This window comes from Molossus molossus, unplaced genomic scaffold, assembly GCF_014108415.1.
Source record: "Molossus molossus isolate mMolMol1 unplaced genomic scaffold, mMolMol1.p scaffold_m16_p_5, whole genome shotgun sequence".
In the NCBI taxonomy this organism is placed as follows: domain Eukaryota; kingdom Metazoa; phylum Chordata; class Mammalia; order Chiroptera; family Molossidae; genus Molossus; species Molossus molossus.
The window spans coordinates 94,201,673-94,273,761 of record NW_023425388.1 but is presented as its reverse complement, the minus strand read 5'-3'; the positions used below and the strand labels follow the sequence as shown (position 1 = coordinate 94,273,761).

Below are 72,089 nucleotides of genomic sequence, written 5' to 3'. Positions count from 1 at the left end.
AACCCAGAAATGGACCCAAGGCAATACGCTCAATTAATATTTGACAAAGGTGGCAAGAGCATACACTGGAGTAAAGACAGCCTCTTTAATAAATGGTGTTGGGAAAATTGGACAGCTACATGCAAAAAAATGAAACTAGACCATCAACTTACACCATACACAAAAATAAACTCGAAATGGATAAAAGACTTAAATGTGACCCGTGAATCCATAAAAATTCTAGAAGAAAATGTAGGCAACAAAATTTCGGACATCATACGGAGCAGAATTTTCACTGATACATCACCTAAGGCAACAGAAATAAAGGAGAAAATGAACACATGGGACTACATCAAACTAAAAAGCTTCTGCACAGCAAAAGAAACAATCATCAAAATGGAAAGGCAACCCACTGTATGGGAGAACATCATTGCCAATGATGTATCAGATAAGGGGTTAATTTGCAGTATATACAGAGTGCTCATACAACTCCACAAAAGGAAGACAAAGAACCCAATTAAAAAATGGGCAGAGGAGCTGAATAGACACCTCTCCAAACAGGACATACAAATGGCCAAGAGACATATGAAGAAATGCTCAACATCACTAATCATCAGAGAGATGCAAATTAAAACAACTATGAGGTATCACCTCACACCTGTCAGAATGGCCGCCATCAACAAATCATCAAACAACAAGTGTTGGCGAGGGTGTGGAGAAAAGGGAACTCTAATACACTGCTGGTGGGAATGCAGACTGGTGCAGCCCCTGTGGAAAACAATATGGTGCTACCTCAAAAAATTAAAAATTGAACTTCCATTTGACCCAGTGATCCCACTGCTAGGAATATACCCTAAGAAGCCTGAAACACCAATCAGGAAGAATATATGTACCCCCATGTTCATAGCAGCACTATTTACAATAGCTAAGATCTGGAAACAGCCCAAGTGTCCACCAGTAGACGAATGGATCAAAAAGCTGTGGTACATATACACAATGGAATACTATGCAGCGGTAAGAAAGAAAGATCTCTTATCCTTTGAGACGACATGGAGGGACCTGGAAAGTATTATCCTAAGTGAAAGAAGCCAAGCAGATAAAGACAAATACCACATGATCTCACTTATATACGGAATATAATGAACATAACAGTCTGAGGAATACAGTAGACCCAGACACATGGAAGTAGGGCACAGACTGACATCCCTCAGAAGAGGGGATGGGGGGTGGGGGGGGTGGGAAGAGATAAACCACAGAACTTATATGCATGTATGCATGACCAATGGACATGGACAACTAAGCCGGGGACAGGGTGGAGGGGGGGTGGGGTGGGGGGTGCCAATGGGGTAAAAAGGTAAAATATCTGTAACAAAAAAATAAATAAATAAATAAAATTCAAAAAAAAAAAAAAAAGAAAGAAAGAAAGATCTCTTATCCTTTGAGATGACATGGAGCAACCTAGAAAGTATTATCCTACATGAAACAAACCAAACAGAGAAAGAAAAGTATCATATGATCTCACTTAATTGTGGAATATAATAAACATAACAGTCTGAGGAATGGGGTAGTCACAGAGATGTGGAAGTGGGGTACAGACTGACAATCCCCAGAAGAGGGTGTGGTGGGAGAGAGATAAACCACAGAACTTATATGCATGTATGCATGAACAATGGACATGGACAACAAAGCTGGCAGGGTGGGGAGGTAGGGCAAGGTGGGAATCGGTGGGGGGAAAAGGAGAAACAACTGTAACAAAAATAAATTAATTAATTTTTAAAAAGTCATAAATACTTCATCAAGGTGGCAACTCCCACCATCATCCCCATTCTACGATCACAGCCAATACTTAGTTTTCAAGGATTCTGTTATTTCACTCATAACACATTTTTCAATGCCCCAGGGATGGAAGTGTTTTCTGTAACTTTCAGGCAATGTTGTCATAGGAAGAGAAAGCAAGTTGTACATAATAATTTTAGTCTAACATTACCAAATTTGTAAGTCTGTTGATTCCTTCCTCTAACCAATTACAGGAAAGTTCTGGCATCTTGATCTTTATTGAAAACGGCCCTTTAGAGAATCCATGCTTTAGTCAGTTAACCAAGTACACTGTTAGAGTCATTCCTAGCTGATCAACCTAGTATGTTAAATCTTCTATCTACACACAGCCAACCTAACTTTAAATTCCATCCCCTTAATCTAATGTGTACATGTTTCTCAAATTCCAAGTGATAAACATGAGCAAGTTTTGGAGTCTTTGTGATGTGTAGGCTATCCTGGCCAAAATAACTAGTGATTCTCCCCTGGGTCTTAGTGGAATCTGACACTAATTTTTTGTCAGAGGCAATGAGGTGTGAAGTGGGTAGATCACGAAAAAAGGCATTTTCTCAGAAAGAAGAAGGGAGTTGTTTCAACTGGCAAATACATTTTGAGATTCTATTATGGGATTTGTTTAATTATGGGGATCCAGAGTTTCCAGCTTAATCTAAGGACATGCAAATGCATCTGCCCATATCTAAGGGAATCATTCCTTCTTCACTGAGACACTTAAAAAAGTTGTCTGACCAATCTGCTTCATTATTCTCCAAACCGTACCATAAGATTTAGTCTTGACCTTCAACCCAGTCTCTATCATGACATTTTTTAATTTAAAGTTTTCATGAAATTCTTTTTTTCTACCTGAATTTTGAGCTAAGAATTCAAAACCTTAAGTTGATTTTTTTTTTTTTTTTTTTTTTGGCAAACCCTTCAGTGCTTTCTCAAATGCTTTCTAGCCTTTACAATACTTTTAACCATTGCCACCGCCATAGTGGCCAAATTCAGTAGATTACTTATTGTCTGAGCCCTGACACTTCAGATGGTTGTGATGCCACTGTATACCATGGATTATTAAAATTCCCCTTTTTGCCTGCAAAGAGGCTATTCCTATACTCAAGCTCTAAAATGTAAATAACTCTATGCAACAATCCATTCTTGAGGATTTGTTTCCTGGGACCATTTCTTGCAAAGATATATATGCTACATTCCAACCAGGTGAATGGAAACCACTCTGAGTACCTAAAATGGCAAGTTCAGTGCAGCAAACTGGTTACACAGTGATGATAGAGCTAAGGAGATGGTGAAGCAAACCAGAGATTAGCAACATCAGGGAGCCATTGCTAATCATAGAAACAAAAATAAGGAGCTATATTAACGGAGACAGAGGCCAACAGTACCTGGCAGGATCTGGGAGTGTGGCAGGAGCTGAGGCCACAGAGGAACCTCATCACCATTGGAGACATAGCTGCTGCTAGAATTGTTGTCCAGAGCAGAATGACAGTAGGAGGAATACCTTGGCTTCTCCCTACCTCCTGGTCTCAAATGCCAATCTCCTTCCAGTGCCAGGGGTTAATCTTTCTATAATATTGAGTATAACATCAGAAGGTACAGGAAGAGATCTGATAGAAAACCATCCCCAGAACTGCAAAAAACAAATGTGGTTGCACTTTTCAGCACAGATAGATTTACTCAGAAGCAGGAATAAATGTCCTTCCACCTTGGGATAAACTGCTCTGGCAGCTACCACTGCCCAGTGAAGAAAGCATCAGGCTCCATGAGTCAATCAGCCTATGATAAAGCTGTTAGGAGGGTGAGAACTGACCAGGAAGACATTAGGACATTTACTAGGAAGAAATTCAGGGAAAACAGACATTTATAGGTAATGAAAGAAATCAAATTAATTTGTCAGAACTATTAATAGAAGACAACATGATAGAAATCCAAACACATAGTACAGCCGGACCAAGTAGGTTGAGGATGCTTTTAGAGCACAGGGAATATATCTAACTTGTTCAATCCAACATGTGAGATAGCATCACGAGAGGTGGAAAAGGCTTTCAGATTATCATGATACGTTGTTCTTCCTGATAGAAGTGCAAAGGGCCGTAGGTAATTATATGAAACTCAGACACACAGAAATTAAGTACCAACAAAAGTTCACCAATACTGAAATTTATTCAATTATTGGTTTCCCAGTAGAAGTCATAGAGGCCAATACGGATTGTTAAAATTAAGGAGGACAAATCACAAGGATTTTGTTTTTAAAACCATGTAAAGTAGTAGGAACAAGGCTGTTATGTCTTTACTGGTTCATGTCTGTTACTTTGTCTCCAGTGTTGGACATAATTAGTAATAGGAATGCTGTGTGTGTGTGTTTTTTTAATTCTACATTTCTATTTTTTCCACCACTGAGTAATTCAAACCAGCACATGGAGCACATGGGATGAGCAAAAGTCTAAATTATACACAGGTTTGCATATTGTCTCCTTGAGGGCTAAACTGTGTTAAAAATACAAATTCCAGGGTTTCAAATTCCTAAGGGAATTGTGTGTCTTTTCTTTTTTTCTTTTTCCCCTCAGATTACATACATGCTATGACATTTGTTGCAAAGAGATTCTTTGGAATTTTTCTTTGTCCCACTCTGTGTAACATCATCATTACTGAATTTGTATAGTTTGGGCTTCCATTGACATCTTGAGTTGTCAAACTTTTCCAATTATGTTCATCTTTCCAAAGTGTTGTAGTTCCAGGAGACTAGTGATCTTGGTGTATAATTGGTTATAGTATTATTATATTTAAAGGAAATGTGTGTAGAATCACAGAACATTTAACCAGAAGAAGCCTTAAAGATTGTCTAGTTTTATTGTCCCATGTTTGTAGATGAGGAAACACACCAAGGAAATTTAGTAATTTTTTTCCCAGAAGCATAAAGGTTATTAGTGACAGAACTAGGTCAGGAATCCACTTTTTTCCAGATAATCTGGCAAGCATTCTTTCAGAAATGCTTCAGTCATACAGTAAGACTTCATCCATGTGATAGAGTTCTGTTTTGTGGTCATCAACAGTTATAAACCTCATATAATCTTTTTTTATTCTTAAAAGAAACAAGACTACTTTGTCTCTTAGCTTTGAAATGCATCCCTCACAGTTCCCAGCTTCAGGTTATTTGTACATAAATTCTTCATTTCAGAGTCATCTTCCAAACTGTTTTTTCCTTGTTTGTCTACTTTGAATTCCTTCCAAATTTTTTCCGTTTTCCCTTCTGCCTCCCTCCCTCAACCTGAAGCTTTTCTAAATCTTGGCTATTCCGTACAGAACTCTCTTCTTATCTCTGAATTTGTTGTTTAATGTACTGCAACAGTTAAGAACCAGAAAATGTAAGAAGCAGGCCGCACACCAGTGCCCTTGTAGGCCCGCCTTCCTTTTTGAGTGGCAGGTGCAGAGGCAGATCTGTGCTGAGCTAATGAGACAGAAGCTTCAGGGACCCTTATCTGCACAGGCCCCTCCCAAAGCCTTGGGATGAATCCTAGCATTCACAAGTTTCAGAAAATTTAAAAAATAACCTAGTTTAACTACAATCATGTAAGAATATTCTCTCTTTCACTCAGAGGTCCTCTGCATCATGCTTCCTCCTTGTGCAGTGGTGGAGATCAGGCTAAGTGCAGACGGGTTTGGTGGATGCATCTAGTCTGATTTATAACATTCTCAAATGCTTCCAGGTATGATGAAATAATCACGTCCTAGTGTATGACTAGCATCTGGTCGTATTTCAGCCCCTCACTGCACTGATTCATATTACTCTCGGAACAGGCCCCATGAGTGTTCTAACACCAAATGTAAGAGGATAGTGAAAAAGAAACACATTTGAAATGTGAAGATAAAAGCTAGTTGTTGGAAGAGTAGTATGTTATATTATACATGTGTCTGAAGCAGGTAGTCAACACAAATTTACACGAATTTTTGGATTTTGTGTTCATGGTATCCATCAGCTTTTCCAAATTGTTTGTTCTGATGTCTCATTCTAAATAAACACTTAGTTTCATACATAATTTAGGATTCATTTTTGTATTCTTTTTCCTTAAAAGCTCCCCTCTCCCCCAATGTTTATAAGTTTTAGGTTCAACTTCCCCTGAATGATTAAGTTTCCAAAGCTCATTCTTTCAGGCTTCAGGTCAGCCTGATCCTGGTTCACTCCAAGAAACAGAGCTCAGCAAGACAGGGACAGAAAAGGCCGAGTATGAGCAACCACAGAAGTCAAAACAGGTAAAAACCTCTTCTGGGAATTGCAATACAAAGTTCAACCTCAGAGAACTAGAATTGTTTTTGACAAATCTGAAGGGACCATCATGGGGTCAAAAAAAAAAAAAAAGACAAGTTCAGAAGTCCCACAGGCCCAAAGACACAGCTCAGAGCAAGGAGCAGTGGTTGCATCTAAGAATATTTCCATGAAAAAGCTGACATCTCTAAGACGTGTCTGTGTCAGTGTGCACTGCCTACTAGGAAGGTTGGTTGGCTTATTTCAACTAGTAAGTACAGACACTATAACCATTGTCAATTGTCAAGGGAAAAGATTTAACACCTGTATGACTTCAAGACCAGAGTCCCTAAGAACTGAAGTCACTACTATGTTTTGCTTACATTAGTATTGTTGGGATATATAGTTGACCCTGTAGGAAAACTAAACACAGAAGGAAAAAATATGTTATACACACACACACATTAGGTTCTGGGAGCAGGGAGATTTCTCCTGCTCTATTTTCATGGAATTTGAAAGAAGAAGAAAATGGGGTTTCTCCATGAATTTATGATAATCTGACTTCTGATGCAAAAATAGACTAGATTTTCCAATTACTCATCATATCTCAGTCTTGAAATTAGCTGACCAATAATTTAGCTCAGAGAGGACAGCTTATCTGAAGTTCAGATGCCAGGTGTCCAATCACTCATAGTAGGGGCTTCATACTCTTGCTTACTTACATTTTATACAAGAATATGAGCAAACAGCAGGTACCCTATATCAATCGTTCAGCAGATTGAGGGGCAACTTGTCACAGTGAAAATAACCATGAACTTTGATGTTATACAGACTGAACATTCATTCCTGATTCTGATTTGCGCAAGTTATTTAGAATCTCTACAACCCAGTTTTCTCAACTATAATGTGGGAATAAGAAAACCCACCTTGATAAGCCAGTCAGAGAAAGTCCAGTACCATATGATTTCACTTATAGGTAGACTCTAATGAACAAAATAAGCTAATAAACCAAATAGGAGCAGATTCATGGATACAGAGAACAGACAGACGGTTGTCAGAAGGGAGGGTGGAAGGGGGCTGGGTGACAAAGTGAAGGGACAAAATCAGAAATGAAAGAGAAGAAGTAACAACCGACACCACAGAAATACAAAAGATTGTTAACAGCTACTATGAACAATTATATGGCAACAAATTCGACAATCTAAGCAAAATGGACAAATTTCTAGAAACACACAGTCTCCCAAAACTGGACCGGGAAGAGATAGAAAACTTGAACAGACCAATAACAACTAAGGAAATTGAAGAGGTAATCAAGACTCTCCCAGCAAACAAAAGCCCAGGCCCGGATGGCTTCACGGGGGAGTTTTACCGAACATTCAAAAAAGAACTAACACCCATTCTCCACAAACTATTTCAAAAAATTCAAGAAGAAGGAAGACTTCCAAACACGTTCTATGAGGCCAGCATAATTCTAATTCCAAAATCAGAACAAGACACTACATAGAAAGAAAACTACAGGCAAATATCCTTGATGAACATAGATGCCAAAATCCTGAACAAAATACTAGCAAATCGGATCCAGCAATACATCAAAAAAATTATTCACCATGACCAAGTGGGATTCATTCCAGGGGTGCAAGGCTGATACAATATTCGCAAATCAATAAATGTGATACACCACATAAATAAAATGAAGAATAAAAACCACATGATAATATCAATAGATACTGAAAAAGCATTCGACAAAATCCAGCATCCATTTCTGATAAAAATGCTCAGCAATGTGGGAATAGAGAGATCATATCTTGATATAAAAAGGCCATATATGAAAGACCTACAGCCAACATCATACTCAGTGGGCAGAAAATAAAAGGATTTTCCTTAAGAACAGAAACAAGACAGGGATGTCCACTTTCGCCACTCTTATTTAACATAGTACTAGAAGTCCTAGCCACAGCAATCAGACATAAGAAAAAATAAAAGGGATCCAAATTGGAAAGGAGGAAGTGAAACTGTCATTATTTGCAGATGACATGATATTATACATAGAAAACTCTAAATACTCCATCAAATATCTACTAGACTTAATAAATGAATTTGGCAAAGTAGCAGGATACAAAATTAACGTCAAGAAATCGACGGCATTCTTATACACCAATGATGAACTCACAGAAAGAGAAACCAAAAAAACAATCCCATTTACCATCATGGCAAAATAATTAAGATACCTAGGAATAAACTTAACCAAAGAAGTAAAGGACCTATTTGCAGAAAACTACAGGACATCGAAAAATGAAATAGAGGAAGATATAAAAAAGTGGAAGTACATACCTTGTTCATGGATTGGAAGAATTAACATCATTAAAATGTCCATACTACCCAAAGCAATCTATAGATTCAATGCAATCCCCATCAAAATACCAATGACATATTTTACAGAACTAGAACAAATACTTCAAAAGTTCATATGGAACCAAAAATGTCCTCGAATAGCCACAACAATTTTGAAAAAGAAGGACAAAGTAGGTGGGATCACAATACCAGATATCAGGCTATACTACAAAGTGACTGTAATCTAAACAGCCTGGTACTGGCACAAGAAGAGGCATATAGACCAGTGGAACAGAACTGAAAACCCAGAAATGGACCCAAGGCAATATGCTCAATTAATATTTAACAAAGGTGGCAAGAGCATACAGTGGAGTAAAGACCACCTCTTTAATAAATGGTGTTGGGAAAATTGAAAAGCTACATGCAAAAAAATGAAACTAGACCATCAACTTACACCATACACACACAAAAAAACTCAAAATGGATAAAAGACTTAAATGTGACCTGTGAATCCATAAAAATTCTAGAAGAAAATGTAGGCAACACAATTTCAGATATCATATGAAGCAGAATTTTCACTGATACATCACCTAAGGCAACAGACACAAAGAAAAAAATGAACACATGGGACTACATCAAACTCAAAAGCTTCTGCATAGCAAAAGAAACAATCATCAAAATGAAAAGGCAACCCACTGTATGGAAGAACATCATTGCCAATGATATATCAGATAAGGCGTTAATTTCCAATATATAGAGAGTGCTCATACAACTCAACAAAAGGAAGATAAAGAACCCAATTAAAAGATGGGCAGAGGAGCTGAATAGACACCTCTCCAAACAGGACATACAAATGGCCAAGAGACATATGAAGAAATGCTCAACATCACTAATCATCAGAGATATGCAAATTAAAACAACAATGAGGTATCACCTCACACCTGTCAGAATGGCCGCCATCAATAAATTATCAAACAACAAGTGTTGGCGAGGGTGTGGAGAAAAGGGGACTCTAGTACACTGCTGGTGGGAATGAAGACTGGTGCAGCCACTGTGGAAAACAATAAGGTGTTACCTCAAAAAATTAAAAATTGAACTTCCATTTGACCCAGTGATCTCGCTTCTGGTAATATACCCTAAGAAGCCTGAAACATCAATCAGAAAGAATATATGTACCCCCATGTTCATAGCAGCACTATTTACAATAGCTAAGATCTGGAAACAGCCCAAGTGTCCATCATTTGAAGAATGGATAAGAAAGCAGTGGTACATATACACAATGGAGTACTATGCAGCTGTAAGAAAGAAAGAGCTCTTATCCTTTGAGAAGACATGGAGGGACCTGGAAAGTATTATCTTAAGTGAAATAAGCGAAGCAGAAACAGACAAACACCATATGATCTCACTTATATATGGAATATAATGAACATAACAGTCTGAGGAATACGGTAGACCCAAAAACTTGGAAGTAGGGCACAGACTGACATCCGTCAGAAGAGGGGTTGGGGGGGGGGTGGGAAGAGATAAACCACAGAACTTATATGCATGTATACATAACCAATAGACATGGACAACAAAGCCGGGGACGGGGCAGGTGTGGGGTGGGGAGGGGGGTGCCAATGGGTTAAAAAAGGAGAAACATCTGTAACAAAAAAAATAAATAAAAAATTTGTTAAAAATAAATAAATAAATAAAAGGAAGGAAAAAAAAAAAAAAGAAAAAAACTTATTCTGTTTTACAAAATGTTGACCAAATATAATGTATAACGTTATCAGTGAATTCAAATTAAATTGTTAATGGAAAAAAAAAAAAAAACCGCACCTTAGAAAATTGTGCTAAAGTTTCAATTCAGTGACTTTTGTAAAGTTTCTTCTCATGGGTGCTTAACAAACCGGGTCTGTTAGTACTTGATACATAAACTCCTACGCTTTCTAGAAAGTACAGCATTTAATAGGCTTTTGTATATCATATCTACTCTAAATTTAGGTATTATATTTGTTACTAATGAGGAATAAGTTTATCCACATTAAACAACTGACATGTAGTGGGTAAGAAGACTAAAACTATATATATATATTTTTTAAAAAAATATTTTTCATTGTTTTAGAGAGAGAGAAAGAGAGGGAGAGAGAGGGAAATGTTGATGTGAGAGAGAATTCGGCAACCTTTTGGTGCATGAGACTATGTTCAACCAACTAAGCCACAGGGGCCAAGACTGAAACCTCTTGCAACATCTTAGCTTTCTGACAGGGAAGCAATCTAGGATATAGTATGTTTTAAATTATTTATTTTATTACTTTTAGTCTTATATCAACAAACATTCAGGGTGTGTGAAATGGCGATACTTCACAAACATTACCTTGATTATAAAGATAAATTAGAATTAAAATGTAATTGTGATTTTTTTAGCAGAAAAAATACAAGAATTCATCAGTAAAGATGTTGGGGAGTTGACATTTTAAGATAAAAAATAAGATGTCAAAAGAAAAAGTTATAATTCAACCCATCATTCATTGTTTTAATGAGATTTGAAGTTGACCAGAAAAATAATGCTAATTCTTCAGACCAGAATAATATGTTGCATTAGTTGGTTCTGCATCCACAAGTTACAGAGAATGTCTGCAACTGCAAAGTCTGTCATAACCCCTTTTGGCTCCTCTCAGCCACTTCAGTCTTGCTCACTCTTCTAAAGTCCCCTCCCCTTTCTGGCCAATGTCACTTCCTCCTACTGTCTCTTTTATGTCGGTTGGCTGAGAGAGTATTAAATACATTCAGAAGGACAATAGCAACAACTTTGTGGGAGCAGTGTAGTGTTCTAAGATTGTATTTTCAGTTAAATCTGAGTTTGATTCTTGACTCTGTCACTTATAGACTAATGCCCTTGGGCAAGTATTTAACTGATGATTTCCTCAATTCCCTAAATTACCAATAAACTAAGACTAATAAGAAACAATAGTATTTACTTGGTGGTAAATAATATATATATACTTCAATTCCCATAACAACTCTATTAAGTAGTTACTTTTAATATCTTTACTTTGCAGATGAACACACTGAGATTTTTAAGAGGTTAAGGAAATTGTTCAAGGACATACAGCTCCTTTCTCTTTGTACCTATTTAGTACTTTTAGTTTTCTCAAAAACAGTTTACATTTCTTATTTCATCTGATTTTTATCTGACAGATATGAAAACTGAGGAAATATGAGACTGAATGATATCAACAAATTACCAGAGGAACTGGTCTGAAGATCCACAGTCTCTCTCTTCACATTTGCTACCTTCTCCTCTATGAACCTGTTAGAATCCAGCAAGGAGACTTTCATTTTTCTCTTGGGACCTCCCTTTCTTTTTGCTCCAGGCAGAAAGGCATATGCTTATTTTCATAAATGGATGAGTGTCTTGATGTTAACAAAACCTGATACCACACACTTGAAATGATTATTCTGTGATCTTTGGGATCATCGTGGCAGAAGGCCACTCTCAACTAGACTTCCGCTCCCTTGCAATGACAAGCCTTAGTGGAATCCGGCCTGCAGAGTGTCTGGGTTGTGTGTGGACTGGTGTCAGAGCAAGTGCAAGCAAGTTCCCCAAATCTCAGCCTTTACAACATTGTGTAACTCAAACATTCTTCCGGACACCACCCACCTTTTCCAGTGGGAATCTACTGAAATGATTCTCTTGGAGTCTGTGTGGAAGTAGGGGGGAAGGGTGTGAACTATGTGCTTTTGGAGGATATTGTGGATGGGGGAGTGGGTGGAGACAAGGGGGGAAAATGACAAGCAAGGATGGAAAAAATAACCACACTGCCACCAAAATATTCTGCTCAAGGATGAGAGAGTACACCCTACAGCTGTTAGCACTGTTCAGCATGTTTTGCATATTTACATATACCAAGTATTTCCAAACAGCCTTGTGTTTATTTTAAAATCCCACACAGAGATGTCTGGTAAAGCTGTTACTGTGGAAAGCTTATTTTCTCAGTGATGTTTGCAAAACTGTTTTAAAATTTTGTGTATACATTGTAAGTGGAGCAGAAGTATCAGTCATTAATTACCCACATTATAGAGAAATCTGGGTTACTCCATCTACCCATCAGACAACATTCAGAGCAAAACACCCAGGTCCTAAGAAAAGAAGGCACCTAGTTGGTAGGAGTCAATTTTTTAAATTGTTATATTTGATTCAATACAAAATGAATCAGATATTCACCCAGTGGATCTGGACTAACCAGATCCTTGGTTAGTCCTGAAGCCACCAAAGAGTTGCTGTTGACTCTCATCTTTGGTTTATGTTGTGTTTTTGTTACTGTTGTTGTTTTTGCTTTTTTTGGTAAGAAAAATGGTAACACTGGATAGATTTCTCATATAGCCATTTTTTTTTGGAAACATAAAACACCACAAAACCACACATAGCCCATTTGTAAAAGATTAGGAAACTTCCAGCAGAAGGAATGGGGTTGTTTAAAGCTGTATTTTCCTTTTAGAAAGATCCACAAGAAAAGGATAGAGTGTCGTGCTTAAAGGGGAACAGATTTTGTATTTTTTGGCAAGATATTAAATCCTCTGTTGCTATATTTGGCTCCCTGCAAATAGTCTCTTGTACAAGTGCAAAGCAAAGATCAATGCTGGTGTTCTTCATTCAGCCACAGCCAAACTTGGTATGGAAAGTAAAACAGTTGTGCTTGAGTGTTGTTTTTAAGAGAATTTAGCTTATTGATCAACAGCATTTTAGAATCTAGGTACATACTTTACACATTAAACATAACAAAACATGTTTGCTTTCCATAACAGTTTTTCCACTGCTTAACTAATAACAGATGCAATGATTCAATCTAGACAGAAATGTAAAAGCTTTACCACGTCAATGTGGCCATATATATAGAGATATTTAGTCAAATGTGCATAAGCAAGTCAAATGAGATGCTTGGAGACTTAGAACATCACAGAATGGGCATATGTTCCCAAAAAAGGAAGCAAAACAATTAAATGGTAGTGATTGTCCCCAAAGAAAACACACTTCAGCTAGGAAGAATCTGCACCAGATGTCCTGCTCTCCACCCCCGAGTGCCTGTCTGAAATAAATACCACATAACCCTTTGGATCCCAAGGCACTATAACCACCACGTGAAATGTTTAATGGGGCAACAGGAATTTCCTTCATATGCAATTATTTAAGTGAAGATGAATCTTACATAAATGACCTTTGCAAACATAGAACATGCCTTGCTAGTTCCAGTGGTTTAGTAAGTTCCCCAGTTTATAAGGCTGACAAAAAACAAAAACAAAGATTGGAATCTAATAGTAACTGTGATAAGTGGAATGGCTCCCCAAAATGTTCACATCCTAATCCCCATGAACTGTGAATATGTTGCCTAACTTTTAAGGACTTTGAGATGGGGATACTATCCTGGATTCTCCAGGTACGGCCAATGTAATTACAAAAGTCTTTAAACATGTAAGAGGGTTAGAGCTATGCCATATGAGAAGGAGTTGACGAGAATTGCTGGCTTTGGAGATGGAGGAAGGGGGCCATTAGCCAAGACTCTAGATCCTGAGAACAGCGGGGAAACAGATTTTCTCTTGGAGTATCCAAGAAATGCAGCTGACACTTTGATTTTAGCCCACTGAGACCAGGGCCAAATGTTTGACCCACAGAGCCATAAGGTAATACATTTATATTGTTTTAAGCCATTGAATTTGTGGTGATTTTTCTTAGCATCTGTAAAAAACTTCCACCACTAGTGTAGTGTAAACATATGGCAGACTGTTCAATAGCTGGTGCCCAATTTCACCTGTGATGTTGGTGGGTGTACTGATTTCAGTACTGATTTTCAGACTTTGCACTTTCACATTAAAGACTTATTTAATAAGAAAATAGAAAATCCATGTGAGAAAACTTTGAGGTGGAGGGAAGAGATAAACCAAAGAACTTACATGCATATATGCACGACCAATACACAGACAATAGTGTGGGGAAGGCAAAGTGGGGGATCAGGAAGGGAGGTGTCAATGGGGGACAAAGAAAGGACATGTGTTAATACTTTCAAGAATAAAGATAAACTTACACATATATATGGTCTTGGACTTCTTTCTAGGTGTATTTCAGTGAATGGTTAGAAAAGTTTTGTTTCTTTTTCCATACTACTTACAGCAAGTTTTGCATTAACAAATAAAATAAAAAAAAGTATGCCTCTCCCAAAGAGTCGATCAATAACTTTAGAAGTATATTAAAAGATTCATAAGCTTCCCGTTGTTATGTACTATAACCCATTTCGCTTGCTCATCCATTATTAACACATGTTTTATAACCCATTCCTCCTGTAACATATAGATTTCTTGGCTCTAAAAATTAAATTAACCTCATTAAAGAAAACTTTGATGCTTTAATTTAGTTTTAGTTGTCAAGGAAAGAAATGCAAACAAAACCAAAATGCTACATTAAATACAAACATTAAGTTCACATTAAATTATTTATTGAACAAATTGAAGATGACATCTGTTTTTATTACAAAGTCCTCCATTATCTTATATCATCAACACATAGTTATGAGACCTGCATTTGAAAAGTGAATAGAAATACAAAAATGTCTCTTTCCCCAACCCCAAGAAAGACAGGAAAATATTTATTTTATTATTAACTTTAAAGTCAAAAATTTTATGAAAATTATATATATTTTTGGTAAATTAAGAATGACAACATAAGCTAAGATTAATTTGTCTCCTGGAAAGAAAAAATTAAGATTTCATAAAATTAACAAATCTGGAATCTCACTGTATTTCAAGGTTGAAAGATATTCCTATCATTAGTTTTCAGTTTACTTAATCAAGTGATAAATATAAGTTTACCATACTATGTATTTTTTATAAAAGTATCATCTAACTGAGATTTATATGATGAAAACCAATTGAATTTATGTTTTCCTTTCAATATATGCACTTTAAAATGATACAAAGAATTCACGTGCAAATGCTTCCCTATATTGTAGATCCAGAAAAATGTATGGAATAGTATTTTTAAATCAGATATAATATCCAAGATTGTAAATATCTTAAGAAATTAAATCAAGTATGTAAATATTCATTATTAATTTTTGCCCTAGCCACAGCATAGGAAAAAATGTACATCTCTATTAATATAAAGAGATATCATTTAAAAAGTTCACATCTTATGCATATACCAAAAAAGCTAAATAAAGAATCTTGCATACTAAAAGACTCAAAATTTAGTAGTCCGGAAACTGTTAGAAAGAAAGCTAATTGATGGTGACGTGCCATTTTCTAGCATTTGTTTACTTATACAACAGAATTGACAAATTACACTTATTTCTTGAAATTTTAAAAGGGCTGTCAGATAAATTTATTGGACTAAATTAATTTCCTATTTCAAGATAACTAGTTTGATGAATTATTTGAAACTATAAAAATATTTTTACACAAACAATAAAAAAGCACAATGGACAATAAAAGAAATAAGAAAATTAAGATATTTTACTTATAATAATTATGTCTATACTCTGGAAAAGTATATATTGTAACATTCCCAGAGAACACTAAAAGAATAAAGAAAAACCTACAGAAAAATTCTGAAAGTCTCTTCTGTGACCAGTATCCATGACCAACTTACTAAGGTAATTAACATTTTGAAGCTATTGAGACTGAGTTCTCCTTGAGGGGCCCACTCATATCCCAAACTCCAGAGTCATCCACTTTTGTGTAGTTTACATGTTTGTCTTCAACATATATTATTGAACTAAAACTTTAATCTAATTTTCTACAACTTTAATAATAGTTTTAATGCTTTAATACCAGAATGAAAGTGTGCTTGGGCCCTGGTTTTAGGAAATAAATTTTAATTTCTCTTTCAAACAAGCCTTTAATTTTCTGAAAGATGTCACTCTTATCCTGAATGAAATGAAACGAAACAAAACTGCATCCTTGGGGTCATGTATATTAAAATTGGCAGGCTGATTGCAGTCAAACAGTTCCTGCTTTCTGCTTTCCTTCAGTCTGCTGTGAAGGTGATCAATCAGAGGAATTCTAACTGCCATCAATACCCCTCTGTAACTGCAGTGGTTCACCTGAACTCTTTCCATCTTCAATGACTGACACAGTGTCAACATCTGCTTCCAATAAAGTTGTTTCTTTTTTTCTCAAGCAGAGTAAATCTGTTGACTGAAATCTTAAAGGATTCTGTTTTTTTTTTTTGTTTTTCTTTTTTCTTCCTTTTACATGTGGACAATTTTTTTCCACCATATTTTGCAATTTTTACTCCAAGGCAAGTAGAAAAAAAATGAATAACTTCAAGAAAGAGATTTTTATTCCAGGTGCAAAGGAAACCCAAAATATAACTGAAAAATACAAACTTTGGTGATTTTATAACCTTTTGCCTTAATTTCAGAAAAAAAAAAAATCCATGGGGTCCTAGATGAATAAAATTTTGGAACATGTAAAAAAAGTCAAAGTTGAACCTACACACCACTAAGAGGTTATTTTCCTTCATAAATGGCACACTCGAATATTACAGATAATTAAGAATTTTACATTTTATCTTTAACACTTAGGAGAAGGCAAAAATTATCTTGCATTAATTGATCATGGAAAAGCACAGTAGTATATCTGCTGCCTCAGAAATGGGTATGGGAAGTGAAGAGAGAGGATATTGGGGAGCTCAGTTTTATGATCTACTTACTCAACTTAGAGACATTTGTGGTAGCTGTTATTTATTAAACATCTACTATGAGTCGATGACTGATTATATGATTTCCAAACTTCACAGCCTGCCAGTAGGTATTATTAACCCACTTTACTCATTTAACTAGTAAATAAACCCCAAATCACACATATCTAATTGTGGCTAACTCAGAATTCAGAGAATGACCTAATGCCCAAGCCAATGCTCTTTTCCATTAATTCATTCTACTTCTCAATTCATACCCCCGTCAGAACTCTAACATAAATACTTTCCTTTTCCACCAGTTAATGCCACTTTCCTATTGACTTAATTCAGCAAATATTATCTAACAAAGGGATTCTTGGAAAGAAACAGAATGCAGTTTCTCAAAATATAGTTTCTGATTGCCCCTTTAATATTACAAATGTAACATTAAACTAGATAGTAAATGTAAAAGTTAGATAGATTCTGTCCTATATTCTACAGGTAAGAATGGGCAAATACTATTCGCATAATGAATAATGAGTCTCTCAACAGTATGTATTATGCCCGTGCCTAAATGTGGGTTTGTTGTTGTTGTTGTTTCTTATAAAGTTAAAGAAATTAATTCCTCAATTATTTGTCATCCTCAAGTTCTCATTTGTAAAATTGCAAAATTCAAAACAATCCTGGCCACTTTTGCTTAAAATAATATTGTAAGTCATTTTAAGAGGAATGAGAAAGAAGATAAAATAGAGGGGGAAGTTAGGAGTAGATGGTCAACCTTCTCAAGAAGAAATATTGATTTTTTAAAAAAAGTTTAGAACTCTTTTCAAATAAACAATGAGGGACCAATAACCCGGTAGGATTGAATGTATCACTATTATGTTGTTCCTCCGCTCATGATAGTTCAGGCTGAAGCATAGGCTATATGCCAAATAAATCAGATCATTTTCTAGGGTCTAGCTCACACATCTTTGGAAAGCTTGAATAATTTATAAAATAGTAGAACATAGAGCAGTTCCACATGGAATTGAGGAGGGAAGTGATAGCCTTCAATGAAGCAGTTTGGGAGACTAAGTTCAATAGCATCCTTCTAATGTGAGAAAACCAGACCCATAATGTGCTAGCATTTTAAACCTAAAATAAATTCAGAAAACCATGCTGAATTACAACTCATCCGCCTGTAAAACTTCTGGTTGTAACAGTAATATAATCATACCTAGGGGGTACCAGACAACTGTAGACACGCACACCTTCTGATCACTTAGATTTGATTCATGCCTTGTATTTGCAAGGAACTAACCCGTGCTGTGCCAACAACACCTTGGCCTGTTCTCACTTACAATCTTTCCTGTGTACAGCAGAATTTAGGTCCCCGATTTTCCTTGGGCCCCAAGAGCCAAGGAACGTTTTATCCTCTGGTCGCCAGGAGTGATGCAGAACAGTCTCAATTCAGGGTGAAACTATCAAATTGTGTGCTCCCTCTCCTTCAGTTCAATTCTGTGGAGAGTAAGAAAAAGCTCAGAGAGCTAATACTTTTCTTCTCCTAATTGGGAAAATCCAATTGAATGATTTAAATGAGTTGGTGTACAACACTGTTCTCAGAGACACTGAAAAGGAAGTTAATAGGTTCCAAGGGAAGAAGAGAAAAATAAATAATCCCCAATGAGTCATCCCATGGGAACTACCAAATACTTGTCATTGAAAATTCAGGAGGACACAAGATGAAACCAATTTTATAGATTCATTCAACTATGTGCTCCACAGATTTAGGCAAATAAAAACTAATACATCAAATTGTAAATCAAAATGTAGATAATTTAACCAAACCAGGCCCTAGAAATCTAAGTTCGTGTCATTAGTAGTGTAAGATACCTTAAGTTAGGACCTTACATTAGGTAAAAATGTGCATGTTGAGTTAAGGAGAGTCTAATTAAGAAGCAGCAATGTATGGAGTGATAAGAATACAACAAGACCATGTATAGGTTTATAACTCATGAGATGTACCAGGAAAGAAAACTAGTACATAAAGTACAGCTAAGGGAAATATTTGAAAAGTATCTGTGAGGACTCTGCCTAGCTAACAAGAGGTTTTGTTGTTCTTATATCTAAACTGTTCACAAATATAATATACACAATTTAAGATGAAAAGTGTTATTTCACTAAACATTGTATTTCACATGGGTGAAGACAGGTATGGAGAAAATTTGAGAAATTTTTTTACCAAACAAAAACTACTTTATAACATTAACTTTTTAACGAGACCCAGATCTGAAAAGAGTTGAAATAAAAGAATGGATTTTGCATTAAAAAGTCCTTAAAATAACATTAACTGATACTTTCCTAATCTTTTTGTAGCCGGGTCTTAACAGTAATTTCATCTTTGCCTTATTTAGATTCAAAGGTCCATGCCAACTTGAATTTGGGGTTTTTAGTAATAAATTTCAAATGAAAAGCTGTCAATGTATTAACTCAATTTTGGTAATTGTGGTACGAATCCAAATTAAAATTTTATTTTGCCTTATGTCTTTCTTATAAAGAATTAAATTATCTAAAACCAAAACAACAACAAAAAAAAACCCAAAAACTTTGAAAAGCCTATGTTTAGAATATTACATAAACAATATATTAGATTTCAGTTCACAATGATAGGTAACATTATCAGAAACAGCCATTGAATTAAAGTCTTTGTAAATGTCTAGTACCTTCCCAAATATTATCACTTCAAACTAACTCCAGGAAAAAAAATCCACTTAAAATATGATCTTAAAAATTTCCATGAATGAATAATTAGGAACAAGAAAAATAAGTCACTGGCACTCAAAGGTAGCATGGTTAAATGCTTTTCTGCCCCCTGCCCCCTCCCCAGTATCTGGATATAAACTCTGGTTCCATTTATCAGTCAGATAGATGGACTAGAAAGAGAATTACATACTCTATGCAAACTCTTCATCTGATTGCAAGTTTACGCAAAATTTTTTAAATCAACCTACAAGTACTCATTGGGAAAAATCAGAGTAATCAAATATTCTTTCTTTAGTGTGGTCATTAAAAAACTTCCTTTTCAAGCTACACATATAACTCAAATCTAAGTACGCTAGCATGGAATTCAATCTTCTCTGAGATTTAATGTAATACAATACTATATTGGCTTGGTTATGGTGCTACTTTTGTAAAAGGGGTGAAACTAGCAAATATTTGAGGTAACCTAGAAAGCACAGAGCATATCACAAACATCTTAAAGACAAGCATTTTAAACATTTTGCCAGTGCTTCTCTGAGAGCAAGTTCTTTAAACAGAACTTAACAATTTTTACAATATTAAAAAAAAATACATCCCTCAAAAATAGCCCATAAATGCTAAATCAAACTTTCTGTATTTCTACAAAAATAGATGCACATAGAGCTATAAAATTGTATTCCTGAAAGAATGAGCATATTCATTTGTGGTTCATCTTTTCCTGACAAGGTGGTTGGTTCAAAAACAATCAAAGTGAAACAAAAATGAAACCATGTATCAAGGAAAAAGCAAGACACAAAAAGAGACTTGCACAGTTGACAAAGGCTCAGATGAGGGGAAAAACAAACAAAAATGCTTTTCTTCAATGTCTAGGACCCACTCTGCTTTCTCAAGAAAAGGCTCCAAACCAAAGTCAGCTGGCTGACGTTTCCTCTTCTTCCACGTCTATTGTGTCCCATTGCAGAATGGAAAAGCCTGGCCGCATCTATTCCCCATGGGCCCATGGATTCATGCTCCAATCTGATTTACTAATACTGTGTTTCAGTACCATGGTGATTCCTTGCTCTTGTCTTGGTGCTGTAGACCTAGAGAAAGTGACAATGAGAAAAAGGAAAAACATCAATATAGGTAACACTAAAAAAATGAGCATAATCTACAATGCACTAGATACAGAAACCACATAAACAATCTAAGCAACTGTGAGGTATGATCCAAGGAACACCTGGTCCCTAAGGAAATTCAGTGCTTAAGCTCATAATTTTAAAAATTTCAACCAACAGCCTGGCTGGTATGGCTCAGTGTATCGTGTGTCATCCTATGGACTGAGAGGTCCCAGTTCGATTCTTGGTCAGAGCACATACCCGGGTTGCAGGCTCGATCCCCAGTAAGGGGCATGCAAGAGGCAGATGATCAATGTTTCTCTCTCACGTCGATGTTTCTATCTCTCTCTCCCTTCCCCTCTCTCTTAAAAAAAAAAAAAAAAAAAAGTCAATTAAAACATATTTTAAAAAATGTCAACCAACAGGTGACAAAAACTCTAGAGTAATGTTATTTGCACAGTACAAATTCTTTACTATGGTTTTTATTTCTTTAGAATATGAATAAATAAAACATAAATTAAAATAACATGAAATAAACCATTTTATTTCTAATTTCAAAAGGCGCTGATATTGAGGACAAATGATGGAATAAATCTTTGGGGCATTTAAGCAGAATTTCAGTTAATTAATACTTTCAGTAACAAAAATGATACTATTTGGACTAAAGTAGAGAATAAATTCTAGTGTTATTTTGAAATGTATTCTGTTCTGGGATTGCTATAAATTATTGTGAATAATTAGACATGGTTAAAAAAGAAATCCAGTATTGTCAGCAAAATAGAGATAGTTGGTTCAGAGCTAATAACACAAACCTATAGTCTATTTATAAATTTACTTATTTCTAAATCTTCCTCCAGGAAAATATTTAAGATGGCTTACAAAAATCCAAACTTCATATAAAGAAAATAAAATTTGCAGGTATATTTAAGAGAATAGTGACAAAGGGAAAATATGTGAACATATATAAATTTCAACTCATAGTTAAAGTGATTAGGAAGAAGTTCATCAAAGAGGAAACAAAACAAAAAAAATGTGACTCTGATTTGGTACCCATATAGTCAATTGACTAATTTGTGATATAGGCAATTAGCATAACTCCTTCAACTTACACCCACTTAAAGTTACTTTCTTCAGTTTCCTTTATTCTTGTCCTGGGCTATAATTGTTTGGAAGGGTAATGATTCCAAATAGGTTGTTCTTAAATTGTTTATAACCAAATACTGAAACATGAAGATAAGGCTATGAAATAAGTGGGTAGGATGCAGCCTGACTGATGTAGTGTGAGTGCTGGGATCCCAGGCTGTGCTCTTGATTCTTGATCTACAACTTTAAGTCTGGCCTGGATGTCAGCAATAGAATGGTTAAATGAACTAACATGGTTTTCTACTGCAATTGTTACTAAAACAGCTGCAGTGATTTCATTTCTTGTCCCTCCAAATTCTCAAAGAATTTTATAGAAAAATGGTTATCATTACAAAACAGACACAATTAGTGAGTCATTGATGGGCGATATTAAGACAATCTACAAAACAGACTACATAAAGGGAGAGAGAGCCAACAGGAGACAAGCTCATAGAACCACAAGACACTACCTGTTTTCTGTAGCATTTGTGTATTGGGAAAAAGCAACACTTCCTGAAGAAAGGTTAGTTCCATCTTAATTTTTTCTCATGTGTACTAGTATTATGTTTACAGAGTCAACCCCCCCAACCCCCATTTCAAAAGAAGAGGAGAAGGATAGAGGAGAATGAGGGAGAGAAAGAAAAGATAAAAGGATTTGGGGTATACCAATTCACTGTTTGCTTTACTCATTTTCAAATGATTGTGTGGTTAGAATAATTTACAACATACCATAGTCTCTGTTGGGTGACTCTTATAATCTAAACCACCTTAACTGACAATCTGCTGACTGCATAAATATTTTTTTCATTATTAAAACGTCTCATCTTCTGTATGACTCAGTGTTTCCACACTTGAAGACTCCATCAATCTATAGAATGTCAGCACCGCAAGTCATGAATAGTGTTGGAATCATCAAGTGGTTTGAGTGTCTTTTCTTCCCCTTAACTAAAGGCAATCCCTAGTTTGCTTTGCAAAGACATACAACTCTTCAAAATCACGTTAGCCTTTTTCTGTGGACAAGAACTGAATTACTTAACATAGCCCTAAATTTTCCAACCAGAATAATAAGAAGACATTCTCTCATTATAACTTCATCTCTTCAATTTTTCTTGTTTTCAAGTCTTTTCACTACCTTAAAAAAATCAATTCAATTCATCTATGACCTAAAATGTATTAACTGTGTTTTAGCTTCTTCTTGATGAAGATACATAAATCAAACCTTTGCTTTAATTACCAGGTGTTCATACCTACACATTTCAAAACAGGCACACTCTAGTTTCCCTTCAGGTCGCATAAACCTTTCACCTTTTTCAAAATAGGCGTAAGTATAAGAAAACAAACAACCACAAGCAACAGACCCTACTACTACTAAGTTGAAACAGAGAAGTGGGCTACAATTTTTCTTGTTATACAGTTGATGAGGGTAGATTGGGATATGAAAAAGTCACACAGTACATTTAGTTTTCCCAATAAGGGTTAAAGAGGACAAAATCATTAATCCATGAACCTTATGTGGTCTGCCTATATCATTAACCCATGATCCTTATGTGATCTTCATATAGTTGGGATTTCTCTAAATTTTCTTACCAGAATACAAAATCCACTGCTATAATTTTGTTCCTATTCAGGCTTTATTTTTTTCTTCTCACTTCCATAACTTAAACCTTTATGAAATAAGTTTATAACATAGCTTGAAATCTCCTCCACTGGCTGCCTGAAATCATTCATATTTATTTTTGATATCTGTAACCAAGATTGGCTTTATCATTTAGTCAATGAAATTGTCAGTAAAAGGAAAATAAATATAAAAATTACGGTACTGAACATTTTTAAAAATATGCTTTTATTGATTTTAGAGAGAGAGGAAGGGAGAGGGAAAGAGAGAAACATTGATCAGCTGCCTCCTGCACATTCCCTACTGTGGATGGAGCCTGCAAGCCCAGGCATGTGCCCTGACTAAGAATGGAACCGGCAACCTCTTGGTGCATGGGACAACGCTCAGCCAACTCAGCCACACCAGCCAGGGCTTACTGAATATTTTCCTAGGGCTAAATATGCCAGGCACCGTGTTAAGTGGTTTACATCAAATATTTAATGCTACCCACCATGCTATAATAATATCCATTTTACAAATGAGAAAATTAAAACTAAGAAAAATTATACAACTACCAAGAAGTAGAGCTAAAATAGAAAATGAGGTAGTTTGATGTCAGAGCCAATAGTCTTAACCATAATGTGTATGGCTCCTCCTATATGGACTATATAGGTTGTAGGCTATGACACAATTCTTTGTCAAAATTCTTTCATAAATCAATTCAAGGAAATGTTAATGCATTTTATATTCCTTTTTCATTGTTTAGAAACACTTGGATTTAACAGAACTGATATCAGGATTGAGAAAATAACTGTCTTAGAGGGTTTTTTTAACTGCACATCTGCAGGGTTTTTCCTAAGACATAGTAAATGATTACACAGTAGTTTGTTATACTTCTGATGAAGACTACGTACTTTAATCATGCAATAGGATATGTCATATTAACTAAAATGTTTTTTTGATATATAGCACCCCCCCTTCAAACTTCCCCAGTGTGAACAATGGAGACATGAGGTAGCCATCTGGCCTATGAGGTTGCTGTGGGAAATGGACCTGAAAACAAAGATATCACATTGTTGGCTTCATACTTGGGAGTCTGGGATTCAGTTAGGAGAAAAACCTAAAAGGAAATGTCAGCCCACAGATCCAGTTCCTCACTTCATTTCTATCACCACTACTACCTGATTACCCAAAGGAAAGGGCAGCGAATCCAGACCAAGGAAGAGCACCAAAAAAGTATGAACATAGAAAAGAAATTTAGGATAATCAGACGTAGACAGAAGTCTTGATCAAGGAAGATCATCATCTAATCTCCATTTACAATTTGAAGAATCTATCTGTTAAACAAGGCACATTTTCTCATTTTCCAGCTAAGAATTTGGGAGGAGGCAATAGCTTCACAGACTCAACTCTTACAAAAGACTCTGTAAATAAGGAAGTAGAGATAGCAACAGGGTGTGTCTAAGCATGAAAAGCCTGGAGAATTCCCCCTCCTTAGATCCTAAATTCTCCCTGGGCTCTCTAAGAAGGATAAATTAGCTCAGAAAGAATTCTGATGAACCTGCTAGTACATTCTATCGCTAAGATGTGGGTACCCCATGGCAGAAGGAATGGAATGGGCCACACCACCTGAGCATCTTGGAGGATCACAAAACACTAAGAAGCTGAAATCCAGTTAAATAGATCATTATTGGGGAGCACGGTACAAAGAAGGCATAGAGAGGCAGAGTAGAGGGAGGGAATATGCTTGAAAACAAAGGCCAGGATAGGGTTGAAATGACAAGAACGAGATCAAACATCAGACAACAACTTCTTAATGGACAATTTTTGTGATGTGACTAACTCTAGAAGTAGAGAGACAATCCCAGTAAAAAGTGAGGGAAGTGTCTGAGAAGAGGTTTTATCTTTACATGGGAAACTATTAATTTTTTTTTGAGAGAGAGAGAGAGGTCATTTACTTGTTCCACTTATTTATGCATTCATTGGTTGATTCTAGTCTATGTCCTGACCAGGATCGAACCCATAACCTTGGCATATTGGGACAACGCTCTAACCAACTGAGCACCCAGCCAGGGCTGGGAAATTGTTTTAAGCTAAATGCAATGGAGATATCATTGGATTGAGCTAAGAATACTCAGAACTGCTGAGGTTAAGTTTTTTGCTATTGAATAGAAATAAGAAATTAGGTTACTGAAAAGGTTACACTCTGGCACACTTGAGTTGTAGAAACTGTTTAAATCGGTCACATCTGTTAGAAAAGCATGTCCTATCTCCAAGGAAGCATATAATTACTTGACATTAGCATTGACTAAAGCTCTTAAGTAAGTTGACTATGTTTCCAATTAATTTTATTGTTGGATATAAAAAGGTAGTATAGTAAACAGACATGAAGGAACGTGGTGTTGATACAGAAAAATAGAAACATAAAACCCGAAAGTGTGGGTAGAATATTTTATGACCTAAAAGTAAAAAAAGTACTTGAATAAATATAAATTTTTCATTTTATAGATAATAAAAATCTAGAAACCCTTTTGAATCAGAATGTTTACTATTAGGTACTGAGCTGGTAGCTTATTCACACATTAGGAAAAAAAAAAAAAAACTAATTCCTGCTTTAATAAAGATATGTCACATTCATTACAAATATAAATATATACAACACTGTATTGCATGCTATATCAAAACATCCAACCTTCACCAACAACCTGACCTCTAACACTGACACAATGAGAAATAATCACAAAGAAAGTGATGCTAGAGACAGTCATATTATCTTCTCCTACATTATAAAATTATCACTGGTAATGATCATACAACCGCATTTGTATGTCTGAGCCCTGGGACAATCGATTTAAATGCTAGTAAAGAATTTCCAAATAAGATCTACATGGAGGTAGCACCTTAACACTGACACAAGGCGGGGTGGGGGTAAGATTGAGAGTGACCCACTTTGGGAGCTATGATTTCATTTCAGGTGCATATCAAGACAGATCATGTTTAACCTCCGTGGAGACCCCTCTTCATTCTTTTTTAAAAACATCTTTTTTAAAAAAAAAATTCAACACATCATAGATTTCCTGTTTGAAAATCAAGTTGTGGAGTATTTAGAAAGTAAAAGTTCTACATAATGTTCCGTCACCGAACAACTTGCTCAATACACTTTGCATGCACACACAAACTCACACCACTGTTTATACTGTGCTTATAACATGCTTTTTCATCAGCAATATTATCTTGGAAAACTATTCCATGTCAGTATATGTAGATAAACTCTTTGGAAGGACTGCACAATATTCATTGTACCCTATACTGTAAATTGCACAATTCTCTATAGAGCTACATCATTTCAATACACACATGTACAAATAAATGAATATGTTACTGATGTGAATGTTCTAGTAGATAAGATAAATTCCTGAAAATATGCTTGTTGAACCCAAGCACTTATGTACCCTTACATTTGCATATTTCATTGCAGGTACTAAATGTTTCAGGAAGTCTGTACAACTATTAATAATTTCTTTACTATTTATTATTACAGATTAAAAGTACCTAATTGTTTCAGTTTGCATTTTTTCCAGCATTAGTGAAGCTGAACATTGTGTGATTACAGCCTTTCTTTCTCTATATTTTATCTTTGGCCAATTTTTTGTGCTTCTAAGGAAACAATTTCCTCATTGACTTCTAAATGTTTTTGTATATTAGGTATATTAGCTTTTTTCTCATATATTACAAATATTTTTGCCAGTTTTATGAATACTAAGTACCTCCATAATTAGTACCTAAATGCTGAACAATAATTTTTTTAAAGTTATTCTAAATATGTATTCTTGAACGAGAAAAAAATGTTAAATTTATTCTGACACTTGAATTACAATGACCTTCTTATCTTTACAACTCTTACACACCAAAACAATGGTAAAAAGACTCCGGTCGATGACATGTAATCATTTATTAACAGAGGGAGTTTTTTCTGTGTATGAAGATGTTTCCTCAAGGCACATTTAGAATTGACTTAAAATCTCTATGTAGTAGTACTGTCAGAAAAAATGAGATGAAAACTGTATGAACTTGTCAAAACATCTTCATATTCAGATTCAAAGAGGAGTAGAGACGCGCACCCATGGAACTCGCGTTGCTAGTAGACCATGAGTGACCAGAGTCGGCGCTGCAGGCAGGTCTGCCCAGGTGTTCCCCGCTGCTCAGGTTTTCAGACCCAGACTGGGAGCCGCCACAGCATGTCTGTCCCTCAGAACCTCATTCCCTCCAAACCACAAACTCTCCCACACACAGAACCTCCAGCCTTTGCCCTCAGCGACAGCCCCTTCCTCAGACTTGTGCATGTCAAATGCCCTACTGGAAGCGAAACTGGCAAGTACTTTAAGCATGAGGATGTGGCCCTGGCTGGTTTTGCTCAGTGGTTAGAGCGTCAGCCTGCGGTCCAGAGAGACCTGGGTTCAGTTCCCACTAAGGGCATGTACCTTGGTTGCAGTTTGTCCTTGGCCCCGGTTGGGTCATGCACAAGGCAGCCACTTGATGTGTCCCTTTCACGTTAATGTTTTTCTCTCTCTCTTCCTCCCTCTCTCCCTCCTGCTCTATCTGAACAAAAAATTTAAAAAAAAATGTCCTTGGGTGAGGATAAAAATAAAATATAATTAAATTAAATTTAAAAAAAACATGAGGATGTGGAGTTACAAATCTCAATCAGTCTTTTAAAACTGACCCTGTAGACAAGACAAAATACAAATCACAGGGTTGGGTAGTTTTGAATCATAGTGCCAAATGACCACACTCAAATTTTGAATGTCAAGGAGATAACCTCTTGGGTGACAGTGGGATCAGGAGGTTCCATATGGAATGCAGACACCGCTTACCAGTTCAGTGACCTCAATTTCAAAAGCAGATATAAAGAAACTTTGAAGACAGAGACAAAGAATAAAGGAAAAAGGGAGTGGGGAAGAGTGAAATGGAACACCCTCTGTAATTTCTTCTACAGATTTTCTCCCAGAACTGGAGAGGAGCAAATCCAAAAATGCTTGGATCATTTATTGTAACTGAAACCACAAGTTACAGTACTCTCAAGAGATTCTAACTATCCAGACATCTGTTGGATAACAAATGCAGCCAAACATGTATTTTTAAAGAGGTTTCTAGGTTATGCAGTGACAGCTTTATGATCCAGAAAATAGATAATCCAACCAGAGGAAAAGCTAATCTGGGTCCATTGCTTATCCACAAAAACATAATTTGGGGCACAACACTGACCCAGGAAATGCTTTACCTGGGAGCACAAGTGAGTTCAAGGCACACACAAAAAAAGAAAAAAAAAATTACTTTGGAACAGCAAAAATACAAATCTATTTTTATGCCTGTTTGGTTTAAGTAATCAATCTCTCCATTAAATCAAAACATATTGGAAAATATTCAGTAAGAATGAGCTATGTTGCCTATATATCAATTCTACATGGACATCAGTAATTTTTCACAAGCTTGCTCTCTGACATTTTCCAGAAAAGTTTGTCTAATCCAAGAAAACATAAATAGAGCTTCAATGATTATGAGGATACTAAGCATCATCTGATACTGCTCAAACCTAGCAGCCACAAAAATAAGTATTATAACACATGCTTGTGGTTGACAAAAATTATGAAGTTAAATCTCCAGTACGGCAGGCTGTATTCAAATGAAAAACGGCATATTTTGCCTCTCATCGGTCTCTTGTGAGACTTTTTTCGGTCTTTTTGCCGAGGAATTCAGAACATGTTGGCCACAGACAACTGTTTGTGAAACCTTATATTGTTGATAAATAGAACAATAAGAGAAGAGTTGGACAGCCTGAAAGAGAATAAAGAGAATCTTTAAATTCCACAGACCATATAGGATTTTTGTATATAATCGTTGCAGGCTGTTTGAACGCTAATGTGAAATTGTCTGGGGACAAGTTCTGAAACAGATTTCTTCTTTTGAGCTGTTTCTTTTAGATGTACCCTTATATGTGATATGAGAAACAGCAAAGCATTACTGAAAAGATACTTAGCTGACACAAAGAGGCTGAAGCGGGCCTATTTACCCTGTGAGTGATTCTGTTTGGAGTCATGCTACAATCACCCAAGAGTGTTCTTCAACCTCTTAGCTCCCCTCTCAGGTGAGCAACGTCCGTTTCTCTTGGGAAGACATGACAGTTTGAAAAAGTCCCCAAACCCAGCCAAAGCTAGTTGATGACAACTCCTTTAAGAAACAATCAAAAGATGATGACATTGCCTAATTTTTCTTGCAATTAAAAAATAATTCAGCCTTGGCTGGTTTGGCTCAGCAGTTAGAGCATCAGCCCATGGATCAGAGAGACCCAGGTTTGGTTCCCACTAAGGCAGTGGTTCTCAACCTTCCTAATGCTGCGACCCTTTAATACAGTTCCCCATGTTGTGGTGACCCCAACCATAAAATTATTGTTTTTGCTATTTCATAAATGTAATTTTGCTGCTGTTATGTCTTAGGCAACCCCTGTGAAAGAATCGTTCAACCCCCAAAGGGGTTGCAACCCCCAGGTTGAGAACCGCTGCTCTAAGGGCACGTACCTCAGTTGTAGTTTGTCCCTGGCCCCAGTTGGGGTTGTGTGGGTGGCAGCCAGTCGATGTGTGTCTCTCACATCGATGTTTCTCTCTCTCTTCACCCCTCTCTCCCTCCCACTCTATCTGAAGATAAATGAAAAAAATGTTCTCAGGTGAGGATAAAAAAAAAACTGCCATAAAAAATAATTCAGAGCCCGGCCGGTGTGGCTTGGTGGTTGACCATCGACCCATGCACCAAAAGGTTGCTGGTTGGAACCTCCCAGTTTCCGGGCAGAGCACATGCCCAGGTTGTGGGCCAATCCCCCAGTAGGGAGCATGCAGGAGGCAGCGAATTGATGTTCTCTCTCATTGACGTTTCTATCTCTCTCCCTCTCCCTTCCTCTCTCTAAAATCAATAAAGAACAAAAATGGTTTTAAAAATAATAATTCAGAGAGCTATCCGTAAAAACATGTTTATAAAATGAATACTCAAATGGAAAATGAATCAGTAATTTAAAAATGAGCAAGTATTAATGGAGTTTAGGAGAGTTTAATCATATCATAGTCTAACTTCCTATAAAAGTTCATTTGGACTTTTATGAGCCACAAGAGCAAACATCTCAGCAATACATAAGCACAAGAGGGTAGGATGCATTTTCTTTTAGTACCCTCTCATTCCACATGCTGAGTGTTTGTTCTAGATAAAGGAGCCTATGTTTACAATTGTCTTGAAGTTGTACATCCTGGTAACTCCTCAAACCCTTATCTTTACTCATTATCCCATCTTTGCCATTGTCTGCCCAACCAAGAAAAAGCACCCAGGTTTATTGTATGGCCAATACAAGCAAACTCCATCACTAGGGAATTTAACTCCAATAAATATCAGCTATTCTTCAAGAACAGAAATGAATTAAGTTAGATGCAGTCAGGAAGTGGCAGAGACATTTAAAGCTAGTATCTCAGCTATTCATGATGGCATTATGATCTCCGGTGTGAATTTCTTTCTCTGTTTGAAATGCACCATATTTATTAAAAATAATGAGAGCTTCAGTTCTACATCATGCGGCACCATCTAGAAAACACAAATGTGACCACTGGTTCACTGAAGTTTCTCTCCCAGTGTGTCAAAGTGAGACATTTCATTTTCATTTTGCACCTAAGGAAGAGATTATGAGACTTAGTCAACATAATACAGGTAAGTGGTGATATTGGCTCAAGAATCTATTTTTTTGATCCTCTGCTTTTCTCATAACACATCTCTGGACACACATTTCTACAACTCTGCAAAGTTCCCTATATTGGCCATCATCTTTATGAGCCCCTAAGTGATTTGATAGTGAGGATAAATTATTAATAAAATGAATCTCTCTCTTCCCTTGTTCTTTACCCGTTTCTGTTTCACACACATACATACCCATATACATACATACACACATACATACATAATGATTTTGTTTTCTAAATTCTTCTCCTTCTCTCCTCCTTAAACTCGAATTAGTGGCCCCAATACCTGCAACCCTAAAAGAAAACACATGTTGACAAACTAGTTTTCTCTGCTTTCCTTGAATTATATGTACACACACATACCACAGACACACATACATGCAGGATTCCTTGCATCCGTTTCTGACAGAAAGGGCATGTATATGCTCTTCTGTCGCTTTCATTTTTCAGTCAGCAATACCACAAAGCACGTAATTCACACACAGGACCCCTTCCTCATGGCAGTCACTTGACTCCAGTGTTTTGCCACTGTTAACATTGACACAATAAACAATTTTGTACATATATCTTCTTATGCTGCTCTTATATTTATGTGGCATAAACTCACAGGGCCAAAATTTATGCATATTTTAAATTGTAATGCAGTTTCTAGTTTACTTATTTCAAAAGCTTATAACTTCTTAATCTTGTACCAGCAATATATGAGAAAAAGCATTTTCCCTCAAGCAAGATGTATTTTACAGGGATTCAGACTGATACACACACTCACATACACTCATGTGCACACGTGGTTATTTGTATTAAATCAATGCATCCTAAAGCATGCAGTTCCTCCAGAAAGCTCCTGCACTCGTCCTGGAAGGCAGCAGGATCTGTGAGAGAAAATCCCATGCTTTGGGCATGGTGACATATGGCACCATTCTATGGACAAAGGCCCAGAAAAGAGCCTGGGCAAGATCCGCACAGCTCTCGGACAGCAGTGGAATTTCATTAAGGTCCTGCAGAACCCAGCCATAGATACTCGACACTGACAGCAGTGCTCTGGAATGCTTTTCTCCCTCTGACTCACCATCCAGGTCCTTTTCATGCAGACCTCACTCTCTGGCGGGATCGCCTGGCGTTTTGCATACATCTCAAAGATGGTTCCCATTACTCTTCTGGTCACGGAACTGTCATTCTGGACATGTGCCCTGTACAACTAACGCCATTCAAGAGTGCATAAATATTTTAACACACCTTTGGTTATATTTTTTTCTCTCAGTGAAAAATACACTCATGCCAAAGGCCAATGAAAAAGAGAAAAGTTTTGCAGAAAGTGTGAAGCAATTGGTTGTTCATTACCAGAGTCCTTATTGCTACCAAATCATAATAAACATTTTTTAAAGTCCAAAGAAAGTATTAGTTCACAAGCATTCTGCCTAGCATTTTTTCAATCAGCAACTACTGCCTTATGACTCAGATAATGCTCACAAGGTAAGTATGCAGGAATCCAGGAATCCCTTTTGAACAACACAACTGCCACTGAGGAGTCAGAGTCCCAGGGCAGGCTTCCGCAAATACCATTTAATGTGTCTACCTGCTGAAATCAAATGATCAGAAGCAAATTCCTATGCCTATTCTATCTTACAGCATCAGTAAAGAAAATCTCCTTATTTCCTCATCATTTATATAAACCACTAATATCAGGACAGACGTCAATGAATCACTGACCCCATAACCTGCAGAATTGCAACAACAAATGCACATGTTCAATGAGAAGAGGGGTGTGGAAGGGAGGAAAACTTTTTTAGTTGGGCACCTTCAATATATGTTACTTTGATGTCCTTTCTTCTCGAGGGTGAAAAATACCTTAGTATTTTAATATTTTATATAAATCATACTATCCTGTTAATTATTATTGTGACTCTCTGATGATTTCTCTTAAAATTTACCACCTCTCTCTCATTGTTAAATCTGGAATGGGAGCATTATGATATGAAGCACATTTGCAAATATCTTAGGTTAGTAACTCTTGGTTTCTTTCAGTCTTTTATGGCAAATGTATATCTTCAGAGAGGGAAATACTTTCCAAAAGGTTACTGGATATAAAGCTCTATGATTTTAATTCCCTTAATATCCTCAATAACATTAAAACATCAGTAATGTTTTAGAAGGGATGTTAAAGTAGCTCAGCATGGTTATTCTAAACTTTCACGCCACCTCCATCCTTTCTGTCTGGGCCTGTCAGCTCCAGACTACCTACAAGAAGGCATGGGTCCTGAGATGTGACCTGGCAGGATGGCAAACTTACAGGTTGGATGAAAAAGCAAGTTGTAACTTGATGTCCATCCCTCCTTCCTGGAGAGAAATTTCCTCTCCTTTTGCTGCTCTAGTGCATAGCTATTTTTCACCCTGCCTTTTTATTTCCTGTACTTGATAAAATAAAGATATATACATGTCTGCTAATGAATAGTCATGTAAAGTATCAGTATAGTATTGAGCAAGACTGATCATCAGTACCTTAACAACTGGAATAGTTTTATTTACCTGTTTTAAAGTGAGCATTATATAACAATTTGGGGCAATAAGCATTGCAACTTAAATCTCATTAAAATATAATTTTTGTAATTTGTAAATTAGAGCACTTCATAAAACATTCACACTAAAAGATTCAGATTAAGACAGAAGTTTTGCATGTAAGTGACAGGCCTTATACCATAAAGAATTCAGAAAACCATTTAAGATGACTTAAACTTTTATGATATTATCAGACACAAAGAGTCTATGAAAAGCAGAGAAGAAGGCTATTTGTGTACTCTAAACTTCCCCCGTGGTGCCCAGGGGGAAGTATTATCAACTTTAAGTTCTCAATTTTTTTTCCAGGTTTCTTATCAGAATAATTCCATTCACTGGTTTATCAAACCTGCTGGTATGACAATCTCTTTAGAAATAATTTAGTTTATGCCTCAAGCCATAAGAGGTACTAGAAACATAACTGCCTGTACTTATGGGAATTTTCACAACCTGCACTGAGTAAGTAATTTGTAGATCTAGTAGCTGTTGTAGTTTTGTGTTTCTCTGTCTAGCAAGAAGAAATGTCCCGTGCTGTGATACATAATCTTGATTTCACTGAATTCCTGAAGGTATGGTCGTTAGTGTGAGGTGATCCAGATAGTGTTTAATATCTGGCTCTGGTCATCATTTGGGGAAGAGACATTCAGTTATAGAATCTACTATTTCTGAAAATGTATAGCTGATGTTTACATGACAAATTTGTTTGAGAAGCCACATATTAAATCCCTTTTTACATCAACATATTAAATCCCTTTTACTTCCAGATTTCCTGAACCTGTGTTATAGTGCAGAATGTTATTTGGGGGTGGGTAATTTTAGCCTACCTAAATACATCTTAGCAAAAAGAATATCTGTACCTCAACTCTCAGCTGTTTATGTACATTTTATATTGAGTAACTGTGACATTCCTCAAAGTAAAAAAATTAATACATTTATAACAAAATTGTGGCTAAAATAACATGAGGGATCCTAAGAAAAATAAATCTGTGGATCCAGAGACGAAAACAATCTCAAGCCATGAGCAGCTTGTGTTTATAAAGAAGAAGTCATACCACAAAGCATGACTGCTTCTCCTTTTGCTAAATTTAAAAACAGCCAATGAAGTGGAAGTTATAAATCAAGTCACTCTGTATTTTAGTAAAAAGACCACATCAACAAATTTTTACTTGAAAAATTAATTAAAACAGTCTGGGATATGAGCCACTGTATGTCTTATTTTAGGTAAATTATTGGCCCAATGTCTGTTTACATACATAGCCCATGAGTTAAGTATGGAAAAAAATGAATTTTATATTATTAAATGATTGACAAACAAGGGAATAAAAAAGAGTTGCATTTGATGATGCATGAAAAGTGTGTAAGATTCAAATATCAGTGTCCATCGATAAAGTGCTGTTGGGACACAGCCGTCCTCATTTACTTAAGTCTTCTGTGCGCTGCTCCGACTCTGCAAAAGCAAAGCTGAGTGGTGGTGACAGTACGACCCTGCGAAGCCTTAACTATTCCTATCCGGCCCTTCACAGGAAAAGTTTGCTGACCCCGGATGTTATCATGCATGATACACTAAAACTTTCTTTAGTCATTAAGTTTAAGATTTTGTTCAGCCTTCAAGATTTTGTATAGATGGCTGCAAAATAAAAATGCACCTAGAATTATTAAATCTTTCCCCTACTGATGAAAATGTCATATCCTTCACCAAATTGCTTTCTAAATGGTTGCCTAATTTATCTCCTAATGGACTGTAACTGGATTTGAGAAGTTTCACACCTGTGTCACCTGAATGTGGGCCGTGGCCTGGGCTGCTCGGTCGCCACCGGCATGGGTGCCGAGTCCTGAGCTGAGCCACTGCTTTGGGCTGCTCAGTGGGCTCAGTGTTGCATAAATTGGATAGAGGAACTCATATCTCATTCTTCTCAATTACCCTGCCTCCCTAGCGTGGACCTATTATATAGAAACTTCTGTTCTTTAATAAGTAGCTAGAAAAGTGGAAGAGGAGCTACTACTTGGTTTTGTCCCCCTACGGTGGCTATTGTGATGGGCCACTGACCCTTCCTCATCCTTGTTGAGACAATCATTCCCCCACTGTTGGCAGCTCATGACTTTCAGCTGTTTCTCTCTTTGGGAACTGTCTGCAGCTGAATAAACCTATTGAGCCTAATGTCATGTCCCCTTTTGATAGGCAAATCCATCCAATAACCAGTCCATGCAGGAACAAACAAACCCATCCACCTCGACTTCAGGCAGGACAATTATAAAATGCCATATCATCTCCAGAGCTCCCTGTAGAGTCAACTAAGACTCAGTTAAACTGACCAAGACTTCTCCTACCCAGTTCTCCTCACGTCGCAAAGTTGTTGTCCTGAGAACATTACCCCATGAATTGTCTACAATCAAATCTGCACCTTAGAGTCTGTTTCTTCAGAAAACTAACCTAAAGCACTCCTTTTTGACTCTTCCCGAAAGAAGAGAGATGTGATGTTTGATAGAATTCTTGAGTTCAGGAGATGGAAATGAGCTCACGTGGCTCAGCCCCTTCCTCTGTCTTGGGGCCAGCCCCCATTCAAGGGACAGCACAGCCAACCTGCCACTGCCAGTTGTAGGGTAAGCATACCAGGGTCACACTTCAGATCATGATCCTCAAATTTCTTTTCATAGTAGTGGTGCTCTGCATTGTGTGACAAGATGTCTATGGGAAACTCCTCTGAACTCTAAGATTTTCCATAGAGTTGGATCTCCCAGAATCTAAATTTAGCCCAAGATACACAATGTCCAATTTTAGCAGTAAGCCTAATCTAGGATCTCTAATGTAACCTGATCAAAGATTATGCTAATTTGATTTTTATTTCACTGATTCCATTTTCTTTGTTTTCTCAATTGAGTCAAAACTATGGGGCAGGGATGAATTATGATCTTATCCTAAACCCACACTGACACAAAATAGCATTTTATACATCCGATAGGTAACAGTTCACTCCTTGTTATTAATCATTAATAGTCTAAATTAATAATCTAATTTACATACACTTGCAGGGAGATGCTGCCCCAGCAATTCCTTAGAGAGGGACAGGTCTTAGTTCAAATCGAACTTGAGTATTTGCGATTTAGGCAAGCAATTTTCAAACAGAAAAACTGAGCCTATTTCCTTATTTGTAAATGAATGAAAGAAGACCCATTTCAGAATTAGTTTAAGAATTGAGAGCAATAATATGTATAAAGTACCTCTGGCAATACCTTATATAGTGGGTACTCAACACTAGGAATGTTAATTCATAGCTCAGAGAGAACAAAACTACTCCCTCCTCCATTTGAAAATGTAGAAGGATGATTTTTGTCCCGAAGAAACCATTTAAAGCTAAAATTGTGAACAATGCGTTCATGAGTCAGGCTCACACCAAAGTTGACAACTACAGAAGCAGGTAACAGGTAAGAGAATTAGAAAGAGAGAACAATAAGCAATCACATTCTGTCTTTATGTTACAGAATGCACAGAGGGGACACTTGGACTGAATGCGTTTATCCCCCTGAAATTCATAGGTTGAATTCTAATGCCCAGAGTGACAGTGTTGGGAGGTGGGGACTTTGCAGGTAACTAGGTCATGAGGGCAGAACCCTCATGAATGGGGTTAGTGTCCTTATAAAACAGATCCCAGAGAGCCTCCCTGTCCTTCATGCTATGTGGGGACACCTTGAGAAGACAGTGTCTCTGAAACAGAAAGTGGGCCCTTGCCAGACACTGAAAGTGCCAGGACCTTGACCTTGGACTTCTCAGCTTCCAGAACTATGACAACTAAACGTTTGTTGTTTAGGACACCCAGTGTGTGGTGTTCTGTTACAGCAGCCCAAAGTGATTAAGAAAGGAGAGAATATCCCCTTTGCCTACTAAGGGCACTATTAACTCTGGACACACAGGTACCAAGGGAGGGAGATAAGACAGGTCTGCATAAATCAGCTACCCATGATGGCAGCTACCAAATTGGACCTTGGCTCAGATCTGGCCCCAGGCACCCAGCAATCAAGAGTTGCCTTCATTTGACTAGCATGTGGCTAAGAAGGGAAGCTGTGCTGGTCAGCCCCACCACTTCTCTCCTCCTAGAGAGGGGGAACCAAATGCCCAGATAGTTTGGAAAAGCAGTTTGAACCCAGATATTCAACAGGAAGCTGATGGGTGGGGCCAGCAAGGACCAATGTTGGAAAGCTCAGTGCAGAACCAGTAGCCAAGGGAAGACTGTTCCACTCTCGTCAGAGTGAATGCCACTTGATGCTGGGATTCATTCCTCTGGGGATTTCTCTTTTCTGAACCTGCACTTGGATTAAAGATCCTGCACACTACAGAAAAACTAAGAAAAGTGTGACTTTCTTTAAACTTCTGGAAAGAAAGCTCTATGTCACAAAGTGCTCCAGGGAATGAACCTGGGAGGTGAAGGTGGATGACTTTGGAATGTAGACTCCATAGATGTAATCACTGACTTGATTGGTCTTTTTTAGCTTCTGTTGCTTGTGATTTCATGAATTCAGAACTATTACTACTATTAATATGACTAGTCTGGTCCAAAAACCAAGCTCAAACATTTAACACCATGAGCTTCAGCACCAGTGAATTCCAGAGAGGAGCTGAATATTCTGTGAATAAATATTTCCCTTACCATTTTTATGAATCTGTTGAATATAAACTTTATAGTAGTTTTATTAAGTTTGATGTTATTTAAAACAGACAGAAAGAAAGAAAGAAAAGAAAGAGGAGTAGAGGGAGGATGAGAAAGGGAGGGAAAAAAAGAGAAGGCAAAAGAAGGGAAGAAAAATCCAGTTTTCTTAAAATACATTCCTTAACATTTTTTAAAGAGTAGACTACATTACAGAAAGCAGCTTGTTTTATAAGTCATAAATAATACCTAAAAAGAAGAGAAAAACAATCACTGAAGCATACTATTTATGATTTCTATTAGGTATTACACATAGTAGAGCAACAAGGATGAGGGGATTGAAAGAATATGCTCAATACTTTGTAAACATAACGTATCAAAGATTCCAGTCCAAAGAAGCACATTGCTAGCTTAAGAAATGGGAGAAAAGTTCTGAGACCTTTCTCAGGCTATACTCCGTGAACGAGTCATACCAGTTTCTATAGGAATGCAGGAATTATTGCAAAATGGTTAGGTTCTACAAACATATTGGCAAAGCTTAACTTTACATATAAGAGAAAACGTATCTAAGGTACTCAAAACATGCCCCACTAGTAAATATTTATCTCTTAACTTTTTCTTCTTTTTATGGAAAGGAGGAAATCCCCTGGCTCACCTGCATCAAAGCCCACACTTGGCACTATGTCCACAGTTCCATGGAAGGCTCCGGCCCACGCTGAGGTAGCAGTGGTGACTGTCGTCGGATTTGTCTTTGTGATGTCACACTGGGGAGCAGGAATCCTGGCTGCACGCACTGATGGCATCAGCAGTGGCCCATAGGAGGAATCCAAGCCAGAGCCAGCAGAAGGGTGGTGGTGGTGGTGGTGGTGGTGTCGGCGGTGCATGTGAGCATGGGGATGGTGGTGCCGCAGGTACATGTCATGCATGTGGCTGTAGGATGGGCTCACCTGAGATGCCAAAGGGTAGTGCCAGGACTCAGACACGGGAGGGGGAGGGGCTGGGCCAGTCTGGTGCAGGCCATGTCCTGGCCAGGGACTGGGGTCAGCTGCGGTAAAGGTGCCAGGGGGTGCAGTGACCTGGAAGTCAGGATGAACTCCCCCAAAACAGGGTGCAGGTGGGGGCTGGTAAGAGCTGGTCCAAAAGGAAGTTGGGAAGCTACTCCTCTGACTTGCAAGAGTTGAGCTGTCTGAGAAGACAGAAAAATAAATTATTTACATAAGATTCAGTTCTGGGATAGACTTGCCTCCACATGACCTGTATTTTACAGCAGGCTGATCAGTGTGCACCCCCACACAGAGGTGGACTGAGACTCTGAAAATCCCTGAGCTCCCATCAAGTCTTCACACAGGGTTCACAGTGCTGAGCGACCCCACCCCCTGCCTCGCGCCTCATTTGTTTAGCTCATGCAGTCACAATCCTTGCTAAAGCCTGCAAGTCAGGATTGACAAGCTTCATTTCCTCCTGAGTCTTGCTGCCATCAAGTCTGAGCAAAGGTCACAGGTCCCTACCTGGCAGTAAAGAAAGCGGATGCCCTATGTGTGGTTTAGGTAGGTTGAAAATGATGATGTTTACTAACTTCTTTTAAATGCAAATATAATTTTCATTCAATGTAAACATTTTAATGCTGAAAGAAACAAGTGGAAGTGAGGTTGCATTTAATTATGCTCACCAATACTCATTTTCCATTACGAAGAGTATTCTAAGCTTTTTTTTTTTTTTTTCTGTAGAGGTCTGGGAGTCTGAGCGGAGAATAATAATAGTTAACATTTAATGATAGTGACCAAATGCCCAACACTAGGCCAAGCCTTTTCATGGATGATTTTGACGGATCCTCACTTCAGCTCTATGAGGTATTACTGCTATTTTATTGTGGTTGTTATTCCCACTTTATCCGTGAGGAAATCGAGGCAGAGAAGAAGCCCAAGACTTCACAGCTGGCAAATAGGAAACTGAGCTTGGCTGACAGGTAGCCTGCCTCCTCCATGGCCAGCTGCCTCACAACTGTGCCACAAGAGGGCACAATTGTTACTGTGGTCTGAACATGAGATTTTGGTGAAGGTTTTATAGAAACCAAGAGATTCAAGTAGAGTAATGGGTTTGAGAAGGTGTTTGGGTAGCGAAAATAATAACAACGAATAGCACTTAGAGATAAATCAGAAAGAAGGATAACCCTCCCCAACTCTGCTTCAATTCAATTTCTTCACTCAATCCTCAGTAGCATATTTATAGATGACCTACTGTGCGCCAAACATAGAAAGGTCATGAATGATCAGAGAGAGGTCACTTCTAATCACAACCTGATGGAGGACAGATAATAAATCGACATGTGCCATGTGACATGCTAGGTGGTCTCATGAGGGGAAGCACAGGGCGAGGGCCCAGAAGCAGCGTAAGCAAGTGAGAGCTAATTGAAAAGGAAAGTAAGGTAAGCCTTGTAAAGAGGTAGTGAAGAAAGTTTTAGGAAAATGGAAAAGTATGTGAAAAAAACAAAAAGTACACACACACATGCACACACACACACGTTTATACAAAAAAACAGCATTTGAAGGGTTAAAATGAGTTCAGTGGGCAAAAGGTAGCAAAAATTTAGACTAGGGTCCAAGGAGGACACAGGTGGGCATGGCCTTGCCAACCACATGCTGACGTGGTTTCTGTCCTGACAAGGTCTCTGAACTTTGAATGGTTTTAATCTAGAGACTGATGTAGTCAGATCGCTGCCCGGGAAGGTCGGCAGCTCCAGTGACAGCCTGTGGCCATGGTGCGGTGTGACTTAGTGCGCACTGGACTGGAAGTCTCGGGGGATCAGCCAGAGAACTAGACCCAGCTCTCACCTCATCTCATTTATGACCCCACATGGATCTGTCGACCTCTGCGCCTCAATTTCTTCCACCAAAATATGAGGCACTTGAATAAAAATCCCAACTGTCTTCTGCCTCCACACTTCTATCACTCTGTAAAATGACCTATAAATGATTTCTAGCTATAGATTAAGATAAGGTTGCTTAGCACATTAGTCATGCATGTGTAGTAAGATAGTAGTTTTATAACTGGGTTCCACACACACACTAAAAAAAAATCTTGCTAGGTCTTCCCACTGAATAAAGGATATCCTAAGAAGTACTCTGAAAAAATAAAATAGACATTCAGAAGTCAGACATACCCATGCTCTCACTTCATAAATTTCCAGGACAGTTTGTTTGTTTGTTTAACTTCAGGGAAAGCTTGTATAACCTGAATCAACCACCACATATGTGATTTGACTAAGATAATTAGGGTGTCACTGTGGCCTTCCAACATGTCCGTTCTCCAGACTCCCTAAGGCTGTGGTACCAGCCCTGCAAACTGCGCTGTTCTCTCCAGTGGCCCAGAGCCGCCGTCCACCCCATTCCCTCTACGGACAGTCCACTATTATCGTCTCACATTCAAGCCTCTCCCCAAAAGAATCTCTGTGGACCTCAAAACCTTGGGGAAATCTAGGAAATAGCAATCTTCCAAAGGCAAAGGATGGACGTGCACATGTTCTTCAAGTCTTCAAACAGTACCGGCAAACTTTTCATTCAAGGAATTTGTTTATCACAATCACAGTCCATCAGAAAACAGCACCTAAAATCAAACTTACTGGCTTTGGAGCAAAAACGTTTTATTTCAGATTGGTCTTCCTTTGATATATGAAAAATAGCTGCTAATGACAAGAAAGAAAATAATATAAGCTGTGAGAAGAAAATTCAATTTGCCTTAAATGATAGCCATCGTAGAATATTTCTGTCACACCCACAATGGGAGCTGTCAGTGTGTGAAGTTTAAAACCCATAACAGGAGTTTACAGAGGCTCCTTCTATCACGATATGCAGCTTTGCCACCACCAACCTGTCACTTTTCTCTCACAGATCCAATCTTCGGCACCAAACCCTTCATTGTACTCATAATTTCCATCTCCCAGTGAGGCCAGAATCCCACGATAAAAACTGCTGAACCCAGCCCATAGGTGTGTGCCAGAGATAGAGTTCCTTATTAAAGTTCCCCATTAAAATATCAAAAGGAGATATGTCATTTCTCTGGATGTTTTCCTTTTTATTTCCTTTCATTTATTTGTACATGGACCCAATTTTATAGATGCTTAAGCATTTTGGATATGCATGTATAAATACATGAACCAATTCCTTAGCAACAATCTAGTCCTATTTATGAAGTATTGTATTGTGATTAGTGAACACATTATCATTGAGAGTAGAACTCTTTTTTTTTTTTAAATGCACTTCATAAAGTCTGAACAAAGCTTTAAAATGCCCCAGGGAAAAATTAAATTAGAAGCAACTTAATATTTTCCCAGTGGGTATGTCTCCTGAGAGTAATATAGACTTTGCAGAGATCTATGCAGCCCTTTCAAAAACAATGCTGCATTTTACAAGCAAACGAATTGATATTGAATAGAAAATATATTTAGGGACAAGTCTAAACTTCAAAACCACTATGTGGTATCTTGATTGTTAAGGAAAAAAAAGGTTTGATACAAAGAAACAGATGATATACTTTCTTTCATGCTTGGAAATCAGTGTACTTATTTCATATGTATGTAAATTTTTTTCATTACATGACTCTTTGCTTACGAGAACTTAATCACAGCCACATTTGTTGGATGAAAAAGCATATGAGAAACTGTGCACAAGCTATTTCCATGCAATATTACTTTGCAGGTTAGTGGAGGCAGTTCAGAACTGTACAATGTTAACACTCCACGAGGACTGTAGAATCAGTGTTACTTGATAGTTGGATGATGTTAACACTGACAATCTGACACATACAAAAGATCTATACTTTTATTCAGTTTGCATTTAGTATTTTAAAAATTACACACACACACACACTCCTATTCCTAAATAACAAAAAGACAAATTGATAGATTTTTAGGTCCATACAGCCCACCCAAAGCATACCCAGTAATCTCAGTGTGATTTATCTCAGAAATACACCTTAGAGACATAGAGGAGTTAAACATGGACCACCAAGAGGTTTTTTCAATTCATATTAGCTGGAATACTTTTTACATTAATTCTAAATGTCTCTGAAAAAAATTCAAGGGCAAAAAATATAAGCAAGAGAAAATTCAACATTTTAAAAATTAAGCACTGTATTACTTAATTTGAAAAAAAAACTATATTAAAAGTGAAAATGGGACAATAAAATGTTATAGAACCACTATCTTGTTATCTGAAAACTCCAGAAAACATATTCTTAGAATAAATATTGACTTAAAACATCAGTGTTAAAAAACAACATTTACCTTTTTTATTAATCTCAGTAAAACAAAATGCTATTGCATTCTTAACCTAGAATCCATACTATAATTTAATTCCCATCCTCTTCTTCTGCTTCCCATGAAAAATTGTAGTGTATGGGATCCAATGTCTTCTGTCATGCAGAAATTAGGCGCAACCATTAAGTCCAAAGACTGCCTTCTGGCTCCCTTGTTCTAGAGTTGCTCAAAATAGGTCTTGTGACTAAAATGAGCGATATCAGATGCCCACGCTCCTTGGAGGCAGGCGATGAGGTACATCAGACCTCCCTTTCCTTCCAGCTGCCTGTTCTCCTGGAGATGTAGCTCAACTATCTCCCTCCCAGCTCAGCCAGCTCAGAAAACCAGCCTTCCCCCCTTTCTCCCTTTTGCTGTCTTAGGTTATACTCATTTTGAGAGGTCTCTGTAACCAGAATGAGCTGCTTCAGGCACACACTACTAGATCAATCAGTCAACAATTACTTTGCCACTACAGTAAGTACAAATGTCAGTAAGTTTACTATTCAGCATGGTTTCTAAGTCAGTGATATATTTTGCTATGGTTTAACTTAGCTACTCACCTTTCACACACACACACACACACACACACACACACACACACACACACCACTTACTGGGGCACTGAGATCAGTGCATAAACATATTTGAAGCTGATGTTTCTATTTAGATGGAGATAAGGGGATAATCAGATTCATTAGGTTGTCTTAACTGAGAAGTCCTATTCAACTCCTAGAATGTGTGGTTAAATAAGAGGGAATTTATGCTACATTGTGGCAAACAAAGTATGGCTACTTCTTGTCCATTGTTTTCTTAACTGCAAAACACCTAAAGAGGATCTTCCTCACACCATCGAGACACACAAAGCATGACCATTATTCCATTATTATCTGACACTCTATTCTTGTCTAAGGATTTACTGTGTAAATGTATTCCACAATCAAACATAATTCAGTTTTAAATTCCTTTGTAGCACTGTAGCACTTCTGTAGCACTGTAAAAATTGTATGCTATAAATTAGACCCTTTAATTTAATACAGCTGGTCAGCAGCTCCTTCATAAAGTATTATTGTCATGCCATCAACACTGTCAATAGCCTTGAGTACCTACTATGTCCAAGAAACTGTGTTTCTGCCAAAAATACAAACTTCCAAAACACAGTGTTTCTGTGTAAAGACCCAAGTGGTGTTCTACATGCAAAATAAGCAGAAACTTAAGAAAATGAGAAAATGCATCTGACCTGCATTTAGTACCTTGCATCAAGCCCTATGCCAAATTCTTCATATATATTATTTAAAAATTTTTATTATAACCCTAGGAAATGGGTATCAATAAACACATATATACGTGAAGTTGAGCCCACAGAGATTTTAAGTAATTAATTCCAAATCACATTGCAACCAAACAGTAATGAGACCTGCACTTGAACCCAAAACAAACAGAATCCAAAGGCTACATTACCCAAACCTATATGACTTTGGCAACTAATATAAAACTCCTAATAACTCCTTTTATTAGACATGGGAATCTTAATTTATTATACCTCTTTTTATGATATAATTTTCTAAATCTTTATTTTGTGAATCTATGAATCATATCCAAGTGATGAATGTTTAGCTAAAAACAACTGATTCACAACTAGAAATAACTATAGCAAGGTTCTATTCATAACTGGAAAGTAAATAATACATTTGAAATCACAAAACTTTACAGAGAAAAGATTTTAGCAATCAATTCAAACACCTTATTTTACAAATAACAAAACTGTAATCAATTATTTCATACAAGTTATTGATAACAAATTCTCCATTAAGGACTCTTGTTTTATAATCTGGGATACATGGTATGAACTTGGGGTATTTAAGTCAGTCACTTAATCATTCAGTTCATATTTATTCCAGATCTTTCTTTTAGAAAGGCATTATCCCAAGAACTGGGGAAAACCATTGTGGGAGGTGGAGAGATGGAAATTGAAGAGCACACTGTGTTTGCCTGTGCTATTCTGGTAAACTGGCATAAAATGCTCTAAAAATCCTTGTTTCTACCTATCACTTTTCACTGCACTCCATACGCACCAGCATTTTTACTTCTAATAAACACTCTAAGCTCAGTCTTAACTCAGGGTCCTTGCACTGGGTGTTCGCTCTGCCTCAAGTAGCTTCCCCAGACAGCCACGCGATGAGCACTGGTCTTTTCCGCGGGTCTGTGTCAGATGTGACAGTCTCAGAGAGCACACCCACTATGCTCTGAGTGAATCGAAGCTTGCGTTTCACTGTGCATTTAATACCTGTCTCTTCCACGAACAAGCTCCCTGAGTGTGGAGTCTCAGACTCCCTGCGCGCTGATATATTCCCACTACCTAGAACAGAGGAAGACTAATACACGTGCTGCATGAGTCAATGAATAAGAGATAGATAGATTTGAAGGCCAAGTTTAAGATAATGCCAAGAAAATTGTAACAATAGTTACTAAAACATGAGCCTTATTTACCCTTTTTATACTAAAATTTGGCGTCCATCCAAAGGTCTTCTCTATTCAGTCATGCAGATTACAGGACAAACAGTGAACTGTGGAGTTTTTGCATGCAGACGACTCCTCACTTGAAACTATCTTGGTTATGATACTACAGACAATCACTCCCACATCTAGCTATATTTGGACCTCTTGTTCCTGTATTCCAAGCTGAATGATTACTAGGATTGCCTATACCTATATTCTAAAAAAAGGAGGCATTACCTTTATTACTCTCCTAGCATGAATTATCCTGATAGGATTTATCATTGATATACCAAACTATTAAAGTCAGCTAATTCACTGAAGTTTTCTTTTTATCCTCCAGGAGTTATTAAACACATTCACCACGTGCTATCAAATAGAATATTGGTTGATTGTATGATATAACATCTTAGGTTTCCAAGGGCTAAGTTGTCAGTTCTGTGGGAAGTCTGTAATATGTACTAATCAAATAAGCAGTTATGAGTCCCAATTCATCTCTGTCAAGGTCTCAGTCACTTAGGTTTGTTTTCCACCTTCCCTTTTTAGTCACTGCTTCATATTTACGTTCTTCATATTTATGAGAAGGAAGGAAGGAAGGAAGGAAGGAAGGAAGGAGGGAGGAAGGAAGGAGAGAAGAAAGGAAGGGAGGGAAGAAGAAAGGAAGGGAGGGAAGAAGGAAGGAAGGAAGGAAGGAAGGAAGGAAGGAAGGAAGGAAGGAAGGAAGGAAGGAAGGAGGGAGGGAGAAAGGAAGGAAGAGAGGAAGGAAGAAAGGAAGGAGAGAAGAAAGTAAGGGAGGGAGGGAGGTGGGAAGGAAGGAGGGAAGGAAAGAAGGAAGGAAGGAAGGAAGGAAGGAGGGAGGAAGGAAGGAGAGAAGAAAGGAAGGGAGGGAAGAAGAAAGGAAGGGAGGGAAGAAGGAAGGAAGGAAGGAAGGAAGGAAGGAAGGAAGGACAGGAAGGAAAGGAAAGGAAGGAAGGAAGGCAGAAGGAGGAGGGAGGGAAGGAAGGAAGAAGGAAGGAAGGAAGAAAGGAAGGAGAGAAGAAAGTAAGGGAGGGAGGGAGGTGGGAAGGAAGGAGGGAAGGAAAGAAGGAAGGAAGGAAGGAAGGAAGGAAGGAAGGAAGGAAGGAAGGAAGGAAGGAAGGAAGGAAGGGAAGGAAGGAAGGAAGGGAGGAGAGGAAGAGGGAGGAAAAAGAAGGAAGAAGGAAGGAAGGAAGGAAGGAAGGAAGGAAGGAAGGAAGAAGGAAGGAAGGGAGAGAGGGAGGGAGGGAGGAAGGAAGGAAGGAAGGAAGGGAGGGGAGGAAGGAAGGAAGGAGAAGGGAGGGAGGGAAGGAAGGAGGGAGGAAGGAAGGAAGGAAGGAAGGAGGGAGGGAGGAAGGAAGGAAGGAAGGAAGGAAGGAGGGAGGGAGGGAGGGAGGAAGGGAGGAAGGGAGGAAGGAGGGAGGAAGGAAGGAAGGAAGGAAGGGAAGGAAGGAAGGAAGGAAGGAAGGAAGGAAGGAAGGAAGGAAGGAAGGAAGGAAGGAAAGGGAGAGAGGGAGGAAAAGAAAGGAAAGAAGGGAGGGAGGGAGAAAAGGAAGGGAGGGAGGGAGGTGGGAGGGAAGGAGGGAAGGAAGGGAGGAAGGGAGGGAGGGAGGGAGGGAGGAAGGAAGGAAGGAAGGAAGGAAGGAAGGAAGGAAGGAAGGAAGGAAGGAAGGGAGAGAGGGAGGAAAAGAAAGGAAAGAAGGGAGGGAGGGAGAAAAGAAGGAAGGGAGGGAGGTGGGAGGGAAGGAGGGAAGGAAGGGAGGAAGGGAGGGAGGGAGGGAGGGAGGAAGGAAGGAAGGAAGGAAGGAAGGAAGGAAGGAAGGAAGGAAGGGAGAGAGGGAGGAAAAGAAAGGAAAGAAGGGAGGGAGGGAGAAAAGGAAGGGAGGTGGGAGGGAAGGAGGGAAGGGAAGGAGGGAGGGAGGGAGGGAGGGAGGGAGGGAGGGAGGAAGGAAGGAAGGAAGGAAGGAAGGAAGGAAGGAAGGAAGGAAGGAAGGGAGAGAGGGAGGAAAAGAAAGAAAAGTAGGGAGGGAGGGAGAAAAGAAGGGAGGTGGGAGGGAAGGAGGGAAGGGAAGGAGGGAGGGAGGGAGGGAGGGAGGAAGGAAGGAAGGAAGGGAGGAAGGAAGGAAGGAAGGAAGGAAGGAAGGAAGGAAGGAAGGAAGGAAGGGAGAGAGGGAGGAAAAGAAAGGAAAGAAGGGAGGGAGGGAGAAAAGGAAGGGAGGGAGGGAGGTGGGAGGGAAGGAGGGAAGGAAGGGAGGAAGGGAGGGAGGGAGGAAGAGAGGGAGAAAAAGAAAGAAAAGTAGGGAGGGAGGGAGAAAAGAAGGGAGGTGGGAGGGAAGGAGGGAAGGGAAGGAGGGAGGGAGGGAGGGAGGGAGGGAGGGAGGGAGGGAGGGAGGAAGGAAGGAAGGAAGGAAGGAAGGGAGAGAAGGAGGAAAAAAAAGGAAAGAAGGGAGGGAGGGAGAAAAGAAGGAAGGGAGGGAGGTGGGAGGGAAGGAGGGAAGGAAGGGAGGAAGGGAGGGAGGGAGGAAGGAAGAAGGAAGGAAGGAAGGAAGGAAGGAAGGAAGGAAGGAAGGAAGGAAGGAAGGAAGGAAGGAAGGAAGGAAGGGAGAGAGGGAGGAAAAGAAAGGAAAGAAGGGAGGGAGGCAGAAAAGAAGGAAGGGAGGGAGGTGGGAGGGAAGGAGGGAAGGAAGGGAGGGAGGGAAGGAGGGAGGGAGGAAAGATGGAAGAGAGGGAGGAGGGAAGGAAGGAAGGGAGGGAGGGAGTGAAGACAAACATCATATCTACCGATCAGTTCCAGCAATTTCACGGCCAGGACCTCTCCTACAATGGGCAGAACCATTCCTCTTATGCTGAGAGGGGACTGACCACTCATCACCTCTCACCTGCCCCCAATCACAGGTAGCCTACCACAGGTGACCTACCTCTCCGCATTATAGGATCACCTGGAGCACCTGTTAAAGTGTGATTCCCACAGCCTTCCTTTAGAAGTGCTGCTTCAGTAGGGGTGAGTTCGGTGGCCTGTAATGAGTGTTTCTGACAGCAGGACATCAGTGATTACCAAATGGGCGCCTGCCTCTGAATCACTGGGAAAGCTGTTAAAACACACACTACCCTGAGTTTCTGGTTCAGTAGGTCAGAGGTGTGGCCCAGGAATCTGCATTTCTAATAAACTCCCACATGAGGCCAATGTTCCTGGTCCTGGAAACTAAGCTTTGAGAACCATTTTACTAGATGCTTCGAATAACCTGGTGAGTTCAGAAAAAAACATCCATAACACATTTCTCTAAAACTATCATTGGAATGATGTATTACATTTTTTCCTCTAACCTTGTACTCATCCCAATAAAGATGTCACCCAATAATTTTCAGTGAGCTAGTCATCAGATCCAAGCACAGCTCTGTGACCTGTATGCAGATAAAGAGGATGCTCATTCTTCTGTTTTACTTCACTGAGGTCTAAGCCATGTAGATATAGTCATGTCTAGACTGTGCACAATGAGTTAATACACAACAAAGCAAGACAGAGAAAGCTATCAAGACAACACAGAAGCCTTTCAAAGTCTGTACTCCTGGGTCAGACTCAGACCCCTGCTATGTCACCACGCAGCACCTAGTGGAATGAGCAAGAGTTAATTTTTAAAAGTTGATCCAGGCACGCCTGTTATTTAGACATCCAAATTGGGCCATCGGAGCTTAAGGAATGGTGCCTTGCAGCTAGATCCTGCCACTATAAACTCCTCCGGTTGCATCACTACTTTCCATGAGGAATTTAAGGGGTGTGACTGCATCTTTTCCAACCCTGCATTCCACATGTGACAAAACTGATCCAGCTGTTTGTCTGAAAGAAATTCCTTGCTGTCCTTAAAAATTAAAAAGCAAGTGGATATCCGTCCTTCAGAGGCAAGTCTCCAGCTGGAACCTGGTACAGGCAGTTGCAAAACAGAGACAGGGCCCTGGAGAGCATCTGCTTTTAAATTCTTACCTCGCCATAGGGGGGTTAGCCCCATCTTGCTTTTTGAAATGGCAGATTCTGGATGGAGGGTGCTGGCTTGGCCCAAAGCTCTTGAGAAGTGTTCATCCACTACTGACCCAATGTCTCCCTGGAAATAAGTGAAAAGGACACAGCGAGAGTTAAGGTACTCCATCTCGGCAGGCTGGTCTTTCTCCTCCTCCTCCTCCTCCTCCTCCTCCTCCTCCTCCTCTTGTTTGCTGGGAAAGGTGACTTCCAGAGAGTCCTGCATCTTGCTGTATACCGCTAACTTCTTCTGGGATGGAATAAACAAAACACAGTATCAAAGACAGTTTGTAAAAAAGCATTAACTAGTTAAATTTTCAGTTTTAAAAAATATAATTAACATATGTTCTCAAACTGATTCTTCATCTGCTTTACTGCATCTTTCCCTCCCCGAACCAGCCTTCTCCTTCTCACCCTCAAAAAAACTATTTCAAAGCTATTTAGAACAAACATTAAAGTCCTTTATCAGACTGTATATTTCCAGAGTGTGAAAATGTTTTGTTAATTCAGATATACCAAAAGAAGGATGACTTTTCTAAAGGTGAGCACTTCCTTCCTGTTTCCCTTCCATGTTTTACTGTGAACACTGAACATACAGCAACATTCTAGTTTGGGACAGGAAGACATGGAGAGACCTAACTGTCTGAGGGTGGGCTGGAGAAGAAAAGAGCTTTTCATAAGTGAAATAAACTAAAATAAAAACAGGAATGTAGCATCTTATAAAAGGATTTGGCAGACATGCCCACCTCATTTCTCAAAATTCAAACTAAAATGACAAAATAAGTCTGTGTGAAGATTCATTTTGCATGGAACATACTTTTCAGATGTTCCACTTACACCATTATCATAGAGGGGAGAAAAGGTATTGTTTTTGCTTACAGAAAATAATACAAGATGCTAGCAATGACTAGTGTGGCTTTCAAATAAAAATTGGAAAGTTTTGATGGGTTTAAATATTTCAAACATATGATAATAATAGTTATACATATTATGCCATTTATAAAACTTTACATTTATTAATTACCCCACTTAATAGTTACAATTCTATAACATGGTTATTGTTACTATCCATATTTTAAACATGAAGGAACTAATGCACAAAGAAGTGAAGTAACTTGACAAAGCTCACACAGCATTTAAGTGGTGGAGCCAGAATTTGCAATAAAAATGTGCAGGTGTATATATGTGTGTGCATGTATGTGATGGAGGAGAGCAGAGCAGGGGTATAAAGTATGGGAATAAAAATTGCCAAAATGTTATATTTTGTATTGTTTATCTGAATGGTAAGTTTTTCGTTGTTATTTTCTTATTCTTGCTTTTCAATATTTTCATTTTTTATTGAACACTTATTACTTTTATTATCAATAATTTTAATGTGAAATAGATATAAGAAGATAATGCTAAATATCAAAAAATCCATTAGCCTTACAATAAAATAAGCTTTTTATTATCTATATACCTGCAAAATCTGATCCTTTGTCATACATGTTTTTAATTTCAGAAAAAATGCATGCTGGAAAATGAATGTAAGTAGAAAAAGAAATAAATCATTCCTAGATACTCCGTAAGCATATAATTTTAGAAATGTTATCGAAACACATAACCCAGACTCATATGTTTCTAAGGTAATTGTCAGTTTCAACATCTATAGCCACAAATTACAATTAAATCATTCAATAAATTAAACTTTTTCCCCTAGCAATGATTATGTTGTTCTTGTGTGAGGTAAATCCTGAAATGATCAGGTATATTATGAGTTGCTGGTTATTATATAGAGACTGCTATTTATAAGTGTGTGTAATTATTTTTTATTTAAAATGTGTTTCAATATAATTATCACTTGTTTATAAAGAGATAATTCATTCCTTGCAAGTATATACATCTTACTGATGAATAGGTGATTGTAATGATTAAGAGGTTATATTTCTTACAGTCTGTTTTTTTTTTTTTTTTTGCACTAATTTGAGCATTTTATATTTAACTTCACTAGTAAATACACCACAGTAACATATGTATAAAATGAGGGGACTGATTGTCCCAATATGCCAAGGTTGAGGGTTTGATCCTGGTCAGGGCATATACAAGAAGCAACCAATAAATGCATAAATGGGTGAAACCACAAATTGATATTTCTTTTTCTCTCTCTCAAATCAATAACTAAAAAATTGCAATGAGGGGATTGATCTAAATGACCTCAAGTTACTCTTAGCTTTTAATTCCATTATAAAATTAAAACAAATATTGCAATGTATTAGTCAAATCACAGTACTGTTGCTCTGGGCACATGTGTATTTACTAGAAGTCATACCATGTTAAGCACAGACACACACTCTTCGCCTACTACTCCGGCATGTGAGAAAGAAGCACTGTTTTTATATGGGGAGGAAATTAAAAACAATCCACAGAGTAACTTCGCTGTCCACAGTAGTTCACTATTATCTATGAAAACGATTTCATTTTCCTTTTAATGTCCACCTCAGCATCAGTTTGTGAGAATCAGGTTTCACAGCTATTGTTTCATTTGTTTAATTTTAAATTTATGTTTTAAATAAAAAGTCCTGGCTGTTTTAATTATCCAAAGAAAGGTAATGTTTTATTTTATTCCAATTACCAATGAATTATTAGATGGAATAAAATTAAAGTTTTATACATGTAAAAATGTGTAAACTGATAATCCTGATTAAATGTAGCAGAGTATTATGACCTATACCAATAATAAAATATTTTAATTTTTTAATTGATAGCAGTTGAATTTAATATATAGGTTTTCTATCTATTTAAGATTACACAACTTGCTAAATGCAGAATCATTTGAAATCATTTTTTAAAAACCATTTTTGAGTGGCCAGGTACATATAAGTTAATCTAAAAAGTACATACTTTTCAATGTAAAATGGAGAAAATTGAGCAAAATCTGTTATTGTATCATAATACCTTTAATCTATTTTCTAAAAATCATTCTTTTGCTCATGGATGCATTGACTCCCTATATCCTTTACATTTCTTATATATGTAATATGTCAGTACATACACAGATGCATTTATATGAATATATACTAATATATTCCTTTTGATATGCAAACACCTGTGAGTCTATAAACATATCTATATTGACTCCTCTAGTTAAGTAAAAACGTTTGGAATTATAATAAAATATACTTCTGTTTTTGGCTCTCCCATCTCTTTAAGGCAGGTCTACTAATTAAAAAAAATTTTCCTGAAGACTGTCAAACAAATCAAAATAAAAAGGGGACCTATAACATATTTACCAATAGGCAGGAAAAAGGGTATACTTATAATTCATTCCTCCTTGCACTTTTTTTCAGATAAAGTTGGGTCAGTTTTCACCAATTACAGTGAATCAATTTAAATATTTACATTTAACACACACACACATTCACACACACACACACACACACACACACTTATTACCTCACTACCAACATCAACGTTTAAAGGGAGAATTCTAAAGTATCCAACTGGCCTGAGAGCTACCTAAAAAGCTTACACTTAATTTGCATACATTTTTTTAAACATCAAGCAGGAGCATGAAGGAGAAAGAACACAGGGCTTGAACAGCCACTAATGGGTATGCTGACATTCACAACATCCTAACATTCTCCGTGCACTGAAGTCTCTGCTACTTCCTGTGGCCTGTGCTTCAGTGATTGAAAATCAGTTCTTTGCCTTTTTTAAATGTTACTTATGTGCACTCTTCTGTATTGCCTTGGCGTTTGTTCCCTGGAAAGAAACTTCTCTAGTGTTATCTAGGGAACGTAGAAATATAGAAAATTCAAAACACTGAGAAGAAACCTCAAATCATCAAAACCTAGAGTTTCTGAATCAACATCAAAAGGCAATCTAGTTCATATTTTTCTCAAAATACACCATCACTTCCTAAGAAGATGCAAATCTCTCAGAAACATTCTTGCTTTTCCTAGGAGACCCTGAAGAATTGTTAACAAAAATAAAGAAGCCATCCAAAGAGACTTCAAAAATGACAATTGATTTATTTAATGCACATTACCTGGCTCATCCCCATCTCAGACTAATGGCAATTGCTGTCCAGGTAAAATGACACTCAAGTTACGTGAGACAATGAGCGAGGTAATAGCCACCCGGTTAAGACTAACAGGAGCACGCTAGGGCAGCGAGTGGAGGAGCAGCGGCCAGCACGCGAGCCCAGCCACCTCACAGGCTGCCGTCAGGCGCAACAGAAACAAACTTGCACAGGAATGTGCAGGGGAAAGGGTTTGTCTGACAAGAGAAAGACTTCCATGTCAGGAGCCAAATACCACTAACTCCCCAAGGCTTAAGCCTATGAAATGCCAAATGATTACTGTGCATATGTGGAAACTTTTTTTTCCTAAGGAAACAAAAGTATTTTAATGAATCACTGGATATTTGGAAACAGCTTTCAGCTTTTTTTTTTTTTTTTTTTTACTTTCTACTGGCTATCTTCTTTAATGCAACATTTTTTTTTTTAATGTCCAAAACATGCTTAGAGTCTATAAGAGTAATCTGTAATACTAGCCAGGAGTAACTGTTTCAAAATTGTAAAATCCATAAAAACAGTACATTGTTCTTTGATCATGTTTTTCTTAATTCACTTGAATAACAGGTTTTTAAAAATATCTCAGAGACACGTGAAATTGTGATCCTTAGCCTATTTGGAAGAAGAGGAATCAGGTTATGGGAGGGTGGGTCAGGAGAAAGATGATATGCCACAAATGTGTGTGTGTGTTTATACATGTATATAAATATAAACTCTCATACACATTTTATCTGAATTATTCCCAATTTACATATGCAAAAACTGACTTATTTGGCTAGGATTATCTAAATAGCAAATGGCAGAGATGGACTTAGAATCTACTTCTGTCTGATTACAAAGCATGTATCAAAAAAAAAAAAAAAGGACTGAAGGAAATGTGTTTCTTTATTGCCTATATCTTAGTGTATATCTATCACATTGATTTACTGAACAGATGCCCACAGTTAGTCTGGCATCACATGCAACCACAGATGGCCTAAAGTTATGTATAACATTAAAGCAATTAGTAAACATGTGTCAGAGGTATGGCTATTAAGAAATGCAGTACTCTTCAAAATATATGTATTACTCAATGAAACTGAACTTCTTCATCTAAGCATGTATTGTCCCCTTGACAAGACAGATACATAATACAATTGCTTACTATTTTTCTGAAAATCTTATTTGGAGATGGTGAGCAAAGCTAGTTTTAATGCACAGTCACACCTTGAGATTCTATTTGTTTGCTTTTTAAAATTTGTTTTGTTCTTAACAGTTGGAAGAAGCAAGCCGCAAATAATATTAACATGATCAGCTGTCTTTTAGCACACTTGCCTCTCAATGATTCTGGTCATTATAAAAAATCAAACCTATCTCCTCCAAAAATGAAAATTTTCCAGTTTTGAGGATGTTCAAAAAAATATGCCACAGGCTTACAGAGAATTGCAAAATTTTAATTCCCAAAATGTTTTAAGCAGTGATCACAAAATAAGGGTATGTGTTCTCTCTCAAACCGACTACTATGAATTAAACAACAGTCCCAATGTATAAATTTCTGGTATGTTTGTATAAAACTATTACAAGACTTAGGGTATAATTTCATTTTTTTACAAATGTATCTGTTTTTCATTGAATTGTCAATTAATTTCTATTTGTATCAGTAATTGTGCGAAGACTTGGATCCACAAAGATGAAAGTCATAGCCTGCCTCTAAATCATAGTTGGGAAAGCACTGTAAGGGCAATAGAAAGTAAAGGGAATCTCATGGTTAATCTATATGGCTAATTGTATTATTTCTCTAAGTAGCTAATATTCAAAAATGTACAAATAAGAAAAGCAGGTAATGTTAGTTAAGTTACTAATTGACTTCTTGTTTCTAAGGAAACACAGATAGGATGGGAGCCCAGTAGAAAGAACTGGAATGAGAGAATGGATTTAACCAAAACTAGTTCAAGAGTCTGAGTAACCCTCTGGCCCTTAGCTTCCTCTTCTCCAAATGAGGAATTTTGACTTGATTGTATTAGAGGTCTGGTCCAATTCTATATCCTAATAAGCAACATGCTGGAGCTCTAGAAAAATTTACACTTAATTTTGTTTCTTCCATTGGCTGCCTCATCTCATTTTGGAGGAGACTAGCCAAAAAATACCCTACAAACCATTGAAGACTAATTCATTTCCAGACCCGGGCCATCTAGCCCAATTCCTAGGAATTAGTTTTGGAACTTCTTTTATCTGTCTTCACAGTAACAAGAAAGAATGCATCCTTTGAGCCCCCATCCCCCACTAAATCCCTCATGGACAAGTGTTTTGGCATACAAAAATAATATACTTTTAAGAGCAAAAAACACCTGTTTACATTAGGTCATTCTTTTCTTTTTTTCCTATACTAAAGTACGAGATAAGTGAAAAATAGTTCAGTTACCCCAGTTCAGACCACACTGTCAATTACTGGCATAAATCTGGTAACTACTGAAGTATCTATAAATATGGCATTTATAACTTGTTTCTAGCAGCAGATGTTGGTCTAATGGTTCAAGGCACTCTTAGGGTCTTCTTAAATGAATAGTTAAAGCAGAAAACCAGCTGCTGAATGATATGCTTTTTGAAAGATTCAGGGCACAGTTTTGCCCTGAATTATTTCTTTCCCTTGTCTCCGCCAGAGATTGATATTCAAGTATTAGACAGTTTCCGTTTCTTTCTTTTTTCTCTTTAAAGTAATTTTTTATTATTTTTCCACCACAGTTTACATTCAATACCATTCTGCACCAGTTTCAGATGTACAGCAAATGGTCTGGCAAACAAGCACTGTACAGACTGGTCCCCCACTGCCCAAGCACCAACCTGGCCTCATACCCAGTTATTTCAACATTACTGATGCTATTCTCCATGCTGCAATCCACATCTCTGTGGCAATGCTGCAACTGCCAATTTGTCCTGCTTAATTCCTTTACCTTTTTCACCCAGCCCCCAAGGCCCTCCCCTCTCACAGATGTTAGCCTGTTCTCTGTATCTATGGGTCTGTCCCTATTTTGTGTGTTTACTTTGTTCACTAGATTTCACATATAAGTAAAATAACATGGTACTTGTCTTTCTCTAGCTGCCTTATTTCACTTAGCATAACTCTCTCCAGTTCCATCCATGCTGTTGAAAAAGGTAAGATGTCTTCATTTTTTACAGCTGAGTAGTATTCCATCATGTGAATATACCACAGCTTTTTCATCCACTCATCTACTGATGGGCACTTGGGTTGCTTCCAAATATTGGCTATTGTAAATAATGCTGCAGTGAGAATAGGGCTGTATATATTCTTTTAAATTAGTGTTTCAGGTTTCTTTAGATATCTCCTAATCACTGGGTCATAATACAATATTTTCCTGGAAATAATACCTTGAGTCATTACCTATTAGATGTATTAGTTTTGTTTGTTTTTAGAAAAAAAAAATTCATTTTTTTTCTTTTTTTTTATTCCTCACCCGAGGATATTTTTCTACTTATTATCAGATAGAGTGGGAGGGATGGAGAGAGAAAGACAAAGAGAAACATCAATGTGATAGAGCCATATCGACTAGTTGCCTCCTGCATGACCCGGCCAGGGCCAGGAACAAAGTGCAACCAAGGTACCTGCCCTTGATTGGAATTGAACCCGAGACTCATTTGGCTCTAACTGCTGAGCCAAACTGGCCAGGGCAGATGTACTGGTTTTGAATTTTTTAAAGATGACTAGAAACAGGGTTTATGGGAATGGTATCCCAGTTAAGCGCCCTGGTTTTATATAGTCATCAAACTCACAAGTTTGTTTTAGAATCTGCCCTAAGCATCTTAAGCATAATATTTTTAGTCTCACTGAAAATTTCCTTTGCAGAGAAAGATATAAGACAGAAATATATATGCTGCCTAACGGGGGTCAGCTCACATGTATATTTCTGTCTTCTATCTCTTCTGTAATAGGCCAAAGAGTCAGTGCTTGAGATGGTTCTACCTTCTGAACATCTTCATTTCCTTTGGCCTGGGACATGTCCCTGCCATTCCCGACTTCATGAGACTTAATAAGTGCGAGGTAAAGTAGGGCTTCCTTGCATTTATCCAAAATACCCTTCACCCTTCATTTAAATTTCCAAAGAATATTACCTTGTCCTGGCATTTGGTTCCTGGTGAACATATCCTCATTCTGCATGATTTTATAGATTTCAAGCCTGCCTTTACTATCGTTATTGTAATCTTCATACTGGTTGACTGTCAGAGACAACAGTTCAGTTTAGTTATTCTAAAGTTTAATTTTCTTCTCTAGCTTTGAATCTTCTGGCCAGAAAAGTATTGGAAGCATAAAACTGTAGGGGACGTTAAGCTTCTAACTCTCTGCAGTCAAGTGAATTTGTGTAGTGTGTTATTATAGGCACTCAAAGAAATCCTGGGTGAATTCTTATAACCCCACTTAAGCCCTTGTTTACAGCTGCAAAAACAAAAAACAAAAAAACAAACAAACAAAAAAAAATTAGATCCTGTACCTTAACTAATTTGACTGTGTATTGAAACTACCTAAGATATAACTGTATTCTTTCCCCTTAATGAATCTAAATTTATATTGGAATTACAATGACATACGTGGCACTTAAAGCTGACTGTTAATACCGTTTCCTGCATACTATTTTAAATAAATAAATGTTCATTTGCTAAATGGATATTCTACCTCATCAACAAAGGATGCAACATGGATAGCAAAAGTCATTAGCATAATACAAATGCTTGCAAAATGACTTTGGAATGTCTAAACTAAAAAAGTACACTACCAAGGACTTGGAAAGAATTTCAAGCTCCAAGGCCAAAGAATCTACTGCATATTAATCTTCTTTATCAAGAAGCTGATTTGGAGCATGAAAGACAAGAATAAGCTTATTGTGCAATAGCAAAAAAAAAAAATTGGGATACTGGATGGCATGGTGGAAAGATGCTACACTGGGGAGCAGAGATTCTGATGGTTCTAATTTTGTCACCAATTATCTTTGAGATATTTAGCCAGGCATCCCAGTCCTATGACTATCCATGTCCCCATTTGTGAAAGAAGGACTTGACACATGTTTTTCCAGTTTTTTTCCCTGACAAACAGAATCTCAGAGAGGTTTTATGACCTAACCAAGGTGGCCGAGTTTAGAGAGTTTGAAAAAACTCCTTACAAACTTGTAACTGGAGTTCCGCCTCCCAAGGACACTTAATTCTTTCAACTGAAAGCATGCATACACCAACTGTCACCCTTGATGAGGACAGAGTAAATGTGCTCTAACTTATTTGAAGCCCAGAATATGATTGTTAAAAATGCCTACACCAATTAGAAAACTAGGATTGTTCTCAGCTTTCACTATCCTGTGTATGAATTATACAATTCTGAAAGTTTTGTTTTAAGCATCTTCCTGATGTTAACATTATGATTATAGGGGACAGGGTGGGGTTAGAGAACAACAGATCGTCTGCACTTAATATGAGAAATCTGCTGGGTATGGAGAGAATCTATGATTTCACACCATTTCCTTCCTTTTTTCCTGACACATATTTTAAATCTTTCTCGGTTCCTACTGTCCCTGTTAGAATACAAATGCATTCCTTTCTACACACGCTCTGCGGTGTCATCATGTCTTCAGAGCATGTGCTGAGTGACTGGGTGGAGAGTTCTCCTGAGATGATAGAGGCTGATGTATCAAGGCTATAAAAATTGTGGGCAAAGGGACCAGGGTGCTTAGCATCCCTCAGCAAATCCTGACTCTGTGGAGCACACTGTAAGATTTATGCACTGCCACAAAATCTCTAGGAATTAATGTCAAGGCCTATAAAATTTACCCTTCAGACATTTTTACATATTACTTTGATTCATTTACCCTACTGTATGCCTAAGTAACACACTGCAGTGCAGCCTGATTCATATGCAGTTAGCTATGGCTGTAAGGTACTAACTGATTACCCACTTACAATGTATATGTTCAATAAGAAACTTAGCTTAAAATTTCAAGTATAGATTCATGCTGTTAGGAAAAAGCTGAAAGTACACATGACTGAAATATAAAGTTATACGGTGTCAAAGAATTTTCAGCTATATGATCATACATTAAAAGGAAAAATATACCTATGTTTAAAATCCATCACAATGAACCATTTAAAAACATCCACCAACTGACAAGGCCTTAGGAGCTATACAGATTTGAGGGGGGAAATATCAGTTCACAGACACACTGCTACAATCGAATACAGAAGTAATTTAAAACTTTAATGCTCTGTTTCTAACATTTTATAAATGACCATTAAACTTTCTTTATAACACTATCATTTTTTCTACTTCTCTTCCTTTTTTTCCTCTTCAACAAATTAATTTTTTAAATGCAGTAGAAGTTGTAGCCTTTATTTCTGTCTCCCAGGCAAGATGCTCTTAGGGGTCACTTCCCCTTCATGGATAATAATGATAAAACCTTATGGAATGCAAAAAACAACCAAAATATGTATTCTCAGATGACTGCATTAGGGCCAAGTCAATATTAGTCCCACTTCACCCACGCATCGCACAGTCTAAAAATGCTGTCAGCCTGATAAGAATTTCCTGATTTACTCTTTTTTTCCAATAGAAAATATAGGTCATCAAAATAAACTCCTGACAGTAAAAGAACCATAGTTATACTACCAAGTCTCTTTTTAATTTGTCAGCCAGTTATAGGCAAATCATTTCTTCACTTGATTAAAAAAAAAATAATCTTGAACACAGTCATTTTGATAAAAGCGACATGAAAATTCCCAGGCACATTTCTCAACTAAGTTATTTAGGTCAACTCAGCCACATATCTATTTAAACAAGATCTACAGAATTCCAAAGTGCAGTGGAAGTTGATCCTTATTGACAATATGTGCCACTTATCAATGTTGACAAATCAGGTAACAGAGAAACCTAATTCTTGAGTTTAATGATGGTCTTAGCAAAAGAATTAAATTTGGGGACTGAGTCTCAGGGCAATTGCAAATGTATGATAAAGAATTGGAGTTGTTCCTTATTTCAAATTAAATGTTATGACTTGTAATTTGCAATTTTCCTGATATTAAATTTTATTTTCCAGTCCCCCCCCCAAAAAAAATTACAATTCTAACCTCCATCACAGATTCATATTTTAATGGAATTATTTTCACAACTCTAAAAAATAAAACCTTGTTCTCAATGTCTACTAGTTCACGTTATTTTTAAGGGGAAAATAACTTCTGGAATGATTAGTAAAGTTTGAGTCTGCTGCTCATCTACATTCTGACTGATGATTGAGGCCTCACCAGTCTCTGAGAGGGGAGATAGAAAGGAGGGAAGGGTGGTTCATCTGGGACAGACTGTTTATAAATGCATGAAATGACTTTTAACACCTCTTTGCCTCACTTACCTAACTTGTACTAAATGGTTTTCTCCATTATTTATATCTTTTATATTTAAAGCCAAAGAAAGACAACAGCATAACCAAAAAGTTTTAATCTGTCATCCTTGACCACAAATTACAAAATGTTGTCCCATTCTCCTCCCCAAAAATAATCTTTTCTGAAATGTTGGACTTGCTGAATATTACATAATGATAATGACAACAAGAAAGTGTGGTTTCTTCCTCTTTTGTCCTTGTGAACCTCAGATTGTGTGGCAGACAATCCTGAGGCATGTACCCTTTCTGAATCACATAAATTTCACAGTTATCAAATTCTAAACAGAATTTATGATTTCTTTCCAAAGACTAGCACTGCAAGTGCAGCAAAGAGACAGAGGAAAAGAAAATACAGAAATTAAAAGGCCAGATTAATTAAAGAACCAAACCCTTAAGACTATCATAAAACATATGGTTCCAAAGAAATTTTTTTAAAAATCAATAAATCTAGTGGATTGTAATTTTCTAACCTTATCTAGTTCCCTGCTAAGTGCCTTCATAAGTGTATTTTTTAAGTCTCATCGAATTAACTAACTCTAATTCCCAGTGTCTGAGGACCCTATTTTGGTATAACCCAGTGCCACATACTCACAGGTGGTGTGTGCAGCACTAAGTCTTCACACATATTCTGTTGGTGTCTCGAGAGGAATGCCCAAGGGTACCTCCTGCCAAATTCCGCAGAACCTTACTCTCCTCCTGAAGAATCTGTATCATCTTCCTGGTTCCCTAACCCCTTTTATCAACAGTATTCTCAGTCACTCTTGGCATGGTATAAGAACTGGTGATCCAAGATCACCTCTTGGCCAGAAGGGGACAAGACATACACACACAACACACTTCCAACAGACTGAACTATAACACCTCTGTGCTTTGGTGGAATGAAAGGTGAATGAGGGTGGGGTGAGAATGAAGAAGGTAAAGGGGGTCAAATATATGGTGACAGAGGAGATTAGACTTTGGGCGGTGAGCACATAGTGCAATAAGCAGATGGTGTATTATAAAGTTGAACACCTGAAACATTTAATGTTATTAACTACTGTTACCCCAATAAATTTAATTTCTTAAAATTGAATGAGGAATTTGGGGACCAATCCTTGTTCTCTAAGTCTCGGTCATAAGGACACACTCTGCAAAGAAGTTCTAGCAGCGTTTACTCTATCCCCATGTTCCACCATAAAAACCACCAAAGGTCATTCCCTGAGCTCCAGCTCACTGTCCAAGTAGCCTCCCCCATGCCAGTGCATATTTCATCTCCTCAAGAAAACCCTGAAACACTACCTTTCCAAAAGAAACAAAATATTTGGTGTAAGGGAAGTTTACTCACAATACTCCTAAGACAGATGCCCTTGGTGAGCTTCAGAGAACTCAGCCCTAGGAGCTATGAGGGTAGCCTCAGAGTCGCGGGGACAACACTCAATTAGCCCCCAGCCAGGTAATGCCTCACTTCGAGTCCCCACCGGTGCACCCAACTGCTCGTCCCTCCCTGAAGCCTCTCCTCCTCTCTTCTGATGGCTTTCAGCTCAAGGGCGCTTCCTCAGGTCCCAGAGCATCCTCCGCGCCAGAGATCCCGGCGGGACGTCGCGGAAGCCCCAAACCGATACTCTCGGCGCCCCTGGCCCCCGCCCCCGCCCCCGGCAAGCTGCCGGGTCGGTGACTCACCTGCTGGCCAGGTTGGGGCGACGGGTGGTAGTAGGCTGTGGGGCAGGTTGTAGCTGCCACAGGGTTGGGCAGATACTGGGGCGCTCCATACGGCTGGGGGTGATACATCACCTCGGCACAACTCATGGCAGCCGGGGCAGCGGCGGCCCCCGAGCTGCCGCCGCTGTTCTAGGCGCTCGCGCCACCGGCGCCGCCGCAGCTGCCGCCTCTGTCGCTGCTCCAGCTGCTACTGCGGCGAAGGCGGGTCCTCGGCAGCCGCGGGCTCCTTGCGGGGCGCGGGCTCGGGAGGGGTTGGCAATCAGCGGGAGCCCATATGCGGGCACCTTCATCTTCAGCCCCTCCGGATGTCCCCTTGTCCGCGCTTATATAGCGGCTGGGGAACGCAGCGGCCCGCCGCGCGGCGGGGGCATGACAGCGGCGGTCCGGAGGGCAGCGGCACCCACGGCAGCGCCCGCCGCAGCCGCAGCCCGGCAGCGAGCAGCTCTGTTTGCATACACACAATGCGCCCGGCTGTCCTATCACCCGCGCTCCCGGCTGGGCAGGACCGGGAGGCAGCGGCAGAGGGAGGGGTCGGCCGAAAGGAGGGGGGCAGGTCGCCTCCCGGGCTCGAACCGCTGGCCAAGTTCCTCCAACTCTGTCCGCAGCGGGCGGGTCACCCAGCAGGGGGACCCCGGGAAGGGCCAGCTGCGGATTGGAGCGAAGTTTGAAGCCCTCTCCGCCTCCCAGCCGTGGGACGGTGGTGGGAGGGGAATGGCATGCGAGAGGCCCGCGCCCTCGGAGCTCTGCGGGTTCCTACCCTGTCTCCGTCACCTGGCTGCCAGGGTAGGGGCTTCTCAACCCCGAGGAGCTTCACAGGGAACAGCAAGGCAGAGGCTAGGGCCAAAGGAAAGCAGGGTGTAAAAAAAGAAGTAAAGCAGAGCAGGCTCAAAATAAACTGGGATACCCCACCTCACCCCCCTTCACTATAGCCGTAAGTGGAAGTCAACTTTATTGCAAGTGCGCGCATGCCAGGAATGCAACACAGTTTTCAACAAGTAATCTCCACTTTAAGTTTACACCTTTGTGGTATGACATTCTTGTGGAATGGTTCCTTTTTCTGGCTTTTCCAGCCTGGTTTCCGTAGAGTGATACATAGTAACAATCCATGAAACCCATTTACTATTTGCAAGTGGTTTATAACCTTCTCCAAAATGAAAAAAAAAATCTGTTGTTGGAATTCCTATACAATTAAGTAAAGCAGAAAAGAGCTGCGTTTATTTTATAAGTAAACTCTACCTCTGACCTTTAACAAATATATTTTTCCCCTTTTACATAGGGTAGGTATCCTCTCATGACATAACAGGATCTTTTATTTTCTCAGAGACTATACTCTGTCAGAGGAAAAGTCCATCTGGATGTCAAGTGAACTGATGTTGTGGACTGAACTTGTGGCCCACCCCTAAATTGGTATGTTGAAGCCCTAACCCCCATGTGACTATTTAGAAACAGGGCGCTTAAGGAGAACATTGAGACTAATTGAGAACGTAGGGTGGGGTCCTAATCTAGGACTGCTGTCCTTATCAGAAAAAGACATCAGTGATCTCTCTCTGTGGTGGCACAGAGGAAGGGTCTGGTGAGGCTGGGGTGCGAAGGCACAGATTACCAGCCAGGAAGAGAGGTCTCACCACAAAGTAATCCTGAGAGCATCTTGATCTTGGACTTTTAGCCTCCAAAACTGTGAGAATATAAATTTCTGTTGTTTTAGCCTCCCAGTTTTGTTGCTTGTTTGGTGATCCTATCAGACTAATGCAGATATATAGCACCATTATATATTAATAATTTTATATGTGTTTATGTATAATACAGATACATTCATAAATACATATACACAAACTCATACACTTAAACACACAAACTGAAATAATTGTATAGGAAGTCTTTGCTACTACTCATAACAGCTCTTATTCACACACCCATTCTTTCATCCATTGAATATTAAAAAGATGTTTATTAAGGGCTTACACAGTTTGGACTTTAAATGTGTTCTTTGTAGTGGAACAGTTTTCTTATAAATGAGATATATAAGAATTTCTTTGAAATATTTATTAGTGCCTTTTCCAAAATTGACATTTCCTGTTTATACCCCTTTCCTGTGTTCCAAATTCATCTATTAAGCTTCTGTTTAGATGGCTCCACATAGATAGTCCATAGGAACCTCAATCATAACAGCACTCTTTTTTTTTCCCACATCACCAAAAAGATCCTCCTCTTTTAATCCACATCTCGTGTATTGAAATTCCCACCCTCCAGTTGCTGAGCTAGAATTCTAGAAATTACCCAACACTCCTTTCTTCTCCTCTCAGACCCTCTATCAGATTTTAGACTCTGCTTCATCCCAATTTATACATTTCTGCTGATTCTCTTTCCTCATCTTTTTATCTCTGCAGTTATAATCCTTAGTTCACTCAGCATCTCTCAGGAGGCTTCTCTCGGAATTTCAGGCCCCAGTTTGAACCCTCCTCTGATCCATTCTTCACAAGTTACTTCCCACTCTTTTCTGTTCTAGCTACTGCAACTCCAACACAATAATAATGGATCATTGCTCTTTTAACAAATTTCACAGTGGCTCCCCATAGTTCACAGTCCCAACTTTCAAATTCTAGCCCCTGCTTATGTCACCATCTCCTTCAACTGTCCATGCAGCCCTCTGAATTGAGACCTCCCTTTCTAGGGCAGAGCATGGTATCTGCCACTACCATGCTATGACACACACGATCAGAACATCTGCACCAATACCTGCCCCCCACCGTTTTTACTGGCTAATTCCTTGTTCTCAAGGAGTTATCTTCCAAATCATCTGCTGAAGACCAGCTTTGATGCCCCTACCTCAGCAATTCCAGGATCCCATGAGTACTGTTCCCACCATATGAATAACCGACTACCTGATTTGAAATTGTCCATTTGCTTGTTTCCTCAAAATGATTATGCCTGCTTGAAAGCAGGAGCTTGACTTTTATCTCTAAATCTCAATCATATAAGGTCTAGCTTAGTAAACATTCATTGAATAACTAAAGCATAACAAGGGAAGAAAAAACCCTTAGGGGAGTTTACAAACTGAACATATAGAAAATCAGTGAAGGCTAAAACATGGAACATAGATGTAGGCTCTCCTTCAGGCTTTTTCCTGTATGTTAGAATGTGAAGGACCTTGTAATGTGAGAATATTTAGGACCTAACATGACAAGTGACTGAATTAGGCCACAAAGCTCTCTTGTCAGGGCAGCCCTTCCTCAAAACCCAGACCTCCTATTTTACATACTTAACACTTTCTACTTTACTTTTAAGTAACTTAACCTACCTCTAGTTGATTATTTTTTGGTATAATTCTGTGTTCAATATCTCTCTCCTCCACTAGATTATTGCAGAGACTTTATATCCTGTATAGTTAACATTTAGAAGATATTCCATATGTATTTGCTGACTTAGAAAATAATCTGAGAACTATGTACAACTCATTCATACCCACAATTTCTGCATCTTCCCTGAACCCTACATGGCCTCCAGTAAGCTGCAATTTTTTTTATTGCATGACAATGATGTAGTTCTTGGGTACTAATAACTCATGGACTCAAAAGTATGAAGGTATTTGGCAAAATTTTCCTATAATGCAATACTATCATTGTTTTGATACCTCCTTCATTTCTGTATTGTACTTATGGAAGAAAAAGGAGAGAAAAAAAAATTCTGCCAGAATTAAAATCTAAAAGAAGGATAGACAGAATAGAGGGAGAAAATAATCTGTCAAAGGCTAGAGTTTTTGTTTGCTCATTAATAAAATGTAGATAATTCTGGGTAAGGAGAGCTGTATTGGCTAACCACAGGAGAGTAGATATACCTGACTTCCCCCAAAGGAATGTTTAAGGGTTTTGGTCTGGAAAAAAATGACCTAGCCCTATCGGTGTGGCTCAGTGGTTGAATGTCAACCCATGCACCAAGAGGTCACTGGTTCAATTCTTGGTCAGGGCATGTGCCCAGGTTGTGGGCCCAACCCCAGTGTGGGACATGTAGGAGGCGGCCAATTGATGTTCTTTCTCATCAATGTTTCTATCTCTCTCCCCTTCTCCCTTCCTCTCTCTACAATCAATAAAGAAAAGAAATTTTTTAAAAAAAGAATTACCTAGCCTACAAATCTTCCTTCAAAGATAAGCCAACATGTAGTCTAATTAAATTCTAAGGAACAGGATGCAGAACTAAAACCAATGCCCCAGGTCTCTTGACTCTTGGTTCAGTTCTTTTTCCATTGCCTCATGATAAAGACTTATAAATAAGCACACATGTATATTTACATGCATGCATATATATGTGTGTATGTATGCATGTAAGTACCTAGTTATACACATTCATTTAAAGACATACTTAAAGGAAGAGGTCTTTTTTTTTTTTTTTTTTTTTTTTTTAATAAAGAGGTTTTAGATTAGATCATCTTTTAGTCAACTTGAAGTTGCAGAAAGGAGTGGGGTTGATGAGGGGGAATGTAGGCCAATTGCATTTGACAATAGTGAGTCACCCAGATCAGGGAATGCAGTCTGACGCTGGCATACTCACTGTCATGTCTATTATGTAGAGGTGTCACAATTACTTGGAAGAAAATAGTAATGGGATGGAATTTAACTGTTTGCACTTCTGAGCTCAAGTTCCTAAAATTTACTCTTTTATCTTTTTCCTCCTCCTCTCACACTTTCCCACCTCTTCTGGTTCCATCCTGATGTGGAACCCAATCCTACCCATCTGTGGTTATTTGCCTATTCTTTCCTATCCCAGCCACTGCAATTTTAACAGAATACCAAAATGTCCTCAATTGTTTCCAACTCATATGAGTCAGGGCTTTACAGTCACTACATTTTTGGCCCCACTCACCAAATTTCCCAGAATGCTCCCAAGATTTTTAGCTAGATTTAATAAAGAGAGCCCCTCAAACCAGGTTGATTTACAGGGGTAAATTGAAGTGAATTTTCCCAATATCTCTTAAAAGAAGATGGGGGAAAAGAGGGCAGCTTTTTATTTTTTGTTGTTTTGGAGTTTTTTGTTTTGTTTTATTATTTATAGCCAAGCAGCTTATCTTTAACTTGGGTTCCAGTGCAAGAGATCATATGGGCCTTGGCAGCTTTGGCTCAGCAGTTGGAGTGTTGGTTCACAAACTGAAGGGTCATGGGTTCAATTCCCAGTCTAGGGCACGTGCCTGGGTTTCAGCTTCGAACCCTGGACCTGGTCGGGATCCTGTGGGAGGCAATCAGTCGATGTGTCTCTCTCACGTTGATGTTTTCTGTGGTTTTCTCTCTCTCTCTCTCCCTCCCTTCCTTCCACCCTATCTAAAGATCAGTGGAAGAATGTACTTGGGTGAGGATTATCAACAACAACAAAAAATGGGACCTGCAGTGCGCATGTGTAGGTATAGTAACCTGTTTATCAGAACCCTCTTCTCAAGCCACCAAACTGCTGGTTTTTGGCCAGCCCTCTGGCCTAAGTTGAACCCACTAATAATGCTGCCTGCTCTAGAAATCATGGCTCTGAGGACATGGGCTTGGGTTATCTGCACAGGGAATTCCCAGGTCTTAGTATAGATACATGGTTGTTGGAGGTTGAAAAATACCACCCTAAAAAGATGTCCCACTCTAATCTCTGGAACCTATGAATGTTTATTTTACATAGCAAAAGGGAGTTAAGATTACAGATATAGCAAAAGGGAGTTAAGATTGCAGATAGAATTAAGGTTACTAATAAGTGGATTTTAAAATATAATTATCCTGGATTATCTGGGTGGGCCCAGTGTAATCCCAAGGGTCCGTTTAAGAGGGAAGCAGGAGACAGAAGAGTCTGTCATATTGATGTAAAGTGAGAAAGACTCTACACTCCACAGGTGACTGAGGATGCAAAGAAGCCACGAACTGAGGAATATGGCAGTCTCAAGTAGCTGGAAAAGGCAAGAAAGTGGGGGCTCCCCTAGAGCCTTCAGAGTTAACACAGCATTGCCAACACCATTTTGGACTTCTGACCTACAGAATTATAAGTTGATAAATTTGCATTGTTTTAAGTCACTGAGTCGTGGTAATTTGTTGCAGCAGCAGTAGGAAACACACAACAGTTAAATGGGGGAGGGGGGGTGTGCTAGAAGGGAGAGATTAGGGTGAGCTTGTCCTGTCTGTTCTACAGATTCCTATGAGGAGAGGCACAGTGGGTCAGGGCCAGTAAGGATACTCTAAAGCTTAGAGGCAGGGATGGACTCTCGCTTCCTGGATCTAAGGATGGTGCCAATAATACCAATGGAACATGAGAAAACAGAAAGTTAACTGACACATAAAGCAATAAAACTTCTTTATTCATTTGTCCTGCCTTAAACTATGTTTCTCTGGTGTACTTACTCATACCCTGTTGCAGCTACTGCCTCCCATTTCCTCGCCATTCTCAAATCCCTCAAATTCCCTTTCTCCACGTTCTTCCTTTCCACTTACTGTCGGGGCCACTTACAGTCAGATTTCTGCTCCATCACCCCACCAACATGTATTAAGGTCACTGGTAATGAACATGTTAACAAGTTTGAAGTTCTTTCTTTAAAGTTCATCCCAATTGATGCTTCATAAAATTTGACATTTTGGACTAGTTACTCCTTAAAATTCTCTCTTCTTATGACATTCTTCCATGACATCCCCCTGTCTTAATCAGTTTCTTTTAACTTTGGCTATTCTTTCTCTGTTTCCTTTGCCAAATCCTTCTCTACTTAAACTCTAAATGTTGTGTTTCTGAGTTGCTTCATCTTACTCTGTTCTCTCACCCTAAGAAATTTTATCTCTTCAACGCCCCCATCATCCGGCAACTGTCAACATATTCTCTGTATCTACAAGTCCATTTCTATTCTGCTTGTTCATTTATTTTTTATTTTTTAAATTCACTCATTGATCGATATGTATTTATTGCCATTTTATTGTTCATATTTTTTACCTTTTTTTTTTCTTCTTTGGGGAGTTGGGGGGATGAGTGAAAAAGGTGAGGGGATTAAGAAGTACAAATGGGTTGTTACAGAATAGACATGAGGATGTAAAGCATAGGAAATATAGTCAATAGTATTGTAATAACTGTGTGTGATGTCAGATGGGTGTGAGATTTATCTGGTTGCTCACTTAGTAAGTTACTTTATATCTGATCACTGGTGTGGACCCCTGAAACTAATATAATACTGTATATCAAATGTAACTGAAAATAAAAACTGATTAAAAAAAGAAATCTCATCTATCTTCAAATCACCTCTATATGCAAATAACTTATAAAAATTAGTCCGAGATTCCTAGTGTGGAGATATATCTTATATGGAATTCTGAAGTCAATAAATAAAGCAAATGAAACCATATGTGGCTCAAATTACTATTGAACATTTCTCCAATGTCCCATAATAAATTTATAAATGTATAAATTGTAAAATATGTGTGTGTGTGTGTATACACACAAATGTATTATGAATACATATATATATTCAGTAAGTCTGACAACCTTTTATTATGTTGTTTATCAGGTGGGATATTGATTGATTCATGTTTAGGAGTCATGTCTTTTTTTTATTTAAAAAATTTTTAAATGTTTTTATTGACTTTTTTAGAGAGAGAAGAAAGGAGAAAGAAACATTAATGTGAGAGAGAAACATTGATCAGCTGCCTCTTGCACACCCCCCACTAGGGACTGAACCCAACACCCGAGAATGAGCCCTGACTGGAAATCAAACTCGGACCTCTGAGTCCACGGGATGACACTCAGGGATGTCACTCAATCCACTTAACTACACGGCTGGGCACCATGTTTTTTTTTTTTTAAAGTTAATTTTTAAATGCAAAAATTATACTCAAATTGGCAAGCTATACATATAATGTGAGAGAGGCACGTGGGAATTTAGATTAACTCAAGGAGTAATAGATTCATGTCTTCCTTTTTACACTTCCTCTGGGATAGCTCAATGTCCACTGACTTAAAGGAGTTGAATAGTGAATATAGTGCTTTTTTACCATAAATCCTCTCTCCTTCTCTCTCTGCCTCTGCCAGCTCACATTCACATCCTACCCATTTTCCCCTGTCTACTCTGTGACTTATTTCTAGAATATGTCATACATTTTTTGCTTCAATGTGTGGATGAAAAAAAAGGTGGTGGTGGGTTCTATGGAAAATAACCTCACAGGGTGATCTGGTCATAAATTCCTAACTGGGCAAGTCATGATGGGTAGTCATGCTCCAAGCCCATAACTTCTTTTTTTTTTTATTGATTGATTGATTTTAGAGAGAGATGAAGGGAGGGAAAGAGAGAGAGAGAGAGAAGAGAGAGAGAGAGAGAGAGAGAGAGAGAGAGAGAGAGAGAGAAACATTGATTTATTGTTTCACTTATTCATGCATCCATTTGTTGATTCCTGTATGTACCCTGACTGAAGATCAAACCTGAAACCTTGACACATTGGGGACTATGCTCCAATCAACTGAGCTACCTGGCCAGGGCAGCCTATAACTTCTTCAGTGAAAGGTTTTAAACCAGCCCTGCCCATTGTTTCTGTGCCTCTAGATTAACACACCTTTGAAATATCAGAAATATCC

General features: G+C 38.3%; 1 protein-coding gene across 1 annotated transcript; it reads right to left on the bottom strand.

The window, feature by feature from the left end:
* Positions 1-20,603: 20,603 nt before the first annotated feature.
* VGLL3 (vestigial like family member 3) lies at positions 20,604-63,611 on the bottom strand. The gene is made up of 4 exons (XM_036243706.1): positions 63,486-63,611; positions 50,334-50,616; positions 39,209-39,739; positions 20,604-20,857 (listed from the first exon to the last, which is right to left on the bottom strand). Exons 1-4 carry the CDS (start codon positions 63,609-63,611, stop codon positions 20,814-20,816), a joined length of 984 nt encoding a protein of 327 aa, XP_036099599.1. The 3' UTR covers positions 20,604-20,813.
* Positions 63,612-72,089: the final 8,478 nt, after the last annotated feature.

Coding starts and splice junctions, on each gene's coding strand:
- VGLL3 (XM_036243706.1), bottom strand. CDS start 63,611: ATGAGTTGTGCCGAGGTGATGTATCACCCCCAGCCGTATGGAGCGCCC. Junction 39,740..50,333: donor GCTAACCCCCCTATGGCGAG/GTAAGAATTTAA, acceptor CTGTCTTCTCAG/ACAGCTCAACTCTTGCAAGT. Junction 20,858..39,208: donor AAGTGTGGGCTTTGATGCAG/GTGAGCCAGGGG, acceptor CACTTTCTCTAG/GTCTACAGCACCAAGACAAG.